This window comes from Acipenser ruthenus, chromosome 10 (genome assembly GCF_902713425.1).
Source record: "Acipenser ruthenus chromosome 10, fAciRut3.2 maternal haplotype, whole genome shotgun sequence".
In the NCBI taxonomy this organism is placed as follows: Eukaryota; Metazoa; Chordata; class Actinopteri; order Acipenseriformes; family Acipenseridae; genus Acipenser; species Acipenser ruthenus.
The window spans coordinates 11,101,934-11,162,881 of NC_081198.1; the positions used below are offsets into that span (position 1 = coordinate 11,101,934).

At 36.5% G+C, this 60,948-nt stretch overlaps 3 protein-coding genes and 1 pseudogene across 3 annotated transcripts in view; 2 read left to right on the forward strand and 2 right to left on the reverse strand.

Moving 5' to 3' along the window:
* Window positions 1-11,423, reverse strand: part of LOC117411176 (sushi, von Willebrand factor type A, EGF and pentraxin domain-containing protein 1-like) — a 25,693-nt gene extending 14,270 nt beyond the window's left edge. The window contains exons 1-14 of the mRNA XM_059031358.1: window positions 11,343-11,423; window positions 10,911-10,989; window positions 10,381-10,767; window positions 10,104-10,211; window positions 9,802-9,987; window positions 9,298-9,483; window positions 8,998-9,183; window positions 8,682-8,789; window positions 8,270-8,291; window positions 7,817-7,830; window positions 5,186-5,294; window positions 4,974-4,995; window positions 543-624; window positions 1-138 (exon numbers count right to left, since the gene is read on the reverse strand). The exon at window positions 1-138 is cut by the window's left edge and continues 255 nt beyond it. Of these exons, the coding sequence (XP_058887341.1) occupies window positions 1-138; window positions 543-624; window positions 4,974-4,995; window positions 5,186-5,294; window positions 7,817-7,830; window positions 8,270-8,291; window positions 8,682-8,789; window positions 8,998-9,183; window positions 9,298-9,483; window positions 9,802-9,987; window positions 10,104-10,211; window positions 10,381-10,767; window positions 10,911-10,989; window positions 11,343-11,345 (1,630 nt within the window). The 5' untranslated portion in view covers window positions 11,346-11,423. The remainder of the gene's footprint in view (window positions 139-542; window positions 625-4,973; window positions 4,996-5,185; window positions 5,295-7,816; window positions 7,831-8,269; window positions 8,292-8,681; window positions 8,790-8,997; window positions 9,184-9,297; window positions 9,484-9,801; window positions 9,988-10,103; window positions 10,212-10,380; window positions 10,768-10,910; window positions 10,990-11,342) is intronic.
* A 10,613-nt stretch (window positions 11,424-22,036) lies between these two features.
* On the forward strand, window positions 22,037-23,944 carry si:dkey-51e6.1. The gene is made up of 3 exons (XM_034022256.2): window positions 22,037-22,248; window positions 22,823-22,947; window positions 23,298-23,944. Exons 1-3 carry the CDS (start codon window positions 22,104-22,106, stop codon window positions 23,388-23,390), a joined length of 363 nt encoding a protein of 120 aa, XP_033878147.1. The 5' UTR covers window positions 22,037-22,103; the 3' UTR covers window positions 23,391-23,944.
* An 11,360-nt stretch (window positions 23,945-35,304) lies between these two features.
* LOC117411173 (FIGNL1-interacting regulator of recombination and mitosis-like) lies at window positions 35,305-47,263 on the forward strand (annotated as a pseudogene).
* Window positions 46,975-58,911, reverse strand: LOC117403489 (protein-associating with the carboxyl-terminal domain of ezrin-like). The gene is made up of 14 exons (XM_034005627.3): window positions 58,754-58,911; window positions 58,071-58,258; window positions 57,196-57,381; window positions 56,694-56,807; window positions 56,153-56,209; window positions 55,793-55,895; window positions 55,379-55,490; window positions 52,481-52,558; window positions 52,020-52,159; window positions 51,641-51,825; window positions 51,084-51,249; window positions 50,688-50,858; window positions 49,834-50,522; window positions 46,975-48,840 (listed from the first exon to the last, which is right to left on the reverse strand). Exons 2-14 carry the CDS (start codon window positions 58,233-58,235, stop codon window positions 48,778-48,780), a joined length of 2,229 nt encoding a protein of 742 aa, XP_033861518.3. The 5' UTR covers window positions 58,236-58,258; window positions 58,754-58,911; the 3' UTR covers window positions 46,975-48,777.
* Window positions 58,912-60,948: the final 2,037 nt, after the last annotated feature.

Here is a 60,948-nt window from a genome sequence, read left to right on the forward strand (position 1 = left end):
TCTCATTTTGATTCTGAATTGCAACCATATCAGTATAGTGGTCCCTGCACCACTGTCGAGCTGTGTCCCAGTTCATGTTTGGAGTAATGTTATAATGGTAGGTCCAGGCATTCACACCCCCATTTCCAGATAAAATTTCTGTTACAAAACAAGAGAGCATTCCATTCCATTCCATTACAGTCAAACAAATTAGTTTAAGTGCAGCATTATTTACTGTGTTTCTATCAAATGTACTCTGTTGACTTTTTCTATTGTTTGTTTTCCTCTGACTAATCATCCAATATCTTGCTTTACATTAGTCATACATTCCTTGCCAACAGATAAAGAAAGGCTTCTACTAAGAAATACATCCTCTTACAAATGTGTCTTGTCTTTGCACTTGCTGCAAAATAGGGTTCAAAATGCATTGTAGAAAGGAGAAACGCATCTAACAAAAGAAACCTGAGCTTGTTTTAGGCTCTGAAAGAATGTGAGTATCCTGCAGAGAGCAGCAGGGCTTTGCAATTCAAAATTTTGAGAAATAAGCAGGAACGGAAACATACCATAACTGATGGCAACCAAAGAAATGGCTTGTATTATATGCCAGTTTAATTTCCCCCTTGGATAATTTGCCCGGTAAAAAAACTGTAATTGAAGTAAAAAAAAAACAAAAAAAACAGTTAATAATATCATACTTTTTTGGAGATCTCATGTTTATTACTATATTCAACAATTACAAGACTGAATGTCATTAAAACCAATTCCATAACATCTCCTTCGTTTTAAGTTAACAACTACAGTACACACCTGTAGATATTTTCAGCCTCAATGAGACACATTTTCATCCATCAGAAGTTAAGTGTAAAACCTAATTGTTTAAACATATTTCATTCTGTAATCAAACACTTCTTATAGACACTATGTAAAAATGAAAAATAACGATCAACCTTCTTAATGTGTGATAATTATGCGCACCACAACATATTGATTTTCTTTGAAAGCTTTAACTTATATAATGATTTATATCCTTGAAATGTTTAAAAATAGATCTTTAAATAACTTTAAATCTTGAAACTACTCATGAGTTAAAGCTTGAGGGAGTTTATACGCAACAACATATAAAAAATGCAAGAGTTCAGTCTTCAGTATATAGAATTAAGACACATATATAGCTTACCATTTCCTAAACTCTGGAGTTTGTGCCTCTTCAGTTTGAAGCTGTATCCCTGTTCAGCTCTTGCTTATGTGCACTACCTTCCTGTTTTCTTAATTTTTCACAAGATTTCAAAATGCCAATGTCATCATCACTGATGCTTTATCTTTAAGACTCACTTCATAAAATACATACTTTTGACTTGGCATTGTATGTGAAAACAATCAAAAGATTGTTAGTTAAAAATACTATTGGGTACCATTGGCTGTTACTGCACTGCCTTTATATTGTAATGACACAGTAAATATAAATACAGTTGTCTGGTTAGAACGGGCTTAATTACAAAATAATAAAATTAAATAAATGTCAGTTGCTAGTGTCAGTGTAATTCAAGACAGTTTGAGCAGTTAAATGCAGGGGTATATTTCACACATTGATACAGGGGGGAGTGCCAGGATGATCCGAAAGCTTTGACAGGAAATGTATTTTCATTGTTTAAGATCACAGTCAAATGAGACATGCATAAATTTTGTTCCAGGACATCCCTGTAGAGATACTGTATAGTATACAGAGCAGAATAAATGACTGCTTTCCTATACCTCACTAAACTCAAATAACTGGCATAGACTATCAGCCATGATAACCACATACAATGAACACAGTATGGTAACATGCTACACGTAATTACACTGTTATTATGCATAGTTACAATGCACTTACTGTGTAGCTCTTTTTGCATGAAATAACCCTAACCCTTTCTGCGACAATTGTGTGCTTACATATATTGTGAAAAAAGATTTACACATTAAGTACATTGTAATTATGCATAATAACCTTGTAATTATGTGTAAGTACACATATATTTACTAAGTAACTACTATATAAATACACAGTAATTAGAGACACAATATAAAGTGTTACCCTCAGTATATAATGAATTCAACTGCAGATAATAAATCCAGAACTCAGTCTCATTACAGGCTAGATTCAGGCTACAGATTACAATAAACCCATAACATCTGACCACAGTCAAGCCCCCAGATCCTTCACCCCCTCCCCCACCCATTCCCTCCCGCCTGTATTGTGTACTTCTCTTGAGATTAGTGTGATCTCTAAATTTAAAAGACAAGAAACCTTTTTAATTTTACAGGTGGACTTGGTGTCTTCATGTCATAATGTGATGATTTCCAAACTGCCGAGCTCTAGTCAAGAAATTAGATTACCGAAAATATAGATAACATGTTGCAACAATCTTGGGTGGTACCTCTTCCTTTGTTTTGTGCAGTTAGGAACTGAGTCATTATGACAATCAGCTAAAAAAAAAGAAAAGTAGCCCAATACAGCACATGTAAGAAGGAGGAGATGGGTAGCAGTAGGTCCTGCCCTGTGTTGTGAATGTCATACATAAGGGCTGTGTAGTGAGGGGTGTATCTCAGGTGCTCCTTAGCACTGTTGTCCTCATGATAGAGGTACACCCTCACAATATGACAAAACTCACATCCAATAATTCTTTTCTTCAAGCTGCATTATTATTAATTAGATCTGAGCTGTTTCCAAAGTTCAAAGTACATTTGAAGAGCAGAATGGTTTACTCACCAAGCAAGCTGTCTGTGGGCAGTGTGCCTTTTTTCGGTTTTCTTAGTTTTCTTTAAATGCAGGGGCAGTACTCTACAGCACCTATTACTTAAAAAAAAAAAAAAAACTCCCCCACACTATTTTGAAAACTAGAAATACTTTTGCATTATTTAACATTTTTAACCATTCATATATAATAGGAATGTTTTTTCCAGTGCTGAGCAATAGCAAATACAAACGTGTGGGTTCTTCATTGTGAAATAAATGCTAATTTACTAATAAAGGAACACTTGAATGAATCAGTGATGTCTTACTATGTACTGCATAGTGTCACAGTTACATACAGTCAAGGTAGTCTCATCCCTCCTCCACCTACCCCCCTGCTCTACCCAACATGCTTCAATTTATAACATTGCGTGGCCAAACCGAGTCCTCTGATTAGCTAAGAGGCATGTAAAAATTCTCACAACAATGCACTGCTGATGAGGCAGGTCCGAAGGGGGCACTCTGTCAGCATCTTTTTATTAAATTGCAGCGGGTGTCATGTTAATTCCCCTCTAGTGATATGTTGTTGATATTGGACTATAGAAGACCCGACTTGACAAAGTTTTGAGATTATCCAGTTTCTAGGAACCAGACGAGCACTGATGGACCGAATAGTCTCCTCTAGTGTTCTTTTGTTCCTCGCATGCATATTAAGAAAATTAAAGTTGAAATATTGAAATACGCATCACGTTCAAAGCAGTGGAACTTTTTTTTTTTTTTTTTTTTTAGCTCCGTTTGCCTTTGTAGTTTTTTTTTTTTTTTTTGGTTCTCCCAAGAAACTGTTGCTCAATAAATACATTGTTGATTTTCCCTTATTATTTACGGCATGTAAATCACACCTTCTGGTACTAATTCATTTTTTTACTGTTCGGTAGATTGAAAATCAACACTGAACCAAATCTGCATGACAAACAGAATTTTACTTAATAGTAACATACAGTACAAATACATTATTTTAAAATTGATCTACAATTACATATATAATTAAAGTTTTCTTTTAATGAATAATAAAAACAAAATCCTGCTACATATCCTTCATGTAAGAAACAAGAGTTAATATTTGTGCGTTTGAAACATTCCCGACATTTAATATCAAATAAAATACATGTATTTATGCACTTGTTGCAGTAAGAGATAAACAGGTTAATATACAATAAAAGACACAACAGCATTAAGTGAACAGAAACATGGACTTCTGTACTGCAGCAGCTGTTTAGCCAGCTGTAGTTGAATTTGCCAAAGCAGTTACAGAGTATGTTGAAATTAGATAAGCATCAAGAGAACAGTGTCTTAAAACACAGCATTAGCAGAAGGATGTGGCTTGCTAAAGCTTAAATCATATCAAGTTTGCTATTAACAAAACTGTTGGCACCAATACCACTACCAGAATAAAAAAGAAGAAGAAGAAGAAGGGTTTTCAGTGGGACTTTGAGGACCCTAAATATACTAATATGAAGCATTCTTTGTATGATAGACTGTTCCTTTTTTGCCATCCAGAGTATAGGTGTCTCACTATCAATTCATGCCCCTTTTCAGGTTTCTTGAGCTCCTTTAACTGGAATTCTACATAAAATAAATGATGCGTAATATGTGGTTATTGTCATTTATTCATTTTGTAATCAATGCAAATGACAGCAACAAAAACAAAGTTAATAGAGGCTGTGGATGCCAGTTTGAAAGTAAACAAATGAGTTTTCTTGAACAGCTTCGGCCATGTTCAACATGACTTGTGTACAACTATTAGCATTAAACTTGATTTTCATTTTCATATCTTTGCTACGACTGCAGCATTTATTCGCAAGGTGGCACTGTGTTATAAAAACAGGCAACCTTGTTACAGGACACTTTTACAAGGCAACAGCCTCTTTGAATATGTAAAACAAACATTTCAAAATGGATATAAGATAATCATTCAACAACCAGCCTGGACACCATTTTCAGATCTTAATACCAACCCCTTTAACATCACTGAAAATAATACATTGGATGACTTTGTTAGAACTTTTCCAGTTTAGATCATTAAAACAGTCATGCAGTTAAATGATATCCAGCATACAGAAACATACCTTTTTCTTCGTTGATATTTTATAGGTTGCTTTGAGTTACATCAGGGAGCTCCATCCCTGGCAGTCTGTTTAGGGAAAATGAGAAATTAATATGGCAGAAACTTCCATTTTATAAAAAATTATGATTTAGGGTATGTGAATAGATATCGTCTTACCTTGCGTGAAGATGCTTCTTTTCTTGAAAATAAAAATGAAAAGTGTATATCAGATAACATCAAACAACAGCATTTACAATTTGCTTGTCAAAAAAATGCATATTGTAAGAGTAACTTATACAGTCACTCTGTATAAGTCATGGGGGTATGGCTATAATGTTCTTTTCTATGACTAAATACACTGGTATTATAATATAATGCAATGTACTTACTCTTCATACGACATCTCAACAAAAAAATATATAATCAAAGAGGCTGCAAGAATGGAGGCACCAACAACAGCCACTGTCAGATGTCTATAGTCTAGATGATCATTTTGAACTGGAAAACAATAAGAATGTTGAAAAAGTATTAAAGATGAATCTTCTTTGACTATTTATATTTAATAACTGTCTCAGGTTGTTTCTTTATCGTTTACATATGAATATTTAAATATCTCTATGAACCCATAAACAATTGACCTAACAATTAAAGAAATCATTGGATCACACAATCTAGGTGTTAAAAATAAAGTAGATAATTGAACATCAAACAACTTTGCGACACTTTCTTTTCTTCAAATTTGACTTCGGTGTTAAAAAATAAGATTATCTATCTCTATACACATACACATTCTCAAATATGTATGGATACACATACTTTACATATACAATGAGTATTTCTGTTTAAGTTTTAGTTAATTTGTACCTTCTGAACATTGAGACTTGCAGGTTGAGTTGAAACTAACATTTGCAAATTTGTCAGGGTTAATTATGATTTGGCCTTGTTTTGATAGGTCTTCAAATTTCACAGCTAAAAAATAAAAAAAAACACAAATGGAAAATGTTTTGTCTTTACGCCTAATTGCACTTTTGTCCTCACTAATTCTAGTTTTTAGTTGTCTGCTTGTTTACCTACATAGCCCCAACTACAAGGACATTTTAAAAGATATACGACATGTGTTGATGTACATGTAATCCTACTCTTTATCAAAAATACATTATCCGTTCTAGGGTGCGAACGTGTATCAGCCCGTATCATATTACCACACTGTGCACATTGCCCCACATCATAAAGTCCTGGTTTCGGTTGAAAAAATTGTTTCGGGGGAATAAATGAATCTGATCTGACCAATTTATCTTTTAAATTCTGGCAACTTTTGTACGAAAATAACGGCGGACTGTTGAAATGAAATGCTCTGAAGTGTAATGTATGTGTTTTAAAATAGTGAGTCAAGTCTACCATTTTGACAGTGCTTCCCTTCTCACAAATGCAGGTGTAATTATTAATAATTTCTGTACATTTACCATGACCGCTGCATGTAGACTGGTTGCACTGAGCTGATGAAGAACAAAACAATCAGTTATTACAATGCAATTACTCGCTTGATTTAGAAGCACACAAGTTTGACATACAGTGTGTTATATAAAATGTGTACAATTCTGAACACCACTATGTTCCTAAACCAAACGATTTATATACTGTTTAAAACCAATCATTACATGTCATTGCATTGCTCAACTTAAATCTAATGTTTCTGTTTCTTTATTTTTTTAATAGAACATTCAATTTCTTTTCCTGACTGAATTCATATCTGTGTAAGTTACAGTACTGCACAAATTAATTTTATTGGTATAAAAATCATTAATCAGATTCCACCTAATGTTGTATGCTTTTCTAAATCAGTTGATGCACAGGAATGCCATTGTTTCGTGGTTTCAGTCATTCCAGGTTTTACTGTACAGTTCTTAATGCCAACCTGTGCTTTTCTACAGATTGCCTGGAGTGACTCAAACTGCTTGCACATGGATCCTTAACTTCTAATCTACCACTGATGTGCTCAAGGTCAACCATAGTACTTTTCATGACCCAGGGAATGTGTTCTTTATATCGCTTCTAAGAAACAAAGCTGTAAAAACACACCCTATTACTTCAAGCACAACTTCCTCTGTTGGAAAAAAAGTAAAAGATAACACCACCGCACATCTTGTTATTATAAAACTGTGGGCAAGTTGTACCTGCAATCTATCTTCAGCATCTGTGATGGCACCCTGATAGGATGATATTACTCTGAGAGGCTGATTGCCTGAAATACGGCTATTGTGATGCTGCTTGGCTGAGTGACTGAAAGGGACAGACCAGTGCACTGGTGACAATGTAAGTGAGAAAATCAGACTGAAAATGAACGACTCAAAAACAAAAATCAAGGAACGCTACAATGAGCAGGGGGCGTTTGAAAAGCAGCCTTAATAACTAAAGTCCAGTAGCTATTTTGGGCTTTTCCTATCAACTTTACTATTACACATGTTAGTTGTTTATATTTGTTAATTAACCTCCTCAAGTGAACACTAAACTCAGAGTGTGCTTATTACATATATTGTTATAAATGTGTAACTAAAAGTTAACATTTACATAATGTGTTGCAGGCCCAGCTGTACATAGATAGAAGTAAACTGAATCAGTAAAAAAAAAATACATTTTATTTTGGTTCACAAATCACACGTTTAACTTATTTTTTACAATACCGATCAAAGAATTTACATATCATTGTTACAATATATACAAATAGTCTTACAAATAAATAATGAACAATACAAAAGAAATTACTATTAAGATACAATATGATGTTTGGTTACATTTATACAGATATTGCAATATTCAAAACAGTAGATAATCTAATGCCATGTTTTCAGATTTCTTTAAGTAACATACGTCATTTTCTTGAGCACACAGTGCTAAATAATATGAAGCAGCTCCATATAATCATCAAATTACTGAAGTCGAGTATTTTCTCATTTCATGTGTTGTTTTCACAATTTACAGATGCCAGCACTGTTGTTAGGTAAGGTTACTTATCGATGTTCATTGTTCTGCACACCTGTAAAAATAAACAAGCAAATGTAAATAGAAATGTTTTTTTTTTGTAGACAACATAACCAGCTATAGTAAATTACCATTCTGGAATGGCTAATTTGAAAGAAAGGCATATTTTCATCTGCAGCTAGCCCCTGTGGCTGGTGAGGCATTATACTGTTCAATGCTAATCTAAATATTCATCTTAATTGAATTCAGACATAAATTAGATAATCTTTATGTCCAACTGTTGAAGTTCTCAATTGTCTCAATAGTTATCACTTATACTGCATTTTTGCAAAGTAAACAGGAAGATCTACATGCAGGCTTATAATGTAATTTAATGTAACAGAGTACACTATATATTCATAATACATATGAACAAGCTTAACAATTGCATGTTCCACATTTAACAGAGCTATACAAATATGGAAAGTTAGATTATATTTTAAAATTGAACTTACCTTTCCATATCAAATTTCTTATCTGGAAATAGAGACAAATATTAGAAAAGTTTAATAGAAGAATTTTTAAACTAGTTAAAACTATGTATTAATAAAACTGAAATCCAAAGTCCTCATACGTCTCTTACGCATCAAAGAATGAAAACAAGTTGTTTCTGTTAAATACACAGGCAGGATGCAGCTAAATTGTAACATAACCTAGTGAATTCTATCTTGCTTAACATTGATACCGCTACACATTTCTGCTTTTTATGTTATATTTAAAACACCTCCCTTATTAAAACACTAAAACACTTTTCAGAAGAAATTGTAAATGCTATAACAATAGCAGGTTATATATGATGAATAAACCTGTGGTGTTTTTTTTTTTTAATTAATTTATCCCTTGAGAAAAAACAAAAATGTGTCTTACTTTTCCGAAGTCGCCTTATAAGCCATATTATGAAACTCAGCCCAGATAAGAGACAAGCTGACGCAGCAGCCAGGCCGATGTTTCTGTAATCTTTCAAGGTGTTGGAATCTGTGTTTAAAACAGAATACAATACTGAATAATGTGTATAGGCAGAACTAACTTTACAATATCACTCATTTAGTCTCTGTAAGTCGCCTTGGATAAAGGCGTCTGCTAAATAAACAAACAATAATAATAATAATAATAATAATAATAATAATAATAATAATTTAGCAGTACAGTAGATTCATTCTGAATGCCGTTTGTAAAGCATTACCTTCTTTGCATATTGGTATTTCTGCTGTCCACTTCCCAGAAGAGTTGCACTCCAAAGTACTTGATCCACTCAAATGTCCTTCTGGACAGTAAAAGGAACATTTTGACTTGTAACCAAAGTGCTCAAATGGATGAGAGCAGTTCATGAAGTCTTTCTTCAGCACTGTCAGTGGATTACATGTTACAGCTGTAAACATAGAGCAGAAAATATAATGAATACAATCCTGCCTGTATATCCTGTCCTGATCATCACATAACTTTTCAGCCAGCGGAAGGCATGTGAAGTAGGCGTGGGGTTTACCTTTACAGGTTGGTGTTTCTGCACTCCACTTCCCAGAAGCTGTACACTGAAGACTTCCTGTGGTGTTTAACACAAACCCTTCCTCGCAGCTGAGCAGGCAGGTTGAGTTGTAGACGAGACTCTCAATGGGATGGGTGCAGTTCAAAACCCTGTGGGCAACTGTCTTTAGGCTTTCACATTTAATAGCTGAGAGGAAAAGAAAATATGTGCTGAAAATACTACTACACAATTTAATACTTCTTATTTCTTTAGCTCAGGTGAATCCTGCTGTTACCTACAACAAGCAAGTCATTTTTGATATCAAGTGGCAGGTTGAAATGCCAGGTAATGGAAAGACTTGTGTTTTCAGAATTGTTTTTGTAACATTAGGGTTAATCTTAGAGGTGCTGTAAGAGTGTTGCACCCAAGAGCTGAAAAAGAAGACATTGTTTGTTGTAATCTAAAATAAAATACACATACACAAAGGAGTTAAACATCAATATAGTCATAGAAACTATGCATTACCTTCACATACAGGAGACTGCGATGTCCACTCTTTGGAAGCTGTGCACTGGACCCTGTCTGAGCCATTTAATTTGTATCCCGCTTCACAGCTGAAGTCACAGGCAGAGTTATAAGAAAAAATTCCAAAAGGATGAGAGCAATCAATAAACCCTTTTTGAGGTTTCTCCATAGCGGCACAGTCCACAACTAGAACAGATAAGGAAAGCTTGAATGTAAAGCACAATGTATTATATTGAAATAACTATTTAAATAAATCCCAAACCACAATAATATAATGGCAAAAAACATTAAAATGAATGTACCGTTTTCACATTTGGGTCCATAGAATCCTTCATGACACTTGCAAGTGTAATTATTAATCGTTTCTATACATGCACTATGGCCACTGCATGAAGATGCATGGCAAGAAGCTGCAAGAGAATAACAACAGTTTACTATAGTGTATTGATAGTTTTTGTATACATCATGACATGGAACTCATATTTGCAAATGTATCTTGTAGAATACAGCAATCTGTATTTAGAAAATGGGAAAACATAATAATTTACTGTGTTAAACAGTTTTGCACCATCGCCTTACCTGTATAGCACAATGCAGTTTTCTGTTTCATACAAGTTTCATCATTCCATTTTCCAGACTCCTTGTCTCTTTTTATATAAATCTCTACACAATCCTCAGTGCTTTTACCATTATTGGGTTCATTTTCAGCCCAGTTCTCTGCTTCTTCACTGAGTGTTTGGTTGGTTCCCACCCAGGTCCAGGTTTCATTTATTTTCCTAATCCCAATCCAGTAATATCCACGGACATGTGGAATAACCTCATTGAGATAGACATTTTCTTCCTGGTTCTGGATTGCAACCATATCAGTGTAGTGGTCTTGGCACCATTTCCTTGCATTTTGCCAATTCATTTTATCAGAAGAGTAGTGATATGTCCACCCTTCAACACATTTCAGCATGGTAAGTTCTGAAAGAAGAAATTATGATACAGATATTAAATCAGCAGTTCTTTGTAACAATCCAGCAAAGGATTTCACGCATATATCGCAGCTCCATAGCCCTAACCACACTTTGCTATGGAAATTAATCAATGAATAAATATCTGCTTACCATAACAAATAAGGCTCAATAAACACAGGCGAACCAAGGTCTTGGGAATCTGTTTTAAACATTTTCCATCAGTCACAACCTATTGACAACCATTAAAAAATGACAATAAAAAAGGTGATAATTCTTTAAAAAGCACAATTAATAATAACATAACTATTGGTATAATATTATTATATTTAAAGAAACTCAAAATATCACTTTTACTTATTTTGTAAGTATCACTGTATTCAGTTCTGGTGTTTAGTCAAATCTAGTTTGTACATACAATTCTTACAAGAAGTCAAAATTGTGTAATATTATATTTAGAATATGTTTTTAAGAATGCAAACATCACTGAAAAAGAACAATGCAAACAACCTAACAATTGTATTTTCATAAGCTCTCTAAATGTTAATATGTTTACAATATTTTTCTATATTAAGACTTACTTACCATTGTGAATTGATAAGTCTGCGGTTCTTAATTCAAGGTAGTAGAATTCTTAAACTTTGTTCTAGCTGGCAAATCTCATACACTGCATCTAAGTGCTGCTCAGCTGCTTATATCCTGTGCTGATATCTGGGCCATCCCCCCTATTTCCTGGAAATTTGAGGGGACTTTTCTTTTTTTTTTTTTTCCTAAGATGAATAATCACAGTCAAGCTTAAAATACCTTTTGATATGAGTGATCTATTTGGAAATGTTGTAACCACCGTTATCCAATAACAATTAGTTAACCTGAATACATATGCACCTAGAAAAGTAGTTAGTAAAAATAAATAGATGAATAAGCTCAGAAATCTTTCTTTGCTTACCCTGGAGCTTTTGTGTTACTCTCAAAAATGTTCAGTCCTACCAGGTACCTTACCTGCTTTTAAATCTTCCAGTATACTGTGTTTACCTTACTTTAGGTAATCGATTATTATTTCACTTCCTAGGTCTGTGTCTTCCAGGTCAAACCATGTCATTGGTTGCACAGCATGTCAGAAAATAGTGGCAGCAGTTGGTTGGTAATGAAAGAAAATCAGGTGTTAAAAGGGTGAGGAAGTGCAAGACTGCCTGAAAGTAAGACATGCAAATGGAGGTTTCTTTAAACTACAAGATATCAGTTTGCTATAACACATTTCAAATGAAAACACATGATGTTTGTTTCTCTGCAACCTTGTCAGAAGATTCTTTGAGGGGATGTTTTTCTCTGCCACATGGTACTTCTCAAAATTGAGGTTCCATGGAAGCTAACACCTTTCCCAAGGTTTGCAAATACCAAACAATGTAATATTGAATTGGTCTACTGTTTCACTTACTGTAAGAATAAAGCGATCACAAGCTCTGCATTGGCCATAAGAACACATTCATATTTTTAGGCAGATTGAAATTCAAAAATACAAATACAGTGAAAGCAGTTGTTTCTTTAAAATAACATATCTAACCTAATAGCAGATCCAAATACCATCCATTCAATAGCTGACACACACATACACACATATAATGTGTACTGCCTTGCATAACATGTACTGAATTGTATTTCCTCACATGCTATATAAAAACAAAACTACTGTAAAATGCACTCAATGCCTCAGTATGTAGTAAAACTAAAACATTACTAAAACATACAACTAAAGTATACAGTGGCTCATTGATGACATTGAAAAAATATAAATAATCTCAACACATTTCTATTTTTTTCTGTCCTTAATGAGTCACCATATAATTAAGTAGTAAAATTGTTTAATTCTTTGAAAAACATTTAGACTAAAGACTCCTTAGTTCAATGAATTTGACTATGTTAGTTTTACTTCCACTACAATCTGTATCCATTTCTGCCCTGGGGCCAGGAATGTATAGATTTCCTCATTCAACTGCATAAAATACTACTACTACTAATACTACTACTATTACGACTACTACTACTACGACGACGACGACTACTACTACACTACTAGTAATAACAATCAGAACTGAAGTCTATATTTACGAAAGCTGGGGTAGGCAACATCGGAATTTCCAGTCGAGGTCTTTAATCAAACCTCTGATCATTTTCTAAAGCACGTATTCATTTATACTTATTGTATTAAACTTGCTATGTCAAGGCACATCATGGCTGGAGTTGTCTACGCCATAGTATTCCATATAGTACAGTCAACTATAGTTTTTGTTCACTACTACTATAGAATACTAGCTATGTTTATGTCCCTGATTTTCTTTATAAAGGTTTCCTACAGTAAATTTGTAATTTTGCAGTTTCTATGCTTTACCATGTTTTAGCAACTTTCTGTGACCTTGCACACTGAAATACAACTGAAAAGACCACTTTTAAACTTCAGGCTACCCTATAAAATCTAATCTGAAATAGACTGGTTTCTGAGGGGTGAGAAACAATAAGATATACTGGGGTGATACACAAGATTGTATAAAACATGATGAGTGTGTTGCCATGTTCATTCAGACAATATTTTTTACAAGGACGTTTACAAACTTGTGTCTTTTATTTGTTAGTGTACAATACATTCTATAAAGGTTCAGTTCTGTATACAATCCTCTATAAGGATAAATTAAGACAGAAAAAGCCTATTCACAGTGTGTATCTATCTTTCTTAGGCTTTATCATTCCGAATCACTATAGAATAGTTATAGTATATAATTGAGAAAACAGTATTTCATTATCCTGCTTCATGACTTTCATTTATTAGTGTATATTTTTAGATAGAAATAAGCTTGGAAAACCCAAGAGGGATTTACATCCAGTAATTTCACTGCTGACTGTAAGGAAGGAAAGAACAGTCAATGTCTATAGCAGCTTTTTAACACCTTTCCTGTAGACCATAAGTCTGTGGATGAGGCCAGGGGAAAATCCCAGTTTTTCTTAATGTTACAAAACGTTAATGATACACACTTTCCAATTACGGTCTAATATTATTGATTAAGTGAACTTATCAATTTAATTACATGCATGATTGCAAAATAAAAGGTTCTGGGAGTTGGACATGCTTTATCATGTAAGCACACTATAATTACAACTGTAGTTTTGTAGTTACAAAGTAGTGTTCATGTAATAAGCTAGCAGATGCCTGATAATGGCACTATGTCATAAAGTCTTAGAGCTGGTTTCACCCACCCCGATTTGCTCTAATCTTGGACTATTCAATGACTATTCATTTTTCCATTTAACGATAGACAATTTTCCAATCAAATCGGTAATATTTTGTATTTAATGTAGTGTGTTGAACAGCTGGAATGGGAAACTCCTTTTAATTCTGTACCTGAGGTTTTTTCTGGTGACACGTTAGCACGTGGTTGTCATAATAAGGATCTGCAAAGACAAGATACATTGCTGAGGAGTGGAGCATTATGTTTTCTCACCGCAACAATTCCCCACATAGCTCAGGAGACGAGGTTCAGTGAGCATCCTCTAATCCCACAAACAAGCCAGTTTCTTGTTTTTATACCCAGGAACTCGAGAGCAGATGTCAGACAGCTCCAAGCTTTTGGAGGACAAAGGCCAGTCTTGTAAGTGTCCGTCTGAGCTCACTAGGTCGATAGGGTCCTGCCACAGATAGGCTTGGTGGTGATGTCAGACCAGGAAGAAACACACACAACAAGTACTGCGGGGGTGAGTCGTAACTGCGCTCTTTCATTTTAAACAATAACACACAACATAAAATACTCATAGGGCCGGGTGTAAGGAGAAACAGTCCCTGATGGTTTTGCCTCTCTAACCCGCAAGTGGGCCAGAGCCAATGTGACGCTTATTCCAGAATCCCTACCGAAGACTGCCGGCTTCGCACAGCCAGGGCTTGAACATGCACTCCCCTGCTCGTATGACTCACCTTGCACACCACGTGGTCATGATTTTACCAGGGGCATCATTCGGGACACCCTGTACCTGTTCTACTTTTTCGCCTCCTATGTTTAAGGGCAGTTTTTACACCTATGATTGTGAACTACAGCTCATGAAGTGTTTGGATACCTGGAAGCTTGCAGAGACTAAACTTGTTACAGTCTACAATTAACATAGCAAACATTATAACTTTGAGAATGGGCACAGGTGAGATTGTTAGGGAATTTGGTAAGTGGGAAAATTCAATGTATAAATCTGCTTTCCTTTTCCATTTAATCTTAAAGTTAACTTATTCTATATGAGCAATTATTCAAAATATGAGCTTAATAAGCTAAGATTTAACCAACCTAAAAAAAAACTCCAAATGTACCAAAGCCTCTATCTATCTATCTATCTATCTATCTATCTATCTATCTATCTATCTATATGTAAGTCTACAGTTGTCTACTGGACCTTACTTTTTTAAGTTTAATTCAAATTGTATTACGTGTTTGTTATAGACATTTTTATGGGCATAATGGATTTTCCAGAGTTTCCTGCTACCATCCTATTATCTTATTCCAGTGAACAGTCTAGAAGGAAAACAATGCTTGACGTCATCACATAACTTCTGTTCTGATAGACTCAGTAAATCACAGTAGTCTGGAGGGACATGCATTGCAACTCTCAGACATTACAAAATGAACATTTTCAGGTGTCATTTTTTCAGTTGTGTTTTTTCCTGTAAATGGCATAAAGGTATTTCATAATCCCTTAGACCTTGAACATTAACACTCTGTTATTGAAATTGCTTTTGAAAGGGTTGAGTACAGCGCATGGTTGAGTAACACATTTCAGTGTGACTGTTTTTACCTGCACCGTGGTAATGCTCACACAAAATGTGTTTCCTAGATCTACACTCGCCCATATTCCAATCAACTATAGAAAATACATTTTCATAACTTCTGATGTTATATCAGAAATTGTGTATACTTCTAATATCATAGAAGCATATAAATTGTATTGAATAATTTCCTTTTACAGCACATAACAGAATGTATGCTGATTATGAACTGGTGGCAGTATACTGTAAATGGAAAACATAACATTTATTTTGGCCTTTCGTTAAAATGAGAAAATATTGTTTTAAAGCACCCTTTGGGGCCACTGATTGAATGGGTCTCTTCCTGGTGTACCCAGTTCAGGAAATGGTGTCTGCAAAGATAAGTTTCATGGTTATCAGGATTTGTTTTTATCTCATAATAGATTTTTGTTACAGTTTTTATTTGTATGTATTCTTCCCATTTCACCCCATTCAAACCCAAGTTACATAGACTGTACTACAGCTTCCTGCTGCTTTGCACTTCCTATTGCAATAGGTAATGTTGAAACTGTATGTTCTTCCCAGAGTCGCAAAGTAATATAAAAAATATCCAATGAAGGTGGGACTTCAGTATTAAAGTGCACAGGAATACTCCAGGTGTGTTATAAAGAAATAAAATATAGACTTATTTAGGGGCTAGTTACTGATTAGATCATTAATATAAACCTCAGAGATGGTAGGCATTACACCTTCGAGTTCAAATTAGCCAGTATAATTTTAAATGACATTCCTCTAAACAGATCAATCAGCATTATAAACAATTCTAACAATGTTGTTTTGGGAGATGTTAAAAGAAACAAGGATAAATATGTCCCAGCATTTCTCTGAGAATAAATGATGCTGATGAGCTAAAGACTTATTCAGTTTTGTCACCAACTGCAGCAACAGAATATACATAAAAAGCCTTTTATAACTTATGACCCTAATATATTTTAAAATCTGTCAAGATTAGAATGAAGATCATCCTAATGAGCACTATTAAGATATCAGCACTTTTATACTGCTGATATATCACAACAGCACATCCTGCTGTGTATTATTTTCAGCACCTAAATATAATAGAGATTAGAGGTCATGCAGCTGTTGATATTAGCGTGTCTGCATGATTAATGAATACCAAGTGCAGGCTGAGCCAATAGTATCCATTTTCTTTTTGTTCATTTTAGCAACATGAGCAGCAATTACTCAACCACAGTTGTCAGTAGGGAAGTTCGCACAGGTGTACAATAAGTTTCAAGGATGTCATGGAAAAACAAAAACAAAACAAGAATGGAACCCAAATACAATGATATGAGGATGAGAAAATGACATTGATCCTCTATCTTTAAACTCTAGATACCGGTGTGTATTCAATTGATCCAAACAGTGCTGGATCTTAATACTGCCGCCGCTGAAATCATTCAAAAACAGGACAATTATCACTTTATACAGTGCAAGTCAGGTTCTTTAGTGCATTTCTGAGAGAAACAACATAAAAAAAGACTTCAGGGAGAAGGTTTTATATTGATTTGAGTGGCAAGGGTATTACGATCAGCCACTGTCAAAATCATTTGAATGGGTTGATTCAATTACAGTTGCACCACAGGTCATCTCTAAAAAGGGCAGAAACCTACTGAAAGTCACCAATAAGAAAATCATTGAGAAAGATGTGTGTTAGTCATATGTGTACAGTCCAAGAATGGAACACTGTGTCTTCTCAGGACATCTATTGTCTATTCTTATAAAGTGGCTCTGAGCTCCTTAGTCACACAATCTGATGCTTTTCCCACTCTGCCCAGGAAACCAGGAATTTCCAAATCCAAATTCGGACTCTAGCATGCTGGCTATGTTTTATCAGTGCCTCTCATTTTAAAACTATAATATAATGTATAAAGTTATTTTCAAGCATGATGAAAACAATCAAATCTGTAAACGGTTAATATAAAAAAATACTAAACTGTAAATGACTTTACTACATTTAAAATGTACTGTTATGAGAATCTTGAGTTGATTTCGACATGTTTTCATACTTGTCATGGTTAGAATAGAATCTTGATACATTGCACAACACTGTTGTGAACACGTACAGCTAGGAACAAAAGTTTAGCATCACCTAGAATCTTAGGACTGAGACATAATTAATATATATATATATATATATATATATATATATATATATATATATATATATATATATATATATGAACATAACTTTTATTTAACATCATGTAATCAAAGAAATGACAAAATGATATTGCAAGTCTACCAGAAGCCATAATAGTAGTACAGTATTTCATGTTAGATTTTGAAATGTCAAATTTTTACATTTTTGTCAGCTTTTTGTTAAGTATATGGAAAACTATAAAGCGGTATGTAATTCAATATGTTAACGTAATTCAACATGTTAACGTAACCAGCAGGTTTCATTTGACTATGAAGAAAAATTAGTTAATTCTATTGGGGGATACAAAACTTTTGGCCAGAGCTGTATGTGCTGATCTCTGCATTGCAGTTAAACACAAATAATGAAATTATGGATCTTAAAAGGAATGGGAGGAAAGCTAATTTATATAAGACTAGAAGTTGAAGGTAAGGCGCCCAACAGCTGACCGTCTAAGAGAGTGTCCAACCACTGTTTAAAAGTCCTGCAAGCTTTTAACCTTCTGTTTCTGCGAGGGTTAGATTCTGTAACAGCAGTACATCACACAAGCCCGCCTGTTACTCGAGCAAGGTCACTAAATATCTTGGGATATTTTACCCGAAAGACAGAAATAGTTTGTACCCTTGAACAAAAACTGACATACTGCACACAACCCAACAATAACAGTCCCTGACCGACTGAGGTCAAGGTATTTGGCACCACATTTAAAGTAAACAAAAGGAAATATAGGGGACTATTTCCAAATGAAAAAGTTCAAGCTTTGATGCAATGGCCTTCACCTGACATACTGGAACTAGCAAGCTGATGACACTGGAAAAAAAAACAACCTTGTACAGGCCAACAGAATAACAGGAAGCCTCAGGTCACAGCAAACTATAACACCTAGAAAAACTAGTACAACAAAATTCATAATAATAATAATAATAATAATAATAATAATAATAATAATAATAATAATAATAATAATAATAATAATTGGATATACTGGAACACTAAATATGAAAAAAATATGAAGTAAAAAATGAGTGACTATATGCTTACTTGAACTACCACGTTTAAATGGTAATACTAATAGCAATTTTTTAAATCTGTGTTTTTGTACATTTAAAATGTTTTGAGATGACAATATAAAACAAAATTAGTTATTATCATCTGCAATAAATACACACGATGTTTCATTTTTAAACTATTATTGTGTTAGTATATACTGTTATTTTAAGGGCTTCAGAGTTGGTACAGTGTAGGTGAAAGAAAAAAATGTGCAAATCTGGTAAACCTAATTAGATGGACAGTGTGAGAAACTAAAATTCAGATATAAATTTGGTCAGAAACAAAAATCGAAGCTGAACAACTGATTTCCATTACACAAGAGTAGATGTTAAAACTGCATGCTGATTTGAACTCGGCTCTCGCCAAGATAAGCACCAACTAAGACGTAGCTTTACAGTAAACTAATGTGATCCATAGGTGTCTCCATCCATTTGCGCTTCCTTCCATATGATGATGTAGATATCCTTCTGTCAGGTGTTGATGGCTGAAGTGTAATGCTCGCTCCAGGGATCAGCTTATTTTGCCTCCCTAGCGCATCAGCACACACAACGGCTGCGATGCTGGCTCCGGGGATCAACCACAGAGCGGTCTCCCCAGCGCATCAGCATGACAACCGTCTGGATTGAGCTAAGTAGGGTACATCTCTGGGGTCTTCAAGTGGGCACCTTCCATCCCCGGTGTTTCGTCGACTAGCCCACGATACCTAAAGAGGGCTCGATGGTGATTCTGGCATCCCAGAATCACCCCCCTCCGTCCCCCCCTCTCAACTCAGCCCAGCTTACTTACCTGTACATCAGTGTTTCTTTCTTTCTATTGTGCTTGAGATCCCCAGCCAGAATCTTTCCGTCTCAACCACAGCCAGTTGCTGCTCCGGGTTGTAGAGTGTGCCACAAATCCTCGACAACCCACCTCCACTAGGTAAACCCGGACTCTCCATCCTCGCTGTTCTGCTTCATTGGCTAGTTGAGCATACCTTAGTTTCTTCCTCTCGTACGCCTCATCTACAGCATCCTCCCATGGCACTGTTAACTCTACCAGGTGAACAAGGCGTGCTGATCCAGACCACAAGACAATATCTGGTTGAAGGTTAGTGGTGGCAATCTCAGGTGGAAAAATAAGCCATTGACCAACATCTGCCAGCATTTTCCAGTCTCTAGCAGCTTGTCCTGGGCGAGGATTGGTTTTAACACCTTTTCTTGGTGGTTGCTCTCCTGGACAGAGGAATGTTGTCTTTTGTGTGTAATGTTTTGATGGAACAGGTGGCGACTTATTGGTCATGTTACACTTGTCTTCTAATGCTAAGGCCAAACATCGCAGCACCTGGTCATGGCGCCAAGTAAACCGTCCTTGGCTAAGAGCCACCTTACATCCTGTCAAAATGTGCCTTAATGTTGCAGGTGATGAACACAAAGGACATGAGGGATCCTCTCCTACCCAGAGGTTTAGGTTATGTGGTGATGGGAGAACATCATATGTTGACCTGATGAGGAAACTGATCCTGCTCTGTTCCATTGACCATATGTCTTGCCAGCCAATCTTGCATTGATCCACACTCTCCCATCTCATCCATTCTCCCTGCTTGGCCTGGGAAATGGCCTTTATACACCTCATCCTCTCCTCCTGCTTTTGCACCTCTTTGACTACCATTTTCCTCTGTTGAGCTGGGTCTGCCTTGTGCCATGTAGGAGGAGCTGAACTGAGACCAAGACCCCCTCTTCCATGCTGAACTTGCCCCATGATATCACCAATTCGAAGGGCAGCCTTTGCATCCTCCACAGTTTTCTTTGCTACCCACTTTCTTCCTGTTTTCAGCACAGGTACTGCCTCCCTTACGCATTTGTCGCGTGACTCTACTAATGTCATTTCCAGTCTGACCTTGATGCACTTAAACTCCACGGTTAGAGAGGATGCTGGTAGCTGCAGTATTCCTTTACCATAAAGTCCCACTCTACTGAGGCAGCATGGAACTCCCAACCATTTCCTGATGCATGAACTGATTAAGGCTTCTAGCTTCTCTACTGTTGTCAAAGAAACCTCATACACAGTCAGTGGCCACAGCAACCTCGGCAGTAGACCAAACTGAAAGTACCAGAGTTTTAGTTTGCCTGGTAGAGCGCTGCTGTCTATGCTCTTCAACCCTTCCACTGCTTGTTGTCTAACTTCTCCCACACAAACTGTGTCCTTTGGATCCCCGTCGTACCATCTCCCAAGACTCTTCACTGGCTTCTCAGACACTGTTGGTATTGCCTCACCGTTAATGAAGAACGTTTTATCTACTACTTTACCTTTAATTATAGAGATGCTCCTTGATTTAGTGGGCTTGAATTGCATTCATGCCCATTCAATGTTATTGGTTAATTTGCCCAATAACCGATTAGTGCAGGCTACTGTTGTAGTCATGGTTGTCATGTCATCCATGTATGCTCGAATTGGTGGTAGTCGCATTCCAGAAGCCAAGCGCTCTCCTCCCACTACCCATTTTGATGCCCTAATGATTACTTCCATTGCCATGGTAAAAACCAGTGGAGAAATGGTGCATCCTGCCATTATTCCAACTTCTAGGCATTGCCATGTAGTGCTGAATTCGGAAGCTGAAAAACTAAATTGCAAATCTCCAAAGAAGGCTTTCACTAGATTTGTTTTTGTCATCGGTACACTGAAAAAATTAAATGCTGCCCAAAGAAGTTCATGTGGCACTGAATCATATGCATTAGCCAACTCCAGGAATGTCACATGGAGCTCCTTCCTCTCCTTTTTAGCTGATTGAATTTGTTGCCAGATCATATTGATGTGTTCTAAGCATCCTGGGAAACCTGGAATGCCCGGTTTATGTATTGAAGTGTCAATGAAGCAGTTCTTTAATAGGTAAGTTAACTGGTAAGTAACTGGGCAAAACTCACAAAAATAGAAAATGTATTCTGTCTTTTCTCAAATTAATACCTACAGAGAACACAGTGTTGCGAATACTGCACTAATCTCCTACGGCACGTCATTCAACAGATGTATTATTAAATTAGCGAAATGCTTCCCCCGTTCACCTGTTTTCTTCCACGGCAATATGAAAGAGTATGACAGTACAAGGGATCAACACAAAATGTACATTTGCCATTGGGTCAGTATTATTGGTCTGCATTTATTGAGGTGAAAAACCTGCTGTGTTAATTCACCTTAAGCTGTATTGAGAGATATGACTCTCAACTGGGGTACCAGCCTTCTAAGCTCTCGTGTCACTTTAAATTTCCCTGGACTGCAGTCTCTCTTTCAGCTTTTCTGCTTGCTCCGCCCAGTCAAGCCTCCGTGAGACAGAACTACAACCGAAGCCGCCATGGCAGATCTTTTAAAAAACGTTTCTGCTGTAGAAATCGACCCCGAAGGAGTGTTTAAATACATTCTGGTGCGGGTGAAAGTCAAAGGGGGTGCTGGTGAATACAAAGATATAGTTAGAGGCACTCAGAGTGCTGAATTCCACAGTAAGTGTTTTTCTGTGTGTGGAAAACAGCATGACGTTACGACACTGAGTACACTACTTTAAAATAGCTCCTGGCAAGTTGCAACAGCCAAATATTTGAATCGGCAGATATTGTTACTGTTCCTTGAGATGTTTAATTTTTAAAGTAGCAAACTATTTTAGCATATTGTATACACTTTTAACTAACCGTACGGTATAAAGACAAGCTTTAGTTGCTGCTTTTTTTTGAGTGCACGCTGCTTTCCTTAGGTATGCTTTCGAAAATGAGATAAAGCTTTTGAACAGGCCAAACAAAACGAACTGTCATGTTATAATCTTTTTATTAATAAATGCTCTTAAGTCATAGAATCATAAAATGGAAAGCAAGTTATAGTTTACCAATGCAATATGCCTTATCCAAAATAGTTGAAAATAATAATAATAATAATAATAATAATAATAATAATATACAACGTTCAAAGGTGAAAATATAGCTAAACAATTAATACAAGTGTGTGTAATAAATGTTATAATTTAAAAACTGAAGCCACCATTTACCGCTCTTACCCTAAAGATGTGAACATGTTTCTTTACAGATCACATATTTGAAAAAATAAATCCTGACTTGGAAAAGTTAGGACTGGAATGTAACTGTCTGGGAGGTGGAAAGATTGAACACAACAGCACCGAGAAGAAGATCAGAGTATTTGGCCTCTCCACAGTAAGTAGTGGTGGTTGGGGTCTTTTTCGGACAGGAATACCTGGGTAACGGTTCTGTCAGTAGCTTTCTGGAAGCATGTAACTTTATTTTTAACTATATTGGTAATTCCAACACTGACTATGAATTTTATAAGTGCTTCCCTTGCATAAAATAATAATAATAAAAATGTACTCTTAAATCAGTAACACAACAGGGCCAGTTCTCAGAGACTGGCAGCTCCAGCAGCAAAGAACACGTCTAAACCATTGTACTTATATGTCTACTTATATATAATTACATTTTTTATTGTTTTTAATATAAAAGGAAATTATTGCTATATGTTTCTAGTTTCATATTCCTTTTTCCTGCAGGGTTTCGGCAAGGCTGACCACTCTGTCACTGTTGAGAAGTTAAAGACTGTCTTCACAGACTACGAGATCACCTGGTCTGATGATAAAAAGTAGAACAGCTTCATTTAGCAAGCCTGCTGAAGTAGGGGGTCAAAAGCAAAACACAATTCTTTGCTCCTAGATAAAAGTCAACCATTTTGTCCAGGATTCATCTTTGCTTAAGTAATCTTTGTGGGGGAAAAAAAAAAAAAATTTTAGTTGGTGTACAATACTCCTTTGTTTTACTGTCCTAAATGTGGAGGTTTACTAAAATGCAAATGGGAGCGCACAATATAATGCAGTACAATTGCCTTGTTTTTCTCAATAAGATGATAGCAGAACATTAAGATGTGTGTTTATTTAGAAATGAGACACACACTAAATAAAAATAGATTTAGTAATTGCATTTATTTTAACATCACTTGGCCCACAGCCTCATTTTTTGAAGCACCAAGAGAGCTTACATTGACAGCTCGGTTTGACATCTTTCCTTAACATAACCAGATACTAGTAGTGTGATTTCTCATAATTCAAAGGACTATTGTTCTATTGTACAATTATGTTTTTCGTTGTTAAGATTAACTTGAGTCTTCTGAATGTCTTCTTGTAATTAAAATTCAATCAAGGACTATTGTTCTATTGTGCAATTATTTTTTCTTTATTGAGATTAACTGGAATCATCTAAGCGGGAAAGCGGACCTTAAATAAGTCACCAGGACATAACACAGGGTGATTAATTTCCTGATATTGTCTGTCTGTAGTCGGCGTGCCAACTAATAGTTTCAATGAGCAAAACGCTTGCGAAATTTTTGTTAAGCAAAGCCATATTGTTAGCCATTAAATACTATGATTTCTATCAAATCTCCTTTGTCAATCATTGGATTTAAAAATAATAGAGACAGACCTAACTAATGTATCCTCAGGGTGACAGAACCGGTTAGATAATTCTTCACGGTCCTCTTGCTTATCCAGTGTGCTTACAGTTTTTCTGCTGGAGTAAACCAAGCTTCCTTCTCTGTCTTGGTACTGAAAACCAGAGCTGCAGATGTGAAATGCCATAGCCATGGGTTTTATTAGGTAACTGCTCACTGGGTATATCCTGTAGTTTTAAGAGGCTTTCTGTCTGTTAAGACATATTGCTGGCGTGTACACGCATGTTGTTTCCACACAAGCACCACTATAACTTAGTTACTGAGCCATGTACTTTGTATTTTTTCACAGGACTTTTGGACCGTTCAAAATATCAGTTCGCTGCCTGCTAACCTGTAGTTTAAAAAAATAGGCGATATAAATGACAGTTGCTATTTACTCTTCATAAATACTAATAATTCAGAACAATTACTGGACTAATTGCATGAAGTTCAATTCATTTTAAACTGGAGCCATGCTTAAATCCCCAGGGTTAAAGCAGGTGCTGGAGTCTATCCAAAAGCTAGACCATTTCAATCCCTCAGAGTCTGATTCTGGCACATTTTTTTTTAACGCAGGAAGGCGTTTACTTCTTGAGTTCATAATGGAAACTGGCATTAAATGTCACAGCTGACATGAATATCCTGTCTCCAGTACCGAGAAAGTGAATGCCAGTTTCTCTCAGGACCATGGAGATATACAGTACTGTGCAAAAGTTTTAGGCAGGTGTGAAAAAATGCTGTAAAGTAAGAATGCTTTCAAAAATAGACATGTTAATAGATTATATTTATCAGTTAACTAAATGCAAAGTGAGTGAACAGAAGAAAAATCTAAATCAAATCCTTATTTGGTGTGACCACCCTTTGCCTTCAAAACAGCATCAATTCTTCTAGGTACACTTGCACAAAGTCAGGGATTTTGTAGGCATATAGTCAGGTGTATGATTAAACAATTATACCAAACAGGTGCTAATGATCATCAATTCAATATGTAGGTTGAAACACAATCATTAACTGAAACAGAAACAGCTTTGTAGAAGGAATAAAACTGGGTGAGGAACAGCCAAACTCAGCTAACAAGGTGAGGTTGCTGAAGACAGTTTACTGTCAAAAGTCATACACCATGGCAAGACTGAGCACAGCAACAAGACACAAGGTATTTATACTGCATCAGCAAGGTCTCTCCCAGGCAGAAATTTCAAGGTAGACAGGGGTTTCCAGATGTGCTGTCCAAGCTCTTTTGAAGAAGCACAAAGAAACGGGCAACGTTGAGGACCGTAGACGCAGTGGTCGGCCAAGGAAACTTATTGCAGCAGATGAAAGACACATCATGCTTACTTCCCTTCGCAATCGGAAGATGTCCAGCAGTGCCATCAGCTCAGAATTGGCAGAAAACAGTGGGACCCTGGTACACCCATCTACTGTCTGGAGAAGTCTGGTCAGAAGTGGCCTTCATGGAAGACTTGCGGCCAAAAAGCCATATCTCCGACGTGGGAACAAGGCCAACTATGCAGGAAAACACAGGAACTGGGGTGCAGAAAAATGGCAGCAGGTGCTCTGGACTGATGAGTCAAAATTTGAAATATTTGGCTGTAGCAGAAGGCAGTTTGTTCGCCGAAGGGCTGGAGAGCGGTATACGAATGAGTGTCTGCAGGCAACAGTGAAGCATGGTGGAGGTTCCTTGCAAGTTTGGGGCTGCATTTCTGCAAATGGAGTTGGGGATTTGGTTAGAATTAATGGTCTCCTCGATGCTGAGAAGTACAGGCAGATACTTATCCATCATGCAATACCATCAGGGAGGCATCTGATTGGCCCCAAATTTATTCTGCACCTTGACAACGACCCCAAACATACAGCGAAAGTCATTAAGAACTATCTTCAGCGTAAAGAAGAACAAGGAGTCCTGGAAGTGATGGTATGGCCCCCACAGAGCCCTGATCTCAACATCATCGAGTCTGTCTGGGATTACATGAAGAGAGAGAAGCAACTGAGGCTGCCTAAATCCACAGAAGAACTGTGGTTAGTTCTCCAAGATGTTTGGGCCAACCTACCTGCCGAGTTCCTTCAAAAACTGTGTGCAAGTGTACCTAGAAGAATTGATGCTGTTTTGAAGGCAAAGGGTGGTCACACCAAATATTGATTTGATGTAGATTTTTCTTCTGTTCACTCACTTTGCATTTTGTTAATTGATAAATATAAACTATTAACATGTCTATTTTTGAAAGCATTCTTACTTTACAGCATTTTTTCACACCTGCCTAAAACTTTTGCACAGTACTGTATCTTGAAGCGCAACTGAGTACTTGACAAAGAAAATACAAGACAATAGGATGTGTGAGCATCGTGTACAGAACTGCATGCATGCTGTTGTGTCTGCAGTAAGATGTCTGTATTAGTTTCAGCTACCTCAAGGCATAACTGATGCAAGCAATATGATGCTGTGTTTTGTGTTATCATACTAATGTAGCTAAATCATCCTTTAATGTTGAATGATTGCTTAATCTAGCCAGGCTATTTCATTTTATATTAATGGCTGGTTTCATAACCCCCGATTAGCACTTGGACATGTTATCTTAGGTAAAGTATTCCAAAATGATTGGTAATTGGTGTCTGTGAAACCAGCCATTAAGATTTTTTATTGATGAAAATATGCCAAATAACAGGTTTGCTTTTTTCTGTTGCCTCAATACATCAGCATCAGACAAGTGCATTGCCCATGCTGCAGTGTACAGGGGCACTTGTGCTGTGGATGCAGCCTTTGGGATGACAAACTGATGCCTCTTGTCCACTGGATGCTGGCCGGTACAGAAGTACACTATACAAATATGGGTAGTATGTAACTGAAGGTCGTCTGATATAAATCACACAAATCCCAGTTTATGATTTTCTGGCTCAGTTTCCAGAAGAAACGTGATGAATTGCTTAAGTGCTTTGTGGTATTGTTAGAGAAGACATGGCAGAAAGAGCAAAAACATCTTATTGTTTTCTATGAGCAGAGAACAGGAGGTGTTTGGTTTTACATTTCCTTGTAACTGGAATCTTCAGGGATTTTAATACATTTCAATGTGGTTGCTGACCTTTCATTTACAGTTTATAAAAAGAGGGTTAGAAGGTCATACACATTTTTTTTTTTTTTTTTTTTTACATTTAATAAACCCAGGAGTGTTTTAGTAATCAAGTATTAAATGTGTCATCCGTTTTCTAACCCTGTTGACATATTAACTTTTAATCTTTATATCTTATCTTTCATAACCTAGTTGTAATAACAGTTGTTTATTAAACCAGCCCAGGAAATGTTTTGACAAAATAAAAAGTACAGATATCTTATTTCCTTTTCTTATTTTTCTTTAACACTCAATAGCTGAGCTCCCAGTCTCAGGGCACCTATAGAATGCATGCTGACAGTATCTTTTAAAAAGCAAATTTCAATATCAGAATTCTAATCTAGTAACTATAAGTAATTGACAACTGTGCACTGTATCTGTGTTTTTTCCCAAAGGGTTATTGCTTATGTTTGATGAAATATAAAACAAAAAATAAAACTAGACACACGTAAAGTAAAGAACAAATCACCAATTTAAATAAATGTTTAGGGTTAACTTTTGAGAGATTAGAGCAGTCTGTTTGTGCGGTACATGTTCTTAACATTGGCTTTTTTCCAGGTTATCTGCTCCACAGCTATGGCCAAAAGTTTTGCATCACCCTATATAATTAACTAATGTTGCTTCATAAAGTCGAATGAAACCTGATGAATAATGTCACGGTAACATATTGAATGACATACCGCTTTTATAGTTTTCCAAAAAAAATTGAAATCTAGCATAAAATACTGTACTACTATTATAGCTTCCAGTAGACTTTCGCAGTATCATTTTGTAATTTCTTTGATTACATGATGTTAAATAAAAGATCTAAATTATGTTCTTGTAGTTGTTTTTTTTTATTTTAATGATGTCTCAATCCTAAAATCCTAGGTGATGCAAAACTTTTGGCCATAGCTGTATTAACCAGACTATATTTTTCAGGAGGACTAGGTGCCAAGAGAGCTATTGACACCAGTCCTAATCAGACAGGAAGAAAATTCATAATAATACAAAAAATCACTGATAAGCTTGAGAGTAAAAGCTATATTAGAAGTGTATTTTTATTCCACTGTGGTCTGAATGTGGTTGTTGGAAAAAGAAATGAAAATAAAACAAGAACTCACTGAGGTGTAGATCCAGTTCCATAAGCTAAAAGTGGGTTATTTGAATGATAATGTGAGGGCTCACTTCTACCTTTATTGATACCGTCACTAAGACTAATGTCATTAAGATACATACCTTGTCAGGGCTGTAAATTCAAAGGTAGAGCTATCAGTATGATGAAAAAGTAGAAGAACACAATGTAAATTAACATCATGTACACAGTGGGTTAATATATGAAAAGTTTCCTGAAAAATGATTCTCAAGATTGTGTGATGTATCTCTCAACGAATGTACATGCGCCTTCATATGTCCCCAGATTGTGTTACTCTCAATAACTTATACTAAGAAATGTTTACACCAAGCTTTGCCACAATTAAATAAGTGGTTATACAGATACAAATAAGTGTTACATTGTGACAGAGACAGAATAATTCTTGGTGATAAATCTCCCTCTCGACCTGTGAGGGTGCTGTGTATAGGGAAGAGAGTGCCCTGGACTGGATGGCCAGACAATTCATTCCCAGGGTTAGAAGGAAGTCAGTCATCTAGAAAGAAGGCAGAGCTACGACACACAAAATCATCGAGCTGAAAGGAAAATGATGTGGCAGCTGCGGATTGGAGAAGCGTTTGCATAAGTTAACCAAGGGGTCATTATTGACGGTACAAAAGGGGGCGTATCGAAGTGATCCGTTTCTTGTAACGGTTAAGCTGAATTGGAAGGAGAAACCTGTGTTGTTATCGTGAATGTTTTGTTTGTTTTGTTGTTAATAAATATACTGTTTGTTGTTATTTAGACTGCTGACACGATCCGGAGCCATCGCCAAAGGCCAGCACTAAACCCGGACAACACTGCACCTTGTTTGCATGATAAACTGTATTTGCACCACGAGCACTAGAGCACGCGCTGTGGACTGGTGATCATGTTTGTGTTACGTGTGGGTGTAAAAAGACCTGGATTATTATTTTTGGGACCAACCCATGGATTACAACAGAGCAATACACGCCGCTGTATTGCCTGTTAACGTTATTATTTACTGTCTTTGGGTCATCAAACCAATTGGATTACAAAATAAAATATCACTGCACCTGGATTATCGTTGTCTGTCTGTTCATTGATCACTGCTGCATTCCTGCACCTGCACACAGTTAACCACTTTGCCACATAGATACAGACAAATACACAGACAGAGAGACACTTCCATACATACCCACAATATAATACTAAAGATAACAAAGGTAAGACAAGTATATGTCAATACAATATACAGCACTGCAGAGTTTTGTTAGTCAAATGTTAATGTAACTAGCGTGTCAAAGGCACTGGCCTACTTGGTGAAAATTTGATTCTGATAAAAATTGAAGTGATGAAAGATTCCAGGGGGAAAAAAAACCCTATCAAAGGTTTTCAGTCTTTTTCTCCACCTATCCTGTGCAGTTTTCAGAATCAATGCACCTTGTACAGAACATTGTATTTTCCAACATGAGTGTGTCTAGTTCCCATTATTGTCACAGAAAAGAAAATATAGCACAGAAAACAATATCTTAAAATAAGGTTACAAAACTGGAGATATAAGCTGCTTTATTTTGTCTGGTTTGGGTTCATGAAGTTCAATATTGTTGGATGGTTTTGGACACATTTTTTTTTGGCAGACCTAAGGGTTGGCTTTGGAGTAGCTTGATTCAATCCACAAAACAAATCAGTAAAAAAACAACAAAACACTTAGTATCATTTTGAAATATAATTGCAATTTCCTTTTCACATGGGCTACATCAAGAAACACAGAGGGATAAGTAAAGAGTGCCCAATCACGTATTGTACCCCGTTAACCCTTTTCAAAATGCCCAATTTGAATATCAATGCTACAACCCACGTACAGACTCAGGAAGACCTCTTATCATTTACCCTGAGGAACCAAGCAGCTTGTTTTGCAATGCTACTGAAACTCTGCAGGCAAGAGGTCAGCCTGGCTGGTCTCAGCTTGGCTCATCTGGCATCTGACCAGTTGGGGTTGCAATGGCATGGTGCACAGAACCAACCTCAGTCCATTTTCCTCCCAAGCCCGTGGATGCACAAAGCCCAGTACAGCACTCCTTATGTGTCCCCAGTCAAGATCAACCACTTACCACAACCAGAATTTGGATCAGCAGGCTCCCAAATACATTCACTCTACGCAGTAGTGACTTTACAATGTGAGCCCTAGGAATATTAGCAGTTCAATTTACAATCTAACCTAAATTCATTAAAAAAATGGTTCAGAACTGATGTTTGTTAAATTTTGAAATAAATGTGTTTTCTTTCTTTTAGGTGTTTTGTTACTTTGCAATACATAAGTACTACATGGGACATGTATGCAATAATTATCTAATGGATTGTGACTCACACTTTTATTTTGTTTGACAATCTGCAACATTTATCTGAACACCTTGCTTAATTGGTGCTTTTGATAGTAGGAGGGAAATAGCGAGGGTAGCTGTTTGACCACATGCACTTCTTTGTGGTACTGTTTGAGGTGGTGGCCCATGTTATATTTGTTGTTTTCTGTGGTGAACTTCATACTGCTTCTGTTTCTTGTGTCTGTTGTTGATTTTTATCATTACACATGGATCTGATTACAGTTTCTCTATAGCAGGTAGCAGATTTTTGCGTTGTATGCTATGCCGTACTTCAGAACAGTTGTACAGTTGAGTAAAAAGAACCAACAACAACAATAATAAAGATTGCAGATATAAGGATATTATTATTATTATTATTATTATTATTATTATTATTATTATTATTATTATTTCCTAGCATTAACTTTCAGCACATTGGCCTAGGTTTTCCACTTCCCCTCATTACGTTGTGTTGAAAATGCACCTTTGTTAAGATTACATATCCCAGTTCATAGGTTCAACTGTTGAAAGTACAGTAAGAATTAAACCAGGTTAGAGACAGGGCCGCCGAGAGCCGTCATGGGCCCCGGAGAAGGATTGGTATGTCCTGCTGCCGCCCCCCCTCATGGTACTACATTCATCCGACTTTGTAGTATACTGTAGTCTAAACCAAGCTTCTAAACCAGGCAATGATACTTGCAATCTTAGCAGTGTCTGAGGAAGATCATTTCAACCGATACAGTATTTTGATAATGAGTTTGAAGGAAACTGTCAACGACACCTAGAAGTTTCAATATCTCAATTAAAATCTGCAGCAGGATAGTTTACTTTTTCTATGTTTAATGTTATGTTTAAGTTATTTACAGTATTCAAACTTTTTTTTAGGTAAGTGAATAAATATTTTTGTTGTACAAACTCCACGTGTAATAGTCATTAATCGGAAGCTTACTTAACATCAAATAACATACGTTTTTGGCATAAACTACATTTTAATGGTGTTGCTATACATTATTTTATTTATCCTGTGCCAAAAATAAACCACTCGTCTCTGCTCTTAACTAATAGCCTGTATTGGTAAATATATTTGTATTTTAAGCAATATAACCGATCATTCTCTAATTGTGTTTACCAGCTGAAGAAAGTACTTTATTTATTTTACACAATACAATTTCTCTAACAAACTGCTCCACCACGTTGTTTTGAGCAAATTATAGATCTTGATAATAGAATAATTCATACTGTGGTATATATTGTGCAACTTTAGGGTTCTTTTAAAGTTTTTAAAAGTCTTTAAAAAATACATAAAATTGCTATGCCTTTTTTTGAGCTTTGGTGTAGTAAAATATGAAATGCGAAAGTTCAAATCATTGTGTGAAAGGAAGTGTTTGACAGCGCCTGGATACACAATCATTACACAACAGAAGCACATCGGCTCGGTGTGCAGAACGGGAGTTTTTCTTTTTAATGTGGTGGTGGGAACGCAAAGGGTCTTGTGCAGAGCTAGTTGTTTTAAAATATTTTGTATATACTAAAAAAAAAAAGAAAGTTCCGACTTCATCAGGGCCTCCCTTCGAGGCATTGGGCCCCAGGAAAATTTCCCTGTCCTCCCCGCCCTCTCGGTGGGCCTGGTTAGAGATTAGCTTCTCAGAAAACTGCTTTCTTTGCCATTACAAATAAACCCCAATTCATACAGCAGTCTCTGCCTTGGCATTGTAAGTGAAAGTCTGTTTTGCGTCTAGTTGATAACAAGCCTGCCAGTAATACCTTTTTTTTTTTCAGTCATTCGTCTGGGCGAAATGTTTCCTTAATTTGAGAAATGTGTGTTTAAAAATAAGGAACACAATTCACTATTAATGAGGAACTTCCTTGTTCTTTAAAGTAACAAGTTCTAAGCATTGGTAGGAAGTTATATCTTTGAAATTGAAAGTTTTTGGGAATGCTTTCATAAACTACAAAAAATACCAAACAATGACATACTTGATATTAGTTACTTAATATAAGTAGTAGTACTCAAGCTAAATAATAGTGTTTTCATTCAGTTTACCACTAATAGAGGAAACTTAGTAAAATGATTTGACAAACATTTCAACTAGAAATCTTTCTCAATCTATTAAATGTTGAAATAAATTTTAGGTCACATTTCACCATTTAGGACATTGAGAAAGACTTCTATTTGAAACACTTGTCAAAGGATTTAAAAGGGGTTATTTTACTCAAGCAGTAAGAAAAAACATTAGACAAGGATAATGCCCCTGTGTTTTGATCTACCAGCCAAACATTATGGTTTAAAAGCCACACACATTTCTGAGACACACTGCAAGAGAGCAAAACAACTATCCTTTACCACTTCAACTCCAGATATAAAAATGAAACCCCTTCCCAGGTACCAGATTTTGAAAATAATAATAATAATGTTTTCAAACCTGTAATTGCTATAAAATGTTAACATAAGATGAATAAAAATACGAATAAATGACCCAAACTGTGTTTTTCATTAACCCTTTATGCTCCTGTGTACTGCATACCCATGTTCAACCATTGTAACCTAATGAGGGCTTAGCTGAAGGAAATCCTAAATTGAAACAAGGACTGGTCAGTTGCCCAAACCCATTATACATATCAATCATTTTAACACATACGTAATTTTAGTATATGTATCAAAAAACACCTGTAGACCTGTTTAACTGTATTCTACAGTATATGCAAATGTAAAAAGTTTGACATACAGAGATGTTGAGATTATACTCCATCATTTTGGCTAAAGCAAGTTTTGTGCAATGTACTGTACATACTGCTGTTATTTTCCTTGGCCTACATGCTGGTAGCAAGTCATAGAGGCAGTGTAGAAAGTCTGACTTGTTTATGGATTTACTGGCTGAACAAACTAGATCTTTTAAAAATATATTTGTATTATTGTAAACAAAAAATTAAAACCGTTCTTACATGGGTTACATTAAAGCAACATGTATGCATTTTTTTAGAGCGACATCGATGGTTGACATGATCTATTTTAGTTTTTACAGTTCCTGATGGAATGAAAGTTTATTTATACAGAATCATTCAGTTCTATTCTTGTGAAAACAGACCAGGCTAGCATTTCTTGACCTGGAGGGCAAAGGTTTTTTTTACAATGCTTGTGTACCTGTATGACAGCGGCCTTCATGACTTGCTTACTTTGTGAACTGTGGAGTGTGAAGGGCAGATAGAAAGCATTGTTATACTGTGCTTCTCTTTGTGTGGCTGCAGATACTGTAACAAGCCAAGTGATTAAACAGGAAACAGAAACATCCACTCTCTGCTTCCTCTAATCTTTTTTTTTTTTTTCAGAGCCCTTCTTCCTTGCTTTTAATGAATATGGCTTGTATGGGAATAATCTCTTCCCGTATTTGAGGCTTAATTTATTTTCATTTACAGGTTCTTTGAACAAGCTTGGAGGTATGGACTTTTTGAGGTCAGCTAAAATCACAGCAGTCAATGTACTGGAATAACAAAACACACTTACAGGCAATTGGGAAGGTCCACCTTCCATTTCAAATTGTCATTCTCGTAATTGCTTATAGTAGGTATTAGGGACATATTTATTAATTGTCACAAATCTAACCCTTACAACAAAACTGATAGATTAATAAATACAAATAAAACACTATTTTACATTGTTCATGCACTGACATAAATTATTAACTTCTATATACTTGCAGTCTATAGATTTCATCTTAATCAGATTGTGTAAAAACAAACAAACAAACAATAACAATTGACACAACTACTGTAATGACAAAATATTATTAATCTTTCAAAGACCGAATAACATTATGTTGCTCTGTAGCTACTGACCTATACTACTGTATTCCTACAGGGCAAAATGTAACGTCTGGGTACTGGCGTTATTCAGCACAAGTGACGCAGATCTGTGCAGTCAACCAAAGCACAAAATCTAGCAGGGAACACCACACCGTTTTTTCTGGAAACTAAACTCGATCAACATGTACAAACTAGACTGCACGCACTGCAGTTTGTTTATGTCGTGTCACTAGTACTAAGGCCAGTCGTACAGGTCTAGTATCAGGGTTATGTAAAATCAAAGTCGTCATGGAGTTGCACAAAGTACTACTTATAACCAATTATTTATACTGAATTTCACATTAGTACTGTTGTTGTTTTGGTCAAACTTAAAAGCAGACATTACTACCGGTAAGGTTTGCATTGGCACATTTTATATTTATTTAATTACCCATTTCCACTTACTCAAACGTCCAATAAAATATGAATATTTATTTACTCGCAGCAGTCAATCTGAAACTTCAAAGAACTTTGGAAGCACGTTATATTTAAAATGTCAACGGTTCTTGTTATCAAAAAAATAAAAAAATCAGAGAATATTCTGCATACTTTTAATTGCACAATGTTCTTTTATTCCATTCTTTTACTTAAGAGTGGTTTGTGCTAAACTATTTGGAGTAGATTTGTCATTCGAAGAAGATACTGGGTTTCATTGGGAACTCTGCAGGGAGAGGCACAAGAATGTCCCAAACATCTCATCTGGAGGAGATAACCCAGTGGAATGAAGGCACGTGCTGGAAAGAACTGAAATCTGACCTGCCTAGGCTTGTCATATCCTTTCACATTTCTTTATGTCTACTATGAGGTGAAAAGTAAGATTAGTGTGAAGCAATTTTTGTTTTTATTTACAGCCTGCTCCAATACAGTAGTTTGCCTTTTAAAAGTTAATTCCATTTATTTACCTACTTTTTCTTTAGTATTAACTACTCCATGTATCAGCATGCTGATAGTAGGAGCGAACACATTTGTAAGTATTTGTCGATCAAAACTTTAGATTTTAAAATAAAATAGTTTGTTAAATACATACAGTATATTGCTTCTTGTATATTTAGAGGGCTATCTTCTATAACCTTATGAAAATATGTTTACATATACTATATATATATAATTTTCTTTTAGGGGTGTTAAAAAATTCTTACAGAAATGTTCAGTTATTACCAAAGGTAAGTGGTCATTCTTTGTGTTGACATTTTGGTGCTCTGCAAATGAGCACATCACAGTAGTTGGATTTAATTATTATTAGTTTATTTAGCAGACATTATTAGTTTATTTAGCAGACGCCTTTAGCAGTGTGGAGTAGTGGTTAGGGCTCTGGACTCTTGACCGGAGGGTTGTGGGTTCAATCCCCAGTGGGGGACACTGCTGTTGTACCCTTGAGCAAGGTACTTTACCTAGATTGCTCCAGTAAAAACCCAACTGTATAAATGGGTAATTGTATGTAAAAATAATGTGATATCTGTATAATGTGAAATCTTGTAACAACTGTAAGTCGCCCTGGATAAGGGCGTCTGCTAAGAAATATATAATAATAATAATAATAATAATATCCAAGGCAACTTACAGAGACTAGGGTGTGTGAACTATGCATCAGCTGCAGAGTCACTTACAACTACGTCTCACCCGAAAGACAGAGCACAAGGAGGTGAAGTGACTTGCTCAGGGTCACACAATGAGTCAGTGGCTGAGGTGGGATTTGAACCGGGGACCTCCTGGTTACAAGCCCCTATCTTTAACCACTGGACCACACAGTGGTTAATTAGACTTTGTTCTGTGGTTCCAGGTTGTGAATATGTTTAATGATTTGATGGATGAGTTATCTAACCAAGCAGAGGGGTTATTCAGTCAAAACACAGAACTGCATGCAGTGCTGAGAAACATTTTACAGGTTCGACAAAATAACAGTTTGCAAACTTCTTGGTGCTTTTAAAGTAGCTTCAGGGTGTGTCTGTCATTTATTTGTATTGGAAAAATAAAAACAGTACTGAGTTAGTGGCTGGCTGGTTAGAGCAGGTCATTGCTTGGTTTGGTGACAACTACAATGTGTCTTTAATGCTGTCTCTTTTTTTCACATTTGTTCCTAATTTTGGTCCACATTTCAGACCATGGTACAGGTTCTGGAGGCCTTGTCTGGCTGTGTTCGTCATGTTTGTTCATTTGAACAGACCCTGGTCCTGGAGAGCATTCGTTCCTTACCATCCTCTGTTCTGCACGTATTGAAGAACACATTTCTGCACTGCAAGGTGAGCCTTTTACTGCAAGAAAAGTCAGGTATTTAAACAAGGTGACTAATGTAATGTTTCTATATAGATTAGGAGTAACAAAAGCAGACATGCTTACTTATCAGTCTCCAAGCACACACTGTACTCCAGTATATTAAGATCTAATATTTTTTTTCCTATTGAAAAAAATGAATGTACGCTACAGGATATAGCGAATGCAACTTTAATGATTTAACAAGCATTTCCTCTACCCCCTGTAGGAGAGTGAGTCTGCGTATACTGGACGTTTGTCGATGGTGGCAGACCTGTTACAGGCTCTATTCAAAGAAGCTTATTCTCTTCAGGAAATGCTCATGGAACTGCTGGACAAAATATCTCTGGAGCCAGCAGCAGCAGAGGAGGTTGTCGACATGGTGACAGATGTGTCTCCTTACTGTCAGTAGGATTGATAGAAGGCAGGTCGGCAGTGTCTCTGTCTTGGCAGGGATTGAAAATAGTAGATATGGATGAGTACAGATGGATCATTTGCATTACACACTGGATCTATTCCCTTGCTGTCAAATCGTATTGAAATTATGTTGCTTCCAGAAATGTATCCATCACTCAAGTATGGACTTGGTGTGCAAGGTCCAATAAGAAATACACAGGCTTGTTAAATTAATATTCAGGTAAAGAAAACAATGTTCTTAAGAACATAACATAAGAAAGTTACAAACGAGAGGAGGCCATTCAGCCCATCTTGCTCGTTTGGTTGTTAGTAGCTTATTGATCCCAGAATCTCATCAAGCAGCTTCTTGAATGATCCCAGGGTGTCAGCTTCAACAACAATACTGGGGATTTGGTTCCAGACCCTCACAATTCTCTGTGTAAAAAAGTGCCTCCTATTTTCTATTCTGAATGCCCCTTTATCTAATCTCCATTTGTGACCCCTGGTCCTTGTTTCTTTTTTCAGGTCAAAAAAGTCCCCTGGGTCGACATTGTCTATACAGTGCCTTGCGAAAGTATTCGGCCCCCTTGAACTTTGCGACCTTTTGCCACATTTCAGGCTTCAAACATAAAGATATGAAACTGTAATTTTTTGTGAAGAATCAACAACAAGTGGGACACAATCATGAAGTGGAATGAAATTTATTGGATATTTCAAACTTTTTTAACAAATAAAAAACTGAAAAATTGGGCGTGCAAAATTATTCAGCCCCTTTACTTTCAGTGCAGCAAACTCTCTCCAGAAGTTCAGTGAGGATCTCTGAATGATCCAATGTTTACCTAAATGACTAATGATGATAAATAGAATCCACCTGTGTGTAATCAAGTCTCCGTATCAATGCACCTGCACTGTGATAGTCTCAGAGGTCCGTTTAAAGCGCAGAGAGCATCATGAAGAACAAGGAACACACCAGGCAGGTCCGAGATACTGTTGTGGAGAAGTTTAAAGCCGGATTTGGATACAAAAAGATTTCCCAAGCTTTAAACATCCCAAGGAGCACTGTGCAAGCGATAATATTGAAATGGAAGGAGTATCAGACCACTGCAAATCTACCAAGACCTGGCCGTCCCTCTAAACTTTCAGCTCATACAAGGAGAAGACTGATCAGAGATGCAGCCAAGAGGCCCATGATCACTCTGGATGAACTGCAGAGATCTACAGCTGAGGTGGGAGACTCTGTCCATAGGACAACAATCAGTCGTATACTGCACAAATCTGGCCTTTATGGAAGAGTGGCAAGAAGAAAGCCATTTCTTAAAGATATCCATAAAAAGTGTCGTTTACAGTTTGCCACAAGCCACCTGGGAGACACACCAAACATGTGGAAGAAGGTGCTCTGGTCAGATGAAACCAAAATCGAACTTTTTGGCAACAATGCAAAACGTTATGTTTGGCGTAAAAGCAACACAGCTCATCACCCTGAACACACCATCCCCACTGTCAAACATGGTGGTGGCAGCATCATGGTTTGGGCCTGCTTTTCTTCAGCAGGGACAGGGAAGATGGTTAAAATTGATGGGAAGATGGATGGAGCCAAATACAGGACCATTCTGGAAGAAAACCTGATGGAGTCTGCAAAAGACCTGAGACTGGGACGGAGATTTGTCTTCCAACAAGACAATGATCCAAAACATAAAGCAAAATCTACAATGGAATGGTTCACAAATAAACATATCCAGGTGTTAGAATGGCCAAGTCAAAGTCCAGACCTAAATCCAATCGAGAATCTGTGGAAAGAACTGAAAACTGCTGTTCACAAATGCTCTCCATCCAACCTCACTGAGCTCGAGCTGTTTTGCAAGGAGGAATGGGCAAAAATTGTCTCTCGATGTGTAAAACTGATAGAGACATACCCCAAGCGACTTACAGCTGTAATCGCAGCAAAAGGTGGCGCTACAAAGTATTAACTTAAGGGGGCTGAATAATTTTGCACGCCCAATTTTTCAGTTTTTTATTTGTTAAAAAAGTTTGAAATATCCAATAAATTTCGTTCCACTTCATGATTGTGTCCCACTTGTTGTTGATTCTTCACAAAAAATTACAGTTTCATATCTTTATGTTTGAAGCCTGAAAGGTGGCAAAAGGTCGCAAAGTTCAAGGGGGCCGAATACTTTCGCAAGGCACTGTACCTTTTAGGATTTTGAATGTTTGAATCAGATCGCCGCGTAGTCTTCTTTGTTCAAGACTGAATAGATTCAATTATTTTAGCCTGTGCATACAACATGCCTTTTAAACCTGGGATAATTCTGGTTGCTCTTCTTTGCACTCTTTCTAGAGCAGGATTATCCTTTTTGTAACGAGGTGACCAGAACTGAACACAATATTCTAGGTGAGGTCTTACTAATGCATTGTAGAGTTTTAACATTACTTCCCTTGATTTAAATTCAACACTTCTCACAATATATCCCAGCATCTTGTTGGCCTTTTTTTTATAGCTTCCCCACATTGTCTAGATGAAGACATTTCTGAGTCAACATGAACTCCTAGGTCTTTTTCATAGTTCCCTTCTTCAATTTCAGTATCTCCCATATGATATTTATAATGCACTTTTTTATTGCCTGCATGCAATACTTTACACTTTTCTCTATTAAATGTCATTTGCCATGTGTCTGCCCAGTTCTGAATGCTGTCTAGATCATTTTGAATGACCTTTGCTGCTGCAACAGTGTTTGCCACTCCTCCTATTTTTGTGTCGTCTGCAAATAGTAAGCTATATAAGCAAATAGTAATAGTTTGCTTACTATACCAGAATCTAAATCATTAATGTAGATTAGGAATAGCAGAGGACCTAATACTGATCCCTGTGGTACACCACTGGTTACCTCGCTCCATTTTGAGGTTTCTCCTCTAATCAGTACTTTCTGTTTTCTACATGTTAACCACTCCCTAATCCATGTGCATGCATTTCCTTGAATCCCTACTACGTTCAGTTTGAGAATTAATCTTTTACGTGGGACTTTGTCAAAAGCTTTCTGGAAATCTAAATAAACCATGTTGTATGCTTTGCAATTATCCATTGTCAATGTTGCATCCTTAAAAAAAAGTCAAGCAGGTTAGTTAGACACAATCTCACTTTCCTAAAACCATGCTGACTGTCTCCCAGGATATTGTTACCATATAGGTAATTTTCCATTTTAGATCTTATTATAGTTTCCATAAGTTTATATATAAAAGAAGTCAGGCTTATTGGTCTGTAGTTACCTGGTTCGGTTTTGTCTCCCTTTTTGTGGATCGGTATTACGTTTGCAATTTTCCAGTCTGTCGGTACAACTCCTGTGTCAAGAGACTGTTGCATAATCTTTGTTAGCGGTTTGTAAATAACTTCTTTCATTTCTTTGAGTACTATTGGGAGGATCTCATTCGGACCAGAGGATTTGTTTATTTTATGAGCTCCTAGTCCCTTTAACACTTCTGCCTCTATTATGCTAAAGTTATTTAAAACTGGATAGGAACAGGTCGACATGTGGGGCATGTTGTCCGTGTCCTCCTTTGTAAAAACCTGTGAAAAGTAATCGTTTTAATATATTTGCTATTTATTTTTCTTCATCTATGATTTTGCCATTTGTGTCTCTTAGACATTTAACCTCCTCTTTGAATGTTCTCTTGCTGTTAAAATATTGGAAAATCATTTTGGAATTGGTTTTAGCCCCCTTAGCAATATTGATTTATATCTCTCTCTTGGCCTTTTTAACTTCCTTTTTGACTTGTGTTTGCAGTTCCAAGTACTCTTTCTGTGTACTTTGTTTGTGGTCCCTTTTAAACGCTCTGAAAAGTGCCTTTTTTCAGTGAATATTTTTTTTAATTGATCTATTAAACCATTTTGGCCATTTTGTTTTAGATTTAGATTTGTCTACTTTTGGGATGTAATTGTTTTGCGCCTCTAGTACTACATTTTTAAAAAACAGCCATCCTTTTTCTGTGGATGTTTTCTCTGTTTTACTCCAATCTACTTCTGTTAGTCTCTGTTTCATACCTTCATCTGTTTTACTCCAATCTACTTCTGTTAGTCTCGGTTTCATACCTTCATAGTTTAGTCATTACTTTTGGGGTTTTAAAAAACACTTCAAATGAGACCATGTTGTGGTCTGAGTTTGCCAATGGCTCTCTGACCTCTGTTTTAGTTATTCTGTCTTCGTTATTTGAAAAGACTAAATCAAGGCATGCCTCCCCTCTAGTCGGTGCCTTGACAAATTGCGTTAGGAAGCAGCCATTTGTCATTTCCACCATTTAAATTTCGTCCGTCATGCTCCCCACCGGGTTCTCCCATTTTATACGGGAGAAGTTGAAATACCCCATTAGTATGGCTTCTCCTTTTCTACACGCATTTTGAGCAAAAGGATTTTGTGTTTTAAAGTAGCGTAACATATGGACATTTTCTCTTGTTGGTATGCCCTAGAAACAACTGACCAAAAACAACTGACCAAAATTTTGTTTTGTAGCAAGTCACGCAAAGTGCAGAATGCAAATTGTTCCAGAAAACAGGGAAGATGTGTCGATTCTTTGCCCACTCATTAGAACACTATGTCAAGGTAAGCCAAATATATCTACTATCTTCAAATATATTTAAACTCTGAGACAAATAGTAACTGCAGTACAGTATTGTGATGTTAAATAGGAATTTAAATCCTTTCTGGCCAAATCCTGTGGTCTGCTGCATCTGCTGTATCACCAGGTACAGGTACTTTATCTAAAGGAAAACTTCCCATTCAAAATTAGTTGTACTTCAGGGCATTTCAGTACATAGCTCAGTCTCTTGGTTCACCATTAGACCAGGTGTTTTGACCAAATGCCCAGTATGATGTTTTTTGGTTCCTATTGGGAAACCACACAATCAGCTACTTCCATAGGAGGAAACCAAGTCAGGATATAAACAGACTTATGGAAAGCCCTAATGTTTATAAAAGTACAATTAAAATTGGAAAATGCTCATTGACTATTTCAGCACCAAGTAACTTGTGAACCCTACTATGACTTATTAAATAAATAGCTCTATTGTTTGAAAATGTAGAAAATGGTGAGGGCATAATCAAGATCAGGATTGATTAAGTGGAGTTGTTTTTCCCAGAATGCATGAGCAATCTGCCATTTTGAGTGCATTTTTTTCCTCCTAGCGGTCTTAGGAAGTCTGCAGTGTTGAAATAACCCACTTATCACCCAGCTACTTTCCTTGAGACCTTTTGTGGAAGAAGTTTTGTCCTTATGTGCACTGTTCACAAAGCTTTAACTCAGCTACGGTATTTGAAAGTCATTGTCTTCAAGGTCTATACCAGTTTCATGATAAAAAAAGTATTTCATTTATCAACATTAGCTCTTTGCGAGCGGCAATAATAGGCTCACACAAGACATCAAGCAAAAAATAATCATTTATAGCCCAAAGAATGACAGGTTTATTTAAAGTGCTTTATATTATTATATTTATTGATAAGCATTTTTGTTATTTTCAAAACAAAACTGCTGTCCACAGTGCATGTCTTTTAAAATTCCACAAACACAAATATACACTACAAAAATAAATATGAAACTGTACTTGGAACCTCAACATGTACAAAATCTAGTTGAAAAAAAAAAAAAACAGTTGGCCACAAAATGAAGAAAAAAAAACACACAAAGAGAACTTGAATGTATAACAATAAAAATAAAGATAGAAAACCCCAAACCCACAAAAAATTTAAAAGGCAGCCAATCCAAACAGCAGCGTTATCAAAGTTTCAAGGTCCTGTAGACTGGGGCACATTAACTCCGAACTGCCTGTCATCTCTCTCAGGCGTTGGTCATACAAGTCAACAGAGGCAATAGTGGTAGCCTACAGTTTATGAAAGATGTCTTTTTTGCAACTCACAAAATAAAATCATATTTTATCAGTACTGTAGGTAATAAACAGGATAATATAAATAATGCCATTATCATATACAATGCTGAAAACTATTGTGTCATACAGAATTAGATGCAGTTTTATGAAAATGACAATTGGCAAAAAAATTTAATAAAAATATGCAGGGCTAAATCAGTCATTTTAGAACCACACCATTCAACAATCTGTTCTGCTTGTTATCAGGAGTTGTGATTGTGGTACAGTATGTGAAAAATGTATACTTTTTGAAACACTTGGAAGGCAGAAAAGGGTGCAAATGCACCCCAAACATTTTACATGTGCATTTTTTGAAGAAGGATTACTTCTTACGGGGACGTGCTTAGTATCAAAATAAAGGTAATCAATTGGTATTTAGTCGCCTATAAGGATATCCCGGAATCTTTAAGGGGTTTTGAGATATATTCATTTTAAACAGGCTGCATCTGCACACCTTGCTGCCGACCAATAGATTCTTTTTTTTTTTTTCACATAGCACCATTTTGCTTGTTCCCTGCCTAATGGAAAAAAAAAAACAACAAAAAAAAGCCTTTTTTTATTTGGAATCTCCAATTTTTTGTTCTCGTTTTCTCCCCAAATTATTATTATTTTTTTTTATTTCAACCCGGCTCACTGCTGCCATCCCCACGTTGACTCGGGAGAGACGGACACATGCGACCTGCGAAACTTGTGCCGTCAGCCGTCCTCTTCTTTTCACTCTGGAGGCCCGCCATGCAGCCACCTCAGAGCTGCAGCGTCGGAGGACCATGCAACTCTGGACAGCTTACAAGGCGACACCCGCAGGCCCCCAGCCAGTCTACAGGGGTCGCCGGTGCACTGTGAGCCGAGGACACCCTGGTAGACCTAGGGCCTCCTCAGCCGGACGGAGCATGGCCAATTGTGTGCCGCCCCCTTGGAACTCCCATCCACGGTCGGCAGTGGAATATCCTGGACTCGAACCAACGATCTCCAGGCTATAGGGCGCATCCTGCAGTCCACATGGAGTTCCTTTGCCAGATGCGCCACTTGGGAGCCTCAAAAACTAGTCTTTCTTTTTCAGACTTCAGTTGAGCTGTTTCTCCTGCATTGCCAGTTGCTCGTCACCATCACGGATAACCTTCCTAATCTGCCAGAGGAGGTGCTGGGTCTCTGGTGTCAGGGCAGTCAGTTTCCCGAGGAGACTCCAAGGTAGGGACAGAGAAGCCAAAGCAACTTCCTCATCTTTCAGTTATTCTATTTACCATAGGCTATTATATAACTGACTTCTTTTTCCAGGCCATGTTCCTGTACATCCTGTACACCAAGCTGAAGACACATTTCCAGTTTATGTTCTATTTAATGGACAATAAAGCTTATTTGAATTTTGAATTCCTCAGTTTCCAGCAGTGTTACACTGAATTGGCTCTTCCCAATCACTTGCCAGGGGTGATGATGAACGGGCAGGCGCAGAGCAAAGTCACACTGCATCACCATGTCTATGTCCATCTCTGTGCCTTCATTGCATCAGTGCCGCGGGAATGCTTACCTCCGTTGGTTAGTGTTTACACAGACAGAGAGACGGACAGACAGCTCTTAGAGAATCATTACTAGGTTATTTAAGGTTTAAAAGAGAACACTGATTCTGATGTATTTCTTTGTCAATGCAGGAGCGCTCTCTACTGGCTGCTCTGCTTTGTCCAGACACAGAAACTGCTCTTCTTTCTGCAGATGCATGGCGCTTTCTTGCTCAGTAAGTTCCTTATTGCTAATTGCTTTAGTTTTTACCCCAGTGAGCAACAATGTATTACGCCCCCTAAACCTGAAGCTAAATCAAAGATTAAATTGGTGTCATTGGAATGTATTATGCTTATTTATGTGACTCTTGCTCTGGGCATTGCATAGCTTTAGGCAGCTAGGCACCAGGGTCTTACAGAATATAGATTTCTTAAAGAATGGTAATACAGTTATATTGATAGTTGTGGGTGACTTCTCTGAATGTAAAATGGGTTATGAAGAACTATATACTGTAACTGCAATTTAATTAAGTAAACAATTTATTTCCAGCTATGGGTCAGCAGAACTGCAAGCATCACATGATCATCATAGCTCAGCTGGTGAGTTTAAGGATCATCAATTTAATTTTCCAGAACCAACACCATAGAGTGTCACTGAATGAGCAAAGAAAGAAATGACATCAAGGAAACTACAGGATTTTCATTTTGTAAATATGTCCACTTGCATTAGTGCTATGTAATACATTTCTCAAGCTTTTTATCTGAATTGTTTGGATGGAAAGTGACAATTCCAGAACTTGTTTTATGTTACATCTACAATGACTGCAGTTTCAGCTATTTGTTTACAGAGGTGATACAGCGCAGTAAAAACCTTCATACACACAGTCTGCACTACAACCCCAGTCAATGTGCCTGAACCCTGCCCTAGAGGGAACAAGATGGTAAATTTGCCTCCATGCCCATTTAATGGTTGGCAACTCTGAAACTCCCCACAAAGGTGACAATTAGTGCCAGTTAGTATGTAAAGTGGACACCTGTCATCTAGAAAACTGGCTATAGACCACCAGCATAGACACCCCACCCACAGTCACCAGATGGATGTAGCAATACATAACAAACATTTTTAATGAACCAGAGACAATAAGATTATCAAAATACATATTATATAATCTTTTGTCGATCCACAGTGCATCTGTGAAATCTCAGTCGCGTAATGTAATACATGTATGAAGTGGAATAAATAAAAATCCATTCAATTTGTAATATGTCCTGGAGACTGTTACCAGCTGTCACACCTTTCCTTGCTGTTGAGACGAATGATGTTTCTGATGACTACACAACACCAAGCAAGTTAAACTGCACTGCATGGGAAGTGAACACTTTTTCCCACCTGATAAAGATATAACTTGTGCAGAATAACAATGTATTTGTTTGTCCTGCTCAGAGCCAGGTACTTCCAAAACTGTCAAGCCTTTTCACCTCCTTACTGGCAGAAATATCCTGGCTTCTTTACTAGCAAGCTCTAGAGGCCTTTATACATTTTGCTGAGGTAAATAGACATGTTTGTTATTTTAATAATAAATAATTGAATTGCACATGTTCAAGTTGTTATTACTTTCGTAAAGAATTAACATTAGAAAGAGACATTTATAGCTGATCATTTGAATCCCATTTTTAGGAAATAAGCCATGAAGAAGCGGTCTCAGAGAGTTTGTCATCAGAAGAAATAAAAAAAACATTTTCTAAATAAGGTAAGAGTTTTCTTGTACTAATAATATATTTAAAACTTACATGCACACCACAGGGTTGATGTGGAGAACAGTCTATGGCTATATTGTTGTTTAACACTGACCCTTTTCGTTATAAATAAATAAAGAACAGATTCATTTATTATACTTTATTCAAATTTGGTTTTCCTTTCTCCAAGAAAATTGTTGCAGTAGAAAATGAGGATGCACGAGTGGAGAGGTTAAAATCAGAAAGGTCTGTTCTAGAAAGGCTATGTGATGGACTGGAAACTAGAGATCTACAGGTATGTATACAGCTTATACAGGAGAACAGAGGAAATCATTTCCAATAATTTTATAATTTTATAAATTAAAATAAATTGTGGGCCAGGTTACCACATGCTAATCCACATGTTCAACTTGAAGCTTTACCTTCAGAAAAAAAAGAATAACCATAGTACTCTCCAGCAAGTGGTGATTGAAGTAAAAGTACTGTAGCATACTACAGTATTAGATGCTTTTCAAATCCCAATATATTGTGGGTTTTTGAAAACAACAACATAATCATTTACTCACTGTGAAGCTGCCATATCTATGTATTTGTGAATAAATGTCACGGTTGTTTTTTGATTTCTTTCCTATCTCAGGCCTACCGTAAGCGAGTTTGACAGGAGACCCCTGAAGAGGAGGAGTTTGAGAAGGTGCTGCATAGAGCAGAACATGCTTTGAAAATGCTGCAGTCATTGCTTCAGCAGACTCCAGCCCCAAACTGGATGGCAGCCAGATTACAGGGGCTTGTGACACAGGTACAGTTTAAACAGCTGCAAATTGCAACGATTGTAGTGAATCTTGCACAGAAACTCTAAGATATTTAAGTGTTCCCACATAAATTGTACTTTTTTTTTTCTTTTAAGTACATATACAACTACAGTTGTGTTTACAATAGTTTTGGTTAACAGTGGTGCAAAATGTACACATATGTATGTACCTGACTGCTTATTTATATTTATTTATTTATTTCTTAGCAGACGTCCTTATCCAGGGCGACTTTCAATTGTTACAAGACATCACATTATTTTTACATACAATCCAGAGCCCTAACCACTACTCCACACTATATGCATTTGTTTTTAGATTCTGCAATAAATTAATGCATCTCTTGTTTAATAGTTGCATCTAAAATGTGGTACCCTGTAGGATCATTAGATTATGATATTGTGCTTCTTGCTTTTCTTTATAAGAATTGCAAATGTCAGGGAACAAATCCTAGAATTACATTACAGTGTATACTAATACTGTTTACGTGGTTGGAAAACCAGTTGCTGTATTGTAAGTGAGCTAACATTATTAATCAGTTTACTACAGAAATAAAGACACGGCTCCCAGTAAGGAGGACTCTGATGGCAAAGTACTGTATTTGTACAATAGCTGCTCCTGTAAATGATTTCCCTACATAAAAGTTTAACCTACAGTATGTATGAAACAATTTAAACAACAAATGTATTACTTTCAACCTGCTCACAAAAAGGACAGAACTGTAAAAAATAATGTTGAATGGACCTATTCTACATACAATCTTTAAATAGCAAGCATTTGTTTTTTTTAGTTCCACATCAAGTCAAAGGAAGCAAGTTGGGTAGAATCATTTATTCCATCAACAGTAAACATTAATAAATTATAGAGGGACATTTCTCCCCAAGTTAAAAATATACAGTCTTTTTCACTTTGGAAACAAACTAGAGCTTATTCTGTGATTAATGCAAAAGAAATAATATGGCACAAAAAACACATAAAGCTCATATATATCTATGTGCTAATAATAGCTCTTTTTTCACCACTGGTTCTAAAGTTCCACTCCAGCATTATCATTTTCAAACACCCTAAAAATGTGCAAGCCACCAAGATTAGATATTGTTGAATTGTCTTTATCCTATTTTAGTAGATAAATATCCAAATTTAAAGTGATTAGACTCAATGGGTCAACCAACAGTCTACCTTATTGACCTGTCTGGCACAAATTAAAGTAGTAATTAAAAAAAAAAAAATAATAAGAAAGTGAGCACTTTTAAAACATTACAATTTGGCCTTACACTGAATACACTCACTATCAAATCCATCTTGAGATTTAAGTTCCTGTCATTAACAACGAGAAATGAGATGCTTTCTTTCAATGGAAGGATTACTTGTTACTGTGCACTAACTTGGCCCATGTGCAGCAGCAGCAGCTCACTGAGTGAAAGAATTGCAACAGTAAGCATTATGAAGCAGTATGTCTAATAATGCCCTGCTAAGTCATTTTCTTATTTACGGGACTTCATGACTTAAAGTGCAATGTCCTGGCTCTGGGTATGACTTAATGTACTGTATGGCGCACATACTCTCACCAGTTGTTCTCATCTTCCCAGTTTAGGTCATCATCGTCTCCCCATCCTGCAGCATCTGTCTGCAAAAATAAATAAGCAAAACATAAATTGCATTAAACACATAAGGGACCAGCTCTCATTTTAGCTTATAATAATGCAAATCCATTAGGGGCTAATTTTAGCCAAGTTAATGTTCACCAGTGATGAACATTGCAAAATGAAATATCATTTTGCAAATCATACATTAAATAAGATTCATATCATGAGCCAATTCCTCTCTGCTTATTCCTCTGTTATTGGCATTGATTTTTTCACTTTCTTGTTGTCAATTCTGCTTAATTTTTATTATTATTTGTTTATTTAGCAGACACCTTTATCCAAGGCGACTTACAGAGACTAGGGTGTGTGAACTATGCATCAGCTGCAGAGTCACTTACAACTACGTCTCATCCAAAAGACAGAGCACAAGGAGGTTAAGTGACTTGCTCAGGGTCACATAATGAGTCAGTGGCTGAGGTGGGATTTGAACCGGGGACCTCCTGGTTACAAGCCCTTTTCTTTAACCACTGGACCACACAGCCTCCTCATGTCTGAATCGAACTATATTACTATGAAATATCATTTTGCAAATCATACATTAAATAAGATTCATATCATGAGCCAATTCCTCTCTGCTTATTCCTGTTATTGGCCTTGATTTTTTCACTTTCTTGTTGTCAATTCTAGCTACAACATGCATGGCAGTTTAAAAGTAATTATTTTAATTTGTCCTTTTAATTTAAGCACTGGTGATGTCTACTGGAATGGCACTGTTACTGTACACTGATGTGGGCTAATAATAGAAACAATTATGCCTTTAGTCATTTACACCCTTTTTTTTCTCCAACCCTGCGACTGAAATATTTACCATAAAACAAGAGACTAATACAATGTTAAGCAAAAACTCTCTTAGAAAAAGTACCTTTAAATATGATGAAATGTAGAATGGCTAAAACTCGTTGAGATTAGCAATACAATAATCATATATTGTATCAAATTTACTCTATTCACTAGACAACATACATAAAACTTACTTCAGTCAAATCAGCAGCAAACTTTGATGCAAGCATGTTTAGTGATGTATCAATCTCAGCTGGTGCTGTCCTTTCAGGTATAACCAACAATGCTGCAGAAGACAATTTAATATCTGGAATCATGTCTGCAAAGAAGTCCAGTTCAGGATCTTTCTCTGGCTTCTTTTTTATGTCTATTGTGAATTCTTCTCCTAAACCAGCACCTGAAGTTTTTTTTACTGGATGTGGTTTCATGGGGAGCTGTTGTGTCTCCAGTGGTGATACCTGATTCTGGTTCCAGACATTGGTCCCGGAATCTAAGGTGTTCTCAGATCTTGTTTTTTGTGCTGAACTGAGCTTCAGGGTATTGGATTGCCTTGTGGGTTCAGAAGATTGGCTGATTTCACTTGTTGCGTCTAATGTTGACGTAAAAGTAGAAAGATTGTCTGTATTTTTCGAAACCTTGCTATACGTCTCAAAGTCATCCCAAGGTTCAGCTTTGCTGATATGGTTGCTATCTCTTATCTGGCTTTCTTCAGAACAAATATGTATTTCTACAATTTTCTCTTTTTCTGTCTCTTCAGCATCACTCCAATCTGGCCATTCTTCCACAGTCCTAGCAATCTTTTGCTCATCCTCCTCGCCAACAATGGCAACAGCACTTTTGTCAGTATAACCGTTTAATGACAATTTCATATCAGGTTTCCTACCTGTTGCGGGAGAAAAAACAAACAAATGGATATTCAGTTTTTAAAGAGACCCCTGTAGTGAAACAAAGGAGGGCAGACAAAATGAGCTAGACTTTATTTGACTAGGAATACACCTACAGGGACTTCACATCCATGCAAAATAAACAGAACATATGTTACTCCTACCGGTTTTAGCTGGCACTTGAAGATGTGCAGACAGCTCCGCTTGCTCCAGGGAAGCCATGTTTCCCAGGACTAGCTCTTTTGTTTCAGACAGTTTTGAATGCAGCTTCCTTGTGTTTTTTGATGGCTGGAACACCAGTGTTTTCAAGCTATTAATAACGTGAACCGGAGAACCTTTATTAAAAAAAAAAAAAAAAAAGGATCTTGTAAACACAAGATTTATTTTTAGTTTGTGTTGATATACTAATTACAGAAGGTGCTTTATGACAGCGTTGGAAGCCTCTATTTTTACCCAATGCAAGTACAAGTCATAAGAACCTGAAAATCACTTGCAGTTATCCGGGATTTTAGCATGCCCACAGTCATGCACTGGGACTGACACTAGTTAGGGGCCCTTACTTTCAGGTGTGGCATCTGTTGTGAAGTTGGGCGTTGTACGTTTGAAGACCTTTGTTCTTCCTCCACCAACTACTACCTCAGCTCCAAGCAAGGGTACTAGCACTGCCAAGCTCTGGAGGGTCATAGCTACAAGGCAATCATTAGTGTCTCTCATTCCAAGTAACACCTGTAAAAGACAGTGGAATATAACAGGCTTGTAAATAATCTGCATGAAACTACAGTATTTTAAAATTCTAAAAATTAAGTTGAACACATTCCCAAAAAATACCTGCTGATATTTATCCCCTAAAAATGAATTTTCTAAACTAGCACTGCCGTTTTCTTTTTGGCCTTTTTCTTTAATCTGTTTATGAAAAGCTTTGGCAGGCCTCTTAGGCTAATTTTAATAACAGTAATGATATTTTGCAACTATACACAGTAAATAAAATACAAACAATTTTGATTTGAATACATATGAATTTGAATGCATTACTTTAAAATGGAACCTAAATAATCACGTTGTATCTAGAAAACAAACAATAAAACAAACAAACAACAAAACAAATAAAAAAACAAACCTGTGGTAGTATCTGGTTCTTAAGATCATCATGTGAAAAAAGTTCAGCATATAATTCAATGTGGGATAGCAATGCAATCCTAACATGCTCCTCATGAACTTTAAAGAGTTTCAGCAGCTGGGGGATTACATGTTTACGGTAAAGAGACACCGACAGGAGGCAATCCTGGCTGCTACCAACTGGATCTGTTTAAAACAAAAATGTGATCAAGATATTTTTCAAGATATGTTTATTTTTAATTTGTTTAATTGTTGTTAATAACAATAGTGTGTTTAATTACTGTAGGTTTATCATGGCATACAATGCACTCCAAATTAGCTACAGCATGAATAGTTACATATTACAATGATTATTATGCGGATGTGCTGTTAAAATTTACCTTTCTTTGGCATGAGGAGATGGGGAAGGAAACCTTTGACTGCTATAGGCTCCGCAAATACCAACGGATTCAACAGCTTATGGGCAAGTCGAGTAGCAATCAGCTCCTCAGGCAGTGTCTGAACTCTGTCCAGGAGAAATCTGTAAGGGTAATAATCCATGGCTTTACAGAGGTAATTGCTTGCTTTGTCCGCTCTTTGATATGAGTGGATTGGAGAAATAAAACCTTCAAACAACTTTAATATCCAGTCGTTAGATGTTCAGGAGTTCTTATCAGCTGATACGCAAAGGGGTAAGTTAACTTTCAAATATTTTGTATAGGGGTACAATTCAAACAGTAGGCTCAAAAAGACAAAAAGGCCATGCTGTTGCTGAGCATGGATCCCAAACTTCCAACTGTGCTGGAGACAATCTCAGCCCTGTGTCTGGTATTTTAATTAAACAATTGTATCGTTCACTTACTTGAAAAATTCATTCTTTTCCTCTTCAGTTTTTAAAGTCAAGCTCTTCAGGAAGTTCACGATTTCCAAGAATTCATTCCTATTCGTATTAAAAGATGTACGTTAGTAACAACTCTTGCTTTGCTTTCCTTTGCATTATTCTTGCACCATGTATTCTATTTCCACTAACCTTTATAGCTACATAATTGTCGTTTTACTATACAAGGGTTCCTCAATTGGCGGCCCGCGAAAGCCATCCTTTTGGCCTGCCGCGCGTCAGCTGTCCATTACAAAAGCTGAAATTTCTGATGCGCAAGATTGTAATGTCGCCGCTATCTACTGGGTATGTGTCACCTAACAAGCGTGTTTTTTTTTTTTGGCAACCTGATCAGGAACAAGTCAGCTGATTGCCAGCTTTCATTCTGATTTCTTTTCGGCATGCATCACAAATCTCCACCCATTTAGCTTAGTGTTAGTGCAATATGAAAACAGCGGCATGGATTAATATTATTTACTTTAGTGCTGAATAACTATCTGAATATTCTTACAAACATTGCTGCACATTAATTCGAAGGCAAAAATCCCCGTCTGTGTCTAAAATGGCAAGTGATGTGTGGTATTAACACAACATCAACAAAATGATGCTTCAGATTTGGCAAGTGAGTCAGAATCGGGGGATACAGATGCAGGTAATGCACATCACTTGAAAATGCTTCACACTTTCCAGGCACTGGCCAAATTAGCAAGGTAAATGTTACGTACAGTGATCAACGTTTTGTTTTGTTGTGATCCTATTTTCTGTTATGAGGAAAGTAATAAACAAAAAACTAAATGGTGGTTTTTTTTTTTTCCCCTTTGTGCAATGCCCCCTTTTCCACATTTATCTCCAAACAGTAGAATGGCCTCAAAAACACTTCTCAGCTTTGCCGAGATACTTCGCTTGATTTGAGTCAAAGACCCGACAGGCATTGAAAAATGCAGCTGTAGGGTGACAAAATCGGGCATTAGAGTTGCACCTGCATGTGCTTTTAAATCAATTGACAGCACTGAAAAAAATCTAAAGTGTGAACGGCTACATTGCAAAGTAAAGCAACCGAGCTAGTTCAACATCATTTTTGTTTAAGGTGGAATTTCAAGCTGTGGTGGTAAAGTTCAATGTTCTCTACTAAATGCAAGTATTCCGTGACCAGGTGACTAATCACAGCCTTACTGACAAGCAACCAAGTAAACGTGCGATAATGATAGCAAAGCGACATCTGAGCAGCAGTTTCTGAAGGACCCCTAAACTGGTTACTAAGCAACCCGGCTCAGAGCTTTTAGTATGTCAGTTAAAATGCCACAATAAACTGTCACTATTATTTAAGAACCACTGATTTGTTTTAAACAGGAAAACAGACACATGGTATTGAAATAATATTTCATAAACGTTCAGGGACTATCCATCATTTATTTATTTATTTAATAAAAATCGTAGTATTATACCTCTTCGTCGTAGCAGAACCTCCAAAATAATAGCTGCTACGGCCAAATCGTAGCAGTTGGCACCTCTGAATTCAGTGGAGCAAAATAAAGCCTTCACAACCTGTTCTGGAATTTTACGGTTTTACATATAGTTTTAGGATAAATGGTATTGAAAATTGCTTTAAATTTCGATAGATTTAGCTGGGAATTGTGCAGAATGTGATTGGAACATGAAAGTGAAAGTAGTTTTTGTATTTACTTTTTTTTTTAGAATTAAGTTTTTACTGAAAAATGATATACAAAATGAACAGAAAGACATTGGAAAGATTCCCCACCCCCACCCCAGTTTTTGTATTTACTTAAATACGTTAGCAATGTACTTTAGCTTAGGTATTGTATTAAGTTATGTGACTGATTAACCTATTACGTTTGACCTGGAGTCAGGGCATTTTTTTTAATCTTGCAAAACACCAGATTTTTGTCTCCACTTTATTAATGTAAGGCTTAGGAAGCTGAGAGGGTCTGCTGTATGTTTGGCTTTATTATAGAAGTACATGAAAAATTTAAGTGCATATGTCTATTTTCTTTATTTTTCATATGATAAACTAATAAGTATTTTTATGAAAAAATAGCAATGCGGCCACCAGTAAGTGTTCAGGCACAGAAAATTAGCACAAGAAACCGAGCCTGTCAAAGATCTTTTATTTGGCTTAAAAAAACCTGTTTGGCAACAACAATAAGAAATGCACCCATGGCACGCCTCTCAAAGATGGCACGGTGGATATGCACTTAAGTTTATTTTCCCTCTGTTTACTGTCATGCTATGTATTTAATTTATAAACTTTTCATTTACATTTAAACACACTGGAGTTAGAACATGCATATTTACACACAGTGTTACACTTTTAATCAGGCGCTTAATAAGATGCTTATACAACATAAATAAAGCGATCACTAATTGACGTGCTTTCATTAGTTAACTTGAATGCTTGCTTCACAGTCATTTTCAGAACATTTTTTAGTTTTAATGAAATTAAAATGAATAACATGCTGTTTTAATAGCATTACAGTGGGATTTGTATAATTATTTGTTTGCAAGATGTCATTTGAATATTGTCAGAAAAATAATCAGGAAAAAATATATTTGCTTTCTATTTTTATTATTAAATGGCGATCAGACATTGTATCATTGCAAGTAGTTATTTCTGACATGTATTAGAAGATTGATGCAAGTGTAGTGTTGCAAAGTTCTGTTACTCTATGTAAAGTACACACATCTTGAGCGCCCTGTAAACACCCCCACCCCCACCCCAAGGTTTGGACATTGCCTTATCTGGCCCGTCAGAGAATGTAATTGAGTACACTGTATTAGGTATGTAGCCTTTTGAATTTTATTGGTATTGTGTTTTGCTGCAGATTATACTGCTAAAACTAAAAAAATGCGCACACATCGGCTTACCTGAAAAAATTGTGGGACAAAAGGCTGCAAAGGGGTAACCGAGCTGAAGGATCAGGGTTCAGAAAGTTACTCCGAAGGGTGCACTGGAAGCCTGTTGCCAGCTCTTCAGAAACTACATCATTGATCATAAAAATGAGCTTGGTTAGTTCTTTATTTAAAAGGAAGCTACATGTGTTCTGAAAGAAACGTCTAATACTGTATGATCTAATCAGCATTATCAATTGTCTGATATAGTTGGAATTTACAAGCTTATTATTAGTTTGATAGGTTTGAACTACTGTTAAAAAAAAGATATGTTGGTAACATACATATCCCTGCCAAATATATAAACATAAATGTAAAGTTTAATCAAATTTGTGTAAGCAATTTTGAAGATAAGCCAGATGAAGATAAAAAAAAAGAAACTTAACTCACCATAATCACTCAGCATTGGCAGAAAGTTTTCGACCATTCCTCCAAACGAATAGGCATCTCGAGCATGTCCATTTTTGTCAGGCAGAGTCTTAAAGCCTTCAGCCTAATTTAACATAGACTATCATTTAGAAAGTACATATGAACAACTCCATTATAACAATGTCATTGACAGTACATACTGCATTACATTTTAAACACACACAAGGGGAGTCCTTTGTTAGAATGGTATACTCTATTCAATTGTACCTTAAGAAAAGAAAATGAGCCTGGGAAAATTGTCAACACTACTTGAAAATCGGAATTAACAACAATAATGGTCAAATAAGTTATATGTTTAATTCTCAATTAAAGACAACATACCTTTTCCTCAGGTGGAATAGCATTTTGTTCTCTCACAGTCCGAATGTTGGTTAGGAACTGACAAAATAATCAGAAGGCCCATGTCATTTGGATGCCAATTTCAAGGAAACTGATACATTGCAAATTGTGCGTGTATAAATGTATATATATATATATATATATATATATATATATATATATATATATGTGTGTGTGTGTGTGTGTGTGTATGTGTGTATATATATATATATATATATATATATATATATATATATATATATATATATAGTTTATCATACCATTGATGTGGTAAACTTTCTAATCACCCTGTATATATAGGATTTCAGCAGTAGTATTCCATAATTGACCATCATCAACACATAAGATGAGCATAGAGGACATAGTCTTTTTTTTTTTTTAATCATGAAACTTGTCTTGTACGTTTTCAAAATTACTGAACAACATGTACATTGTATTAGTAAAGATGTGCAAGATTTGATTCAGCTGGCTGTAGTATGTGTTCATTATAATCAAATATGTAATACAATTACCAATGTCTCACCTCAGGGGAAGCTTCTGAGAATTTGCAAACTGTCTCCATTCCTCCAAGCTTCCAGTGGCCATCTTCACTCACAAAGACTGATGAGATGCACACATTATTGTGACTTGATTTACCCTGCAATTAAAAATGGTAATATTGCAGTTAATAGTTAATACTAGTTTGATTAGATAGTTATATTTTCCACAGTTTATTAATTACATCAGTATATTTGTAAAACTGAAAATACTATAATACCAAGCTTTTGTCAGTTTTGTAAAATTCCAGTAAACAGTCTGAATCAAATGTGTTTTTCTTCTTTGTTTTTTTTTGTTTTTTTACATACTGTTTCTTTAAAGTCGCTGATACCATTTTATCTTTATTGTACAACATTTAAAAAATCCAGCATAACCGCAATGTCTTCCCTTGATACTGCAATTAAAACCGTGAATAGCATTAGACAAAAAAAATACCTAAAAACACAAAACCCACAATTAACCCACAATTTTGATAGAAAGGTTCTCACTCGGTCATGAAGGAAGACTAGCGCTTGTAATATGTCGTAGATCCCGGCACAGATTTCTTCTGCAGAGAGGCTCTCAAGCACCAGCTCCAGGGGCTGAACGCGCTCCGTCACCAAGTGGATCCCATCAGCTACAACAGTACAGGACAAGAAGCGCAGCAGGCAGGGGTGGCGCAGGGTTTTCAGATGCTGCAATACAACACCAAAAGTTCTAGTGAACAAACATTCAGTAAACCCCTATCACACTGATTTAGATAATTATTGATGAATGTTTTTTTGGACTGAATGAATGGTTTAAAATGCAACTGTAAACTTTTCAGCCTTTCAGTGTTTCACAATTTTAAGAAAGCTAGAACACTCAATAATGGGTTAATAGCAGTATGTCACTTAAAAATAGCAAGATAACTATAGTGGGTTAGCTGCTTATAGATCAGGTAAAATCAGGTAACCTACATCTATTTTAATAGTCTACAGCTATTGAAAATACCACTTCACAACAATGAATTCAGTTTCAGTTTAGAAATGTTGATTGTGGACTAACAGATGTCATGTGCTGTAACCACCCTGAGCAACAGGCCACGCTATGTTTGAGGCTCTGAAGATTAATAATAGCTCATAGGATTCCATGTCCAGGCATGCCCAAGCTGACCCTACTTCATACAAATGATCAAAAAGGGTGGTCAGGACAGGGGCAGGGGCATTGTATGAAGAAAAGGACAAAGAAATACAATAATCCTAGTTAACTACTAAATCCTCACTGGTTTGAGCTCAATTTACAGTTCTTTTTCTCTGACATCATCTTAGTCCCTGGACAAACTGACCCTAGCTGGTTACTGGCAAGTTTTATAGTGACTTTAATGCAAGATTGTGTTCTTTACCTTGGCAGCTTTGTTGACCTTATCCTCATTTTCTTGCTTGTATACAAAGACTGAGACAAGCTTTCGATCCTCCAAGACAGCCGGGTAGATTGTGAGTCCAGATGGCAGTGTCAGAAGGGGTTCTTCCAATGTGCAGCTCTTAAGAGCACTGCTCTCTGAACCCATTTCACTGGCAACACAGCACTTTGCTATCGAATAGAAAATGGAACAAAAACGTTACAGTATGAACACAGGAACCAATTCATCACAGCAACTTGGAAAAGTGCTGATCAAACCAATAATTAATAAATAAATACATAAATACACAAAACAAGGTTGTGACCTTTCCAGTATGTTGAACCCAGCAGCTCTACACTCAACTAGAGAGTAGGCAATTGAGTTAAATGGTACTATTTAGCCATTGCTGTGGGGGAAATTATATTATTTTAAGCAGAGAATCAGAACACAGGATTGCAAACCTCTGAAACGTGTAAGGTATGTTGACACAAAAACAGCGACAAGCCATACACCAAGAAAATTAAATAAAAACAAGCAAGCATTACAGTATTATTATTATTATTATTATTATTATTATTATTATTATTTTACTGATCAGAACTTTGGTCGCGCTGCACTGTTTTGCTCTTCCGGGAGCGTTTCTTTAATTGGTGGTTTTGTAGCTTGTGAAGAATTGCGATACTTACATTTCTATATACATCAATAATATATTAGTTTATAACATGTGAGTTGGTTTCATTTTTGTTTTGAAAGCTACTGAGACTCTGTTCTCCCTCGCCAGATCTTCCTGTATCGTGACTCGTGACTGTAAACACCGGCCCTTCCTGTCAGGGGTTAGGAATAAACCAACTGAAGAAGAGGTGCTATATTTGTACATACCATTGTCATCTTTTACAGCTAAACGAAAACGTTGGCTATCAAATGATTTGATAACAATATATTTGTAGTAATAAAATATAAAGTTATAAATAATTGTTCGTCAGGAACATAATGAGGACGATTTCAATATACATGAACTTCTCACTAAACCCTTTACAAAGAGTGGAGTGATCGTGAAGCAGTTTTTCCTGAACACTTTAGAATTTCTACTTGTTAGTGTAAAACGTCTCTCCGTACGTTTATATACGTTTTTACGGATAGATACGGTCTTTGGAAATAGTTTAACAGAGCGGTCACTCTGATGACAAGTTTATTTTTATTTTTTATCTGACAAATACAGAGCCGTAACCTCTTATATGGAAGTAAGTTAGAGCCAGTCTATACAGTGATGATGTGTAGTAAAATCACAAGTACTACTAGCCAACCTGTTGTAAAGTGAGTCACCATCATCTACTAACATTATAAATTCTACTTTCCAGACAAAACATGACCAAAGGGATAGTATATATATATATATATATATAAAATTGAACACTAATTTGTAGATCAGAAACTATTTCTATTTTATTTCTTTCTGTGTGTCATATCAAAAATAAAATAATTCTACATTTGCTCTGTTTATTGCATGGATTTATATTTTCCTAAAACTCCTTTCTGAATTAAAAGGTAATTAAATTGGGCCTTTAGTTCACCAGCTTCCCTATGGACGTGGTTTTGGTATCTGCTGAAGGTAAAATATAGGGAAATATTCATATTAATGTTTTCTTTACTGTAAATTCTCTAAAAATCACACAGTTATGACGCACGAAGATTCATTAAAACAAACCCAAAACATTATGGTAATTATACTTCCCTGTTTTCTTCTTTATTTATTCTGCCTTCTAATAGTCAGATATCAGTGAGATCAGTGAAGGGAACTGTGGGTCTCAAACTTCAAATAAATAGTTCCTCAAACATCTCTTGATTACTGCCAAAAAGTTAGAAAGTATAATGTACATCAAATCTAACCACATTCTTCTAAACCCCAGTCATGGGAATAGGAGAAAAAACAAAGCAGAAATCCCTTAATACTGTATGAAATGTTGACTAACAATACTGTAATGACCCGTGCCCTTGATGATAAAGCAGAAGATGGAGAGCGTTGACAGGTGCAATTAATAATCAGTTTATTAACTGAACTAACACGGTCCCTGTTCGGCCCAAGACCAGGCCACAAAAACAATAAAAAGATCCTAACTCCTTCCTTCACCCTCCGACTCTCACTCCGACGCTCGTTCCACGTCACTCCCAGGCTGCAGTCTCTCACAGGCCCAATCTCCCTGGCTGTCTCTCACTGGAATTCGAACTGCTCAGTAGTTTCAGACATTCAGCACTCTGTCCCGCACAGGTGGTTCTTATAGCCCCCCGCTGCTCCCGCCCACTCCACTCGGACGGACCAACCGGATCCATCCCTCGCTCCTCTGCCCATTCTAAGTGGCGTGGTGCCATCCTAACAATACATGCAACACATACACAAGACAAGACAGACGAGACAAACAACGGGACAACATATAAGTCCAGCAGACACAGAACGGTGCCCGGGTCGCTGCAATACCATTCACCAAGGCCACATGGTTTTTTACCTTTCAGTAGGATACCACAGGTATTATATTGGCTTTAGATACAACACAGTAAAATAAGTTTCTGGCCCCCAGGTCAGTCCACATCTAAGCGAGTTTAAATCAAAACAAAGAAACCTGGCGTGCCATGCCCAATGAAAATGATCTTAAATGGAAAATAAGCTTTTTCAATTTCAGGGAACACCAACGTTTCCCTTCATTCAGTATACTGTATCAGGAAAAATGTAATATTGAAACAAGAAAAATTCCTCACACACTCTTTTTGGAAAGCTAAAACCAAAGGTTCTTTGTTCGTACTTGATACTGGAATACTAAAATGGTTCCAAATGATTATTTCCTATAAAACTTCTTGCAATTAAAATTCCTTAGGACCAAAGGCATGA

Excerpts from the sequence above, each read along its gene's own strand:
- si:dkey-51e6.1 (XM_034022256.2), top strand. The coding sequence starts at position 22,104 with ATGGCAGATCTTTTAAAAAACGTTTCTGCTGTAGAAATCGACCCCGAA. Across the intron at positions 22,249-22,822 it reads TCAGAGTGCTGAATTCCACA|ATCACATATTTGAAAAAATA; the intron begins GTAAGTGTTTTT and ends GTTTCTTTACAG. Across the intron at positions 22,948-23,297 it reads GAGTATTTGGCCTCTCCACA|GGTTTCGGCAAGGCTGACCA; the intron begins GTAAGTAGTGGT and ends TTTTTCCTGCAG.
- LOC117403489 (XM_034005627.3), bottom strand. The coding sequence starts at position 58,235 with ATGGGTTCAGAGAGCAGTGCTCTTAAGAGCTGCACATTGGAAGAACCC. Across the intron at positions 55,491-55,792 it reads GCCAATGCTGAGTGATTATG|TTTCTGAAGAGCTGGCAACA; the intron begins GTGAGTTAAGTT and ends TCAATGATGTAG. Across the intron at positions 50,859-51,083 it reads AACAGATGCCACACCTGAAA|GTTCTCCGGTTCACGTTATT; the intron begins GTAAGGGCCCCT and ends TTTTTAATAAAG.